At 34.3% G+C, this 57225-nt stretch overlaps 1 protein-coding gene across 1 annotated transcript; it reads left to right on the plus strand.

Moving 5' to 3' along the window:
- The first annotated feature begins 4570 nt into the window (after positions 1-4570).
- On the plus strand, positions 4571-36151 carry LOC111062278 (casein kinase I-like). Its single transcript, XM_039432104.1, has 7 exons — positions 4571-4928; positions 8454-8560; positions 25250-25475; positions 27788-27927; positions 28995-29092; positions 31309-31427; positions 35882-36151. Exons 1-7 carry the CDS (start codon positions 4791-4793, stop codon positions 36149-36151), a joined length of 1098 nt encoding a protein of 365 aa, XP_039288038.1. The 5' UTR covers positions 4571-4790.
- Positions 36152-57225: the final 21074 nt, after the last annotated feature.

Consider the following 57225-nt stretch of genomic DNA (forward strand, 5'->3'; position numbering starts at 1 on the left):
TTGGTTGAAATTAAGGTGACTTTATGAGCGCCTATCAACCAGGAAATACTCTTATCAGTGCATCTATCTAACAAGTGATTCTGATCAAACATGATCTCAGAAACCTATATCATTGTGCAAATTGCAAAACTCAATGTGAGAACATCAGAACAATGGGTAGTTAACGATGAGAATTGTGTTATTTAAAATTTTAATTTAAATTGTGTTATTTTAAATTTTAATTTAAATTGTGTTATTTTGAATTATTTAAATTTGTGTTAAGTTTTTAACATTGTAAACCAGGGTGGCTTTGTACCAATTTTGGGGACTTGAAATTTTAAATAGCTTGCAATCAATACTTCAAGTTGAAACAAATTCTCTTTCAATATTTTGTACAATTTTTAAAGAGTACGGTACTGGGGGGGGGGGGAAGAGGTGTGACGATGGGGACTCTTCGGTTCCAGACTATGTACTACGGTATGTATATGTATACTGCAAATATTCAGTTTTCCCCTAATTTTGTTGCGCAAACCCCTACTGTTTTATTTGTATTCATTGACTGGACCGGATTTGAATATTTTTCCGCGAGGTGGGACAGTCACCTCGCCGTAAACAAACTCACCCCGGTTGATAGTAGTGGAAATTGAAATATATAGCTAGGTAGGCCATTTCACACATTTTAGATAATTTGTAACTTAGCATTGAATGAAGATAGAGAACTCCAAATTATTCCATTTTATTCGAAACTAGCTTACCCAGCGAACTTTGTACCGCCAAAAAGACAATGTATCTCACGTCACACTTGACTTTATTTGTGAATCATGAAATTTATCTGACAATCAATATTTTCATTTACATCTCAATACGGACTTCCTATGTGCTTAGTCATGCAGCATTTATTATTCCGACATTGCAACATATTCTCGATCAATTGGTAGTAATATCTATCAGTAAAGTGTTGAATTAAAAATAAAATAGATACCGGTAGGTTAAATCAGTGTTTCAAAGATGAATTTAATGTTTTCATAGTTGTTGATTGTCAATAAATGGTCCAGGAAATATGCGATGTACGATGAATTACACAGAATTCTATATTCTTTCCATCTTCAATTTTAGGGTGAATATAAGCTAAGCTAAATTAAAAAAAATCACTTTAGTCTGTCATTCTTCAGTAATTAATGATTGCAATATGAACAACTCTCTTTCATGAGATGAATAATCATTTTCCAGTTTCTCAATGATACTGTAGGGGAGTGATAATATTATTTGTATAGGTCCTCTAAAGGGCACGCCACACCAAGCTCGCTACCGCGGCGGTAGCGAAGTTTTAAAAATCGCTAGCCATGTATTCAGGTTGAGCGCGCCACACCGAGTTCGCTACCGCAGCGGTAGTACGGCGCACTACCACCTACGACCGCCTGCTAGGCGATTCAACAAAAGTTCGCTGAGAGGTAGTACGGCGGACAAAGCGAGCTCAGTGTGGCGCGCTCAACCTGAATACATGGCAGGCGATTCGAAGAGGTAGCGCAGTGCTGAGTGCTGTAGTCACGCCCTCCCCCCACTACTAGACTCGCTACTCGGAGACTACCGCTAGCGGACGTTCGGTGTGGCGTGCTCAGCCGAGAAAACTACCACCAGCGGTACTACCTCGGCGGTACTGGCGAGCTTGGTGTGGCGAGTCCTTAAGGAACGATTATCTGATTATCTACAGCTGGTACCAATTAAATACGGTACACCAACTTCAACTCCAAACCACCGTTTTAATACCAGTACACAATTGATCACAGGGTGACGTGTTTATTATACAGATGGTAACTTTAGATGCTAAATTATAAGTAGCCACTCGGCCTAAAATTTCTGTATGTCTGTAAAATGGATTAATAAATAAATATGATTAGTCCCCCTATTAAAATTTCTGGTCAGAAACCATCCCCAATACTCACACAAAATATTCTCAAAGTTTCATGCCGAGTAGTTTTCGAGTATACAGGGAACAAACAAACACACAAAGTAACAAACAGACATTCATTTTTATATATAGAGATTTGATTAAGTGATTTTCTCTGTCCGATTACTCGATTTAGCAAAAATCGCAGAAAAATGGAAAAGGAACAAAAAATCCGAGGTTTTTGGGTTATCCAGTAAAATCAAGCTCCAGCAGTGGCGTAACGTTTCCAAACCGGGCCCCCCGCAAAAAAAAATCCGGGCCCCTCTTCTAAAATCGTACCACCTTTCTCCATCACCCTTCTCCCTTAACTCCAAGCATTAAACTCTAATGTGAACGTACATCTTTCATGAGTGAATTACATAGCTTAGTTGAAAAAATGAAACTTCTCGATTAAATTCTACAATTCAAGACAAGAATTATGTTTTAAGCTACAAATATAGAATCCAACTTTTAGAGCTAGAACTAGAGTTAGTAAGTAGAATCATAGATGAAGGATATAAGATAAGGATACTGTGGCTTTCTTGAAATCAGTGGTTGATGAGATGGCACCTCATCTTGCCAGTGTCTTTAGTCAGTGTCTTAAACTGGGCTACTTTCCGAATTGTTTGAAGTTGGGTAAAACTGTACCTATATACAAAAAGGGAGATGAGAAGGACAAGAATAACTTCCGACCAATTACTGTTACCCCCTTACTCGGAAAAATCTTAGAGGTTGCCATGAAGGATCAGCTAATGGACCATCTTGAGAGAATAGTTTGCTGTCTGATAGACAACATGGCTTTAGAAAGTCCAAGTCCACACAAACCGCCCTGCTGGCCCTGATCAACGAAGTCATTGATGCATTCGAGAGTGGAGATTCTGTGGCAGTGAGGCTGTGTGACCTGTCACGTGCTTTTGACTGTGTGTCTCATGAGCTTCTCCTTGGAAAGTTTTGGTCAGTATGGTATAACGGACATTGTTGCTGACACTTTCAAGTCCTATCTTTCTGACAGAAGGCAGATAGTGAATGTTCGGGGTGCATCATCTGGCGAACTGCATGTACGGCATGGGGTACCGCAGGGCTCTGTCCTGGGGCCAGTCCTGTTCATCCTGCATATGAACGATTTGAGAGTCGGCGGAAGTGAGCTGCTGTTTGCGGATGACACAACCCTTGTTGGGAGAGGATCCTCGCCTGCAGCTGCCACCCTTGAGTTGGAGGAGTCCTTTGCTGGTGCAGAACGCTGGTTTCAGAAGAACAAGCTGTTGCTCAACGTCGGCAAGACACAGAATATCATGTGCACTCTGAGAAACCACTTCAATCATTCATTGAATGAACCGGTGAAGCTTCTGGGATTTAACTTCGATCCAAAGTTTACATGGAGTGCTCATGTGGATGCTGTATGCAGAAGACTGTCTCGTGTGATCTACCTGTTGAGAAGACTGAGGTGCTTGCTGACTGAGGAACATTTGATTATGGCCTATTATTCACTGTTCCATAGTCACATTATCTATGGAATACTGCTGTGGGGACACTCTTCACACTGTGAGAGTATTCTTATGCTGCAGAAGAAGGCAGTTCGGATATTGTCATCCAGTGGTCATCTGGAGCACTGTAGGCCACTCTTCGCCAGACTCGGGATTCTCACAGTTTTTAGCCAGTTCATCTTTGCTTCCCTGGTTGGTATTAGGAATACCAATTTGACAGTGAATTTGAGGGGGTTGCAGAGTGCCTACTCACTTCGAAATGCTCTCGAAGTCAATGTTCCTCGATGTACGGTAGGCTAAGTAAGGCTCAGAACTGTTATCCCAATATCGCTATTAAAATGTTTAATATGCTACCTCCATCTGTGCGTCATTTGAGTGACAGTGAGTTTAAGAGGAGACTCAAGTCCTGGCTGCGTGCCAGACCATACTACTCCTTGAGTGAATTTTTTCAGGAGTCTACAGTTGACATTATTAGTGGCCATCACCGTGTTTAGCCATCTATGCCATTATGTTTTATTTTTTTGACGTGACAGTGTTGTCAAAAACTTCTGTGTGATATTGTATTTTTGACGTGATGACCAACCCAGCTCATCTGGCTGGTTAATGGTCCTACAAATGAAGATTGAAGATTGAAGATATACTATATTATTCTTGTCTCTGGTAGTATCTATATAGTCTTAAGATTCATGAATTATTAAAATAATAAAGATAATAATTTATAAAAACCTTTGATTTGATATCTCCTACAAGACTCCAAGTTCTGCAATCACTGCTTTCTGGGATGTCTCACGTACCGGATGTATAAATTTTAATGATTTGTAAACAAACAATATTCCTAATTTTTCAATAAGCTCACTCACTACCAGGACACAATTTTATTATTGAATCTCTGTCAATGGAACTATAATTATTATTACGAGTAGATTTGAACAATGATTGTTTTTCTTTCTTGCTGTATTCATTATTTTCTACTTGTATTTCTTGATATTTTGACATTAATTTATAACCAGACTGATAACATTGTTCTATTGCATATTTCTTCTTACACTAATGCATGAAACCTGTCATTTTCCACAATGAAACTTTTGCTTGTAATTCATATTTACATATATGCAATATTTTTCTTTCTTGCAATGGAGTCATCTGACATTTTGTATCGATTGTGCTGTGAAACTGCGCTCTGCGATTGGTTTCCGTATGCAGCAAACAAGCAACGTCACAATATGGCCTCTGCCCTGGCTGGTTTCTGCTTTGTATAGATGAGCTGATGAGGTCTAGTGAGGATTGAACCCACTTGGCCATGTTCGTGTCCCGTAATTTGTGAAGTGGATTAATCATCGCTGTTATTAGTCCTTAGCAACATTTCTAAATTCTAAATTATAAAGACTTATATTGTTCATATGTTACACAACATGTCGTTACAAAAGTGTGTACAAAGTAGCGAGTATGTAGTTGGTGGTAAATACCGTTTAGTTCGTAAAATCGGTAGTGGTTCTTTTGGTGACATTTATCTAGGAATCAATCTTGGTCATGGAGAGGTAAGAAAATTTATTGGAAAAATTTTAACTGTTTTAAATTGAAAGATCTCCACTAGGTGCTGTTTCATGACAGAGCCCAGTTTATCATCTTTTGTAATTTTATAATATATGTCAACGCTTATCAGACAATCTAAAACTTAATCATTTTAGTGAAATTTTACAAAATTGTACAATTTATTTGATAAAATATAGAGATCACTATAGTAGTTCCAGGCTGCTAATAATAAAACCTTATTGTAAGCGATTTCAAAATGGCGTCGTTATCTCGTATTGTTAACCTGAAATAATAATTCATTCAGGCTCTTATTATCCTTTTTTTACTTTAGCTTCCCCAAATATATGATTAAATGCCTTGAATGAGCAATGTTCAATAAATATTGATAACTGCTCTTTTTATTTCTAAAAATAGTCATGTAATTTGTATTTGCCCAAAATTCTTCTTGAATTTTTTTAAAAAATATATTAAACGATTACTTATTATTGCAGTATCTGTTTACTTTACTATCTCAAGTTTAGTAACCAATCACTATTAGGCTACAGTAAAACGTCAATTCGACTTCTCTTGAGATTCACTGTCCTTGTAATTCATTAATCAAACGACAAAATTTTTTTTCATCTCTTCATTATTCCAAACTATGTCCTTTGTTTTGCAAATCTGCAATGTGCAGAATATTTAATATTTAGGCCTGCCTAAAATCATCCAAGTTTTACTTGAGATCTCAACGGTAATAACCTATATTAAGCTTAAGTTTACTAAAAACTTGCTATCATTGTACTCTGAATGATTTGAGTTTAGCTTTACTAAAAAAAGAAAAAGGAGGTTCTTTTTCTTTTCCATAGTAAGAATAATAAGTTAATTAAAAGCTAATCCCTCAAGCTGTATTTTGCTAAAAACACCTCCGTTTTTAGAAACATAACTTTTTAAATTAATAAATATTACTCTTATTCATTAAGGGTTTGGTGTCAGAATGACACAAATGCTTATCAGTCAGCCTATTAGTATGATTTGTTTATGCATTCTTCCTTGCATTAAAGTTATACATTAGTTATACATTTAATAAAAATTTAAATAGACAAATTTGCATTGAAATACTATACTTATTGCAGTTTGAAGTCTAACCAACTTAGTTATAATTGTCTTTTTGCTGATTAAATAAAATTAAATTGTGGCTTATTTATTTTGAGATCACATTCAAGACTTTGTTATTTGCTATAAGCAAAAGCTTTAATAAGATAATGCAATATACAAGCTCTTTTATTTTTTTAACTAGTTATACACAGCTTTTGACAGAAATGTTGAGCAAAAAACATTGTAAATATTTATATTAAGATTAATACAATAGTAACAGTTCTGTTTTGTTTTATTATTGTCAGTATTTGATATTTACAAATAAAAGTTTTCTTTGCTAATATTTTATCATAATTACAGGGTGACCACAAGGAACATTAACATTTTAAAAATAAATAGCAATATTAATATTTCAAGATACTGTTTATTCAAATTGAATTAGTTGTGAGTATGCTATTTACTTTTTATAGAGAAAATTTTGTCAAGAAGGTGAGGTCCTTTTTCCCTGAGGCAATTTTCTATTCTGTTCAGAAAGCTCTTCCACACTCGTTCTAGTGTACCATATCAGTGATCGACGCCACCTCAGTAAGTATCGCCGCTTTCAAGTCATCTAAAGTTATTTTTATTTGTGCTGGAAACATTTGAAAGAGCAAGTTTACCAACATGAACCCCATACTTAAGATGACTTGAAAGCGGCGATACGTACTGAGTTGGTGTTGATTCACTGGAACTAGTGTGGAAGAGCTTCATGAACAGAATACAAAATTGCCTCAGGGAAGAAGGACGTCACCTTCCTGACATAATTTTCTCTACTTAAAATAAATAAATGGCATGTACTCGCAAGTATTATACTCAAATTGAATAAATAGTATCTTGAAAATTGATATTGTTTTTTCATTTCCAAAATGTAAATGTTTCTCGTGGTTATCCTGTATTATTACACATATTATTCAGTCTTTTTCTACGTGTTTTTGTGAATATATTTTTCTGGGGGAATATATCTAGGCTACAGTACCAAAGAAAACAATAAATATACTTTTATAAATTATCCCCAAGTTGACTCACATTAAACTTGAAATACTCCATGCACATTCAAGTAGGTAGTAATTTATACCTTTATACTCTATTTTTATTCTAGTGTTTACACATTTCTTAAACTAAGATTTAATAAATAATAGAATAGCAATTTTACTGCAACTGGAATCAAAACCTTTTATTATAAGGTTCCATTTGTTTAATGAAGACCGCAAGAGTTACCGTAGCCGAATGGATCAGTTGCTATGTTGACTTTGTATTTTCGGGATCGACTCCTGGTCTGACCAAGCTATTTTACTCGTAGTTCATCTTTCCAAAATTTCAAGTTATTCAGTCAGACATGATGATGCATATTATAGATGCAATCATTCGTGAATTTCTTATCCCGTAATTTACGTGTATAGGCTAAACTAATCCTTTCCTTTGTTATATTTTAGATTATATAGATAAGAATATTTCTAGAAATAGTAATGTGATAATTCTTCATTTTCAAAAAGTTCAACTTCTATTTCCCCTCTAGACCTCAACAAATTGAAGAATGTCTCTGCATTCTAAGGCTCAACTCACACTTACGCGACTCAAGTCGAGAAGACACTGCGACTCTAGTCTCCGCGACCTCACGACTTTGAGACTGATTCGAGCGTCGACTCGACATGTTGGTTGAACCTCGACTTAAGTTGCATTTAACCTTTTCATTTTCCATGAAGTGAGGTTATGTTTTATGAAAGAAGTGTTTTATCATTTTAGATGAGACAATAATAAGAATTAGTCAAGACAATATATTCATAATAATTATAACATTTGTTACATGCGCAGTAGTGACGAAATGCATCTCATGATTTTAATAATGTGAGGCTAGAAATGGAGTAGGATGGATCTGAAGTAGTGACAATGAGCAAGAAAGTCGTAAGGTCGAGAGACTGGAGTCGTACGATTTGAGTCGAGGTAGTGTGAGTTGAGCATATTGTTTTATATAATATTGCAATCCTTCACTCCTTCATTTACTGTTTTCAAATATTTAACCCTATTCTCTTTCTATAACTTGACAAATAATGTAGAAGATATCCCTGAATTTGCAGAGAGTTATTGAACTCCATGATATAAGTACACGTTGTAATCAATAAATACCCTCAAGAGTAACAATTTTTAGTATTTCAGTTTTTGATCACAGTATAAAAATCACCTTAGTATGCAATCCAATCAATTTGACGAACCAATGCATTATTGTATCAAGATTAATTCAATACTGTAAGCATACAAGTAGCCTAGTAAGTAAATGCATTTGTTTATTGATTAATGTATAAATTCAACTTTTGAATCACTGTCCTTTACAAAATAAAGACAAATTAAAACCATTAGACCAAAGAGTTTGATGTGAGTAAGAAGTTTGCAGTTGCTCAACAGTTTTTTTGTGATTGCAGGAAGTTGCAGTTAAAATGGAACATGCGCATGCGCGACATCCACAGCTATTATATGAAAGTAAATTATATAGAATTTTACACGGCGGAGTCGGAATTCCACACGTCAGGTAATTTAAAATTATTTCATAATACTCAAGTGCCAACTTCATCAAAATATTGCAGGATGAAAAATATTGTACCGTAATTTCATTATTACTGGGTAAAATAGGTTGAATGTCAAATCATTTGATTGCAAAACAACATTTTAATATAATATTGTAATTTTATTACAATTTAATCAATCTCTTTGCATTAAAACACAAACTGGTGGACTAGACCTCAATCTAAGGGTCTCAATCGCCTTGAACAATGGTCAGCCTTGTATATTGAGTTATTCACGTTTTTGTAGTGGAACGTTCTTGGTTTCCATGAATGAGTGCGACTAACATAAATATATTTAAGTTGCATTCATAAAATTTCTGACATGCAAGTCTACTATAAATTTGTGCACATGGTGTGAGTAATTTCAGATGAATGGGTTTTATTGAAGAGCGAGTTTGTTGTGAAATTTGGGAATTGATTTCAAGTCACCATGGCCTACTTACAATCATTAATATATTATTTGCTATTCATTGATGGAAAGAACACGCTAGGGATGAATGAAGCTGTTCTGGAAGCTCAGTACCTTGAAAAACCTCGATACTTCTTAGTGCTTATCAAGTGCTTGTTTATCTTTGACCTCTATAATTCATAGTTTTGACTGCGATTACTCTCTATGATTCGTAGATTCTGTTTTTTATACATCATGGAAAGGAAAATAATAACAGTGTACTATGCGATCTCCTATACTAACTCATTCTCCAGACATGAGTCATCAACCGGAAATCACATAGACGCCTGACGAAATCATTGTCTATTGACAAAGTTGTCAGTTCAGGATTATTAGAAATTATTAAAGTTAGAACTTATTTTGAAAATAAATGAGAATCTTTAAAAATAATTTAATTGAATTCAAAAAATTTTATAGCCTAAACAATTTTGTCAATATTTTTGGAAAATTTTTATTTTAAAACTTATTTTTGTGTTTAATTTCCATCTTTCTAAGTTTGAATTTATCTGCAGTACATTCATCTATTCGTGTTATCCATTCCAATCTATTCATGTTTTGAATAGTTCATGTTTTATCAACGTTCTATTTTTATGTTTTGATGCTTTCATGATCATTTCTATTTAAAATATATCATCCATGCTCAGTAAATATTCATCATGCTCTTTGCTCAGTAAATTATTTAACATTCTATAGTTCATATGTTTTCTTCTTCAACCTCCATGATTAGCCGCCTCCTCCTCCTCCTCCTCCACCTCTTACCTCCTTCTCCATAACCTCTATAATTCGCACCCTCCATAATTCGTAGTAAACGCTTGGTTCCGTCAACTACAAATTCTAGAGGTTCCACTATATCATGGATGTAATGTAAATATTAAATAATAGAAATAAATTTCTAACGTTTATTCATTTGATGAAAAGTTTGAATGGAAGTAACATACTGCTTGCTAAATTGCTGGTCGAGTTCGTTTGCAAGCAGAAATCTATTTGAATGATAACTAATAGTCATAACATAAGTAATCATAGGACAAACTTCAGCATTAGTTCAATTAATTCAATAAATTGAATAGTAATTCTTGGTAGGAAATAGAATGCACGATATAGTATTATCTATGAAAATTTATTATATTACATTAATTCTCTGTTTCTCATAATGTAGCTCAAATGGGTTACATGAGAAGTAGATAACTTATTATATAGGTTACAAGATGGATTATGAAGGCGAGAGGAGAATTAATTGACTTGAACTACAGACCTTGGATGCCGGAAAGAAATTGGTGCTGTTCGCTATGCAATAAAAAAGAGCAGGAGAATATCTATCATTTTATAGCAAGATGTCCAGTGTTAGGAGAATGGAGAAGGAAGTGGTTGGGAGAGGCACTTTTGCAAATGGATGAATTCAAGGACTTTATGAATGGCAAAAATTGGAAGAACTTAGCATTATATTGTAGGGACGCATGGAAATACCGATGGTTTTTAGTAGATAATTTCAATAATATTGATCATTCGCATTGTGCTTTGTTTTGAGCTTTTCTCTAAATTTAATATTAATCATAGTTTTAGTCTCATAATATGTTTCTTTTATTAAATTCTGATGAAATTTTGTTTAAACTGTATAACTTTGAATACTACTAAAGTCACTAATGTATGATTGAAATATATGCATAACTAAATAATTATGAAACTCCATCTTCAGCTGACGGCTTAGAAGCCAAGTTTATGATTTAATTTATATTTGAAAAGTGTGTATTGTTTTGTTTATGTCAATAAATCATTATTCTATTCTATTCCATTCCATTCTATAGGTTACAAGAAAAGTAATGAATGTAGTAACTTAGTTGGTTTAATAGGAAGCCGGTTCCCCAGTGTTGTCCTTTGCAGCCCTCGATCTGTTGTGACCGCAAACCTTGAAAAATCAACCACAAAACCTTGATTAATGTTTTTGAGGTGAACTTTGTTTATATTTTATAAATATTGATACTTGAGTAATGCCCTGTTTATGAGAAATTTAATGACTAATCGTACTTTGTAATTACTGCAGGGAGTACTAGAAAAAAATAAAGCATGTGCATAACTATTAAACAATCGGACGCGTTTTTTGATGTCGACCATTTTTTATTGAAACTCATGTATTTCCGTTGAAAAAATACATAACTAAAACTACCATGTTAAAGAATTTGTAAACTGTGATGTTCATTATGTTCTATCATAATTATGTAGGATCTTTCATATGCGTTATAATACATGACGAGCTTATCAAATTCATGAAGATATAATGAATTGGAAAGAAAACTTTCAATATGTGAATTTCTCAACGATTAGACTGTTTCCAAACTGACTGATTTTAGAATTATCGATATTTTCAACAGTCTTCATCTTAATGAATCATCATAACTTACTATGTATTTCGTCATACTGTGTCTTTCTTCGTCCTCAACATCTTCCAATACTACGTAATTATACTTCTCTATTTATTATATATTAACAGAAATATCTATCGTAACTTAGTGTATACTTTCTGTGTAAATATTTACTCAAATTTAGTTTGAATTCTTGTTTATAAAAACGCGATTATCATCACCATTATCATCATCATCTTCTCACCGACCAATCCACCTTCTCCTCGTTCCCCACAACTCTTCTACTGTAGAAAACAAAATCTTCCTCCCTATCCTCCTTCCCCACAATTCTTCTACCGTGCAACAAAATCTTTGAATCGGCTTGGTGAAATGAAGGATTATTTGTTTTAGCAACAATTGATTGACCCATTTAATTCAGTCTTAGAAATGAGAGGTCAAACTATTTCGTGTTTCAACGGAGTCCTTGTTTCACCTCAAGGAACGAACGACCTCTCATTCTTAACTGGATTTTAATGCGATATGTAGGTTTTCCATTGCTCTTGTTTGGTTGCTATTTCAATTCATGCGCCTGTTACCCCTTTCTGACGGGTTACCTTATGAAGAGCCGACTCCGCTGAATATCATTGATGAATTTATAAATCGATTTGAATGTGTAGGTTCACTCATCTCTCATCTCCCTTCCCATCACCCACGATTGAGTCTGTGGCTTGATTGGGTATCATCCCACACCAAAACAATCTGTTAATTTAATAAATTAGTTGATTGGTTTATAAAAAAACTACATCTTTACTTACTTACTTACTTTATTTTACTTTACTTTACTTTATAACATCTTTGGTGGATAACTAAATTTTACTTTAATCTTCATTTTTTTAAAAGTCAAATCTTACTTGTAGATTGTTGATTTTTAACTTCGTGATAAATCATCAATCCCGAATATCGAATATTGCATTTCGTTTATCCTAGTAAAAGTCTTTGGTACTGAATAACAAAATGTTAGGGCCTACTTAGATAACGAATTCTATACACTATCTTTATTGCTGCTGTAATGATAACAACATCGAACGCATTCATCTCTTGTGTAAGAAAACGGACATAACATTCCGTGGCTTGTTTTTCATGTGTTAGTGCGAGTACTGTATTGCGAAACAGCTTTGGGTTGTCCCAGTGGAAAAATCGTATCTCATCTGAATATTGTTTAGCAATTCATATAGATTTCTTGTTCATTGGAGCCTGTCTTGGGTGTTGGTCTACTTATGTCTTTTATCAAGGATTTGGTGAAATATTTTGGATGTGATAGATTCTGTTGTGACTCTTGTCTTTATCAAGCGGTGTCCGATTTCGATGTTTCTCCTTTGATGGCGGTCAAATTCAAATCAGCTCTTGAGTGCGATGGGTTTTATTCTATTTTTTGGAACTTGAAGAATCTGGGGGAATTGATGAAGGTATTTTTTGTGATTTGTGAGGGTCCAGGAATAACATTAATATGGCCAAACTTATTTTCATAATTGTTACATTATTATTTACCTATATTGTGTTGCTGCTATGACACATTGTATACGCTAGTTTTTCGTGGATTACAATTTTATTGCTAATTCATCTTCCATCATCAACATCCAGGGTGTTCACGGGGCGGGAAAACCGGGATTGTTGTTTTTGCGGGAAATAAACGGGAATTTTGTCGAGATACGGGATTTTTTTACACTTCCATCAACTAGCTGTTTTTATAAAAGGACAGAATTGAAATCTAACCAGTGGATTTAGTCCACATGAATCATCATCATCATCCAATCATTATCATTTGTTGCATCAGGTACAAGTATGACGCTAATGTTGGCATCACCTCCAGTAGATTGTTTTATGTTTTTTATTATCTTCACTTTTCCTTTATTTAGGCACCTGTTTCATAACATTTTGACTCCACTAATACAGGACTGTTTTATCTTACTAGACCACTATAGAATCTTCGAAATTTCAAATAAAATATCGCTTGTCTAGTGTGTATAATTTATATTTTTTCTGAATGCCAATGATTTGTATCCGGAGGAGTTTATTTACAAATACTTATATATTATAATAGGCTACACATTTAAATAGGTTGCTAGTAATAAATTTATTCCTATAGTTATGATACCACACTATAATAATATGTGTTGGGGTGATCATAATATTCCTAATCTAGAACATGAACAAACATTTTTAAAATATAGTTAGTAATAGTCTTATACACGTGGGAGTCATGTGTTAGGCTGGCCACTAACTGTAGAACATGCATGATACTCAGTTGTCTTCGCTGCTTTATTTGAGGTAGAATTATTTTTCTACCTTTATAATTTGTAATTTTTAAGTTGTTTATTCATTGTTATTGGTTGTTTATTTCATTTTAGAAGCCTCTAGTTCATTATGAACTTGATAAACATGCATTTCCAACAATTAGTGGCCAGCCTTGAAAAAAAATTTGCTCTTTGTTGTTGAAATTATCAGCAGCAAAATAGATTGATTCACATCTATTCAATAATAATTGTAAATACACCTCTTAATATTTATGGCTTTCAGCTGATAATTTATCCATCCAAAAAATTATTCTTTTAGATTATCATTCCGTTGTTTTGCTGAACAGGTTATAGAGCGTATGAAAAGCTGGTAGATAGCATGAACCTGTCACTTGAAATATATATGTTAATCTCAAGTTTTTCGGCTGCTAATAATTATAACAACCAAGACAACATTATTTTCTTGTTTGCATCACTCCGTCGTTTTGCTGAACACATTGTTGGTTATTTGGAAAAGCGAATACGTCAGTTGAACTTGTCTTAGGAATTGGTATACCTTTTATCTATTTTCTGTATAGGGCTACTTGTAATATAAATATAAAGAAAATAAAAATCTCAGTACCCTTTTTTTGAAATATAAAATGAAATATTTTATAAAATATTTCAAAAAAAGGGTACTGAGATTTTTATTTTCTTTATATTTATTGGTATACCTCTATCAGCCGTTCTCAGCTGATAAGCTCTGCGATTTTTACCAAGAAATGCATGGTGTCATTAGTCAGGTGTGAGTAGAGGAGTCCCTTCAATCAGTTTTATAACTGAAGGAGCGACTTCTTTGCCAGTGTGCGTTGTAAATATTCTAAAAAATGAAACGCAGTTGAATTAAGTTTATTTTAGTGGAGCAAATTCGACAATCTTTTTTCAAGTGTGCGTTGTCGAAAATGAAACTTGATTGAAATTTTCAATATATATTAGCGTTATTGAATATATTAGCGCATCAATATGAAGTTTTTTAAATATTGTTATTGTATGTGTGTGTGTGTGTGTGTGTCTGTCTATTTTTAGAGCAAGTCTTTTTTCGAAATGTGGTTGGTAGGTTGGCTAGACTCCAGCGAAATGTTTCAACTTTCACTGTTCTCCATATTATCATTGGTTGGTTGCATGGTTACATATATATACATAATATACTATTGCTGCTTTAGAAGCTCTCCCATATCGGATTAATTGCAATTTTATCCAGCAGTATTCAATGTCAAACTTTTGCGTTTTACTGTATCAAACTGGATGCTTGAAAGATTGGTTATAATAAGATGACGATTAATTGAATAAATATGGTCTTCTGACTTCCTTGTCTTTGCACTTCTCTCTTTCCCTCTTCTAGTGCTTCTTTCTTTTTCTGTTCTATATCTTCCATCTTATTTCCATGCAGTTCATCACCCTCCTTTATTTTAATCTTCATTTCAACATCCAAATTCTGTTCTTCTTTGTTTTCTTTTTGTTTATGGTGTTTTTCCACTGTACCCGTCTTCTTCTGACCTCCCTCACTCACACCTATTCGTCCACTTATGAACTCTACCATTCAATTATTGATTATTTATTTTTATTTTCCAACCATTTCTCTTTTCTTTCTCATGCTTCTCCAACTTGTTTCGCTTTTTTATTAGTCGACCACTTTTTACTTTTTCTACCGTTTCCTTTTCCTTCTTTTTTGTTTTTGTTTTAAATCCATTCTGTGCTTAATCAAGGGACGAGGCAACAACATGGTTGTCACACCTGTTTGTGCGTTGCCGAAAAAACTAAAACAAGCTTGGTATCTCTCTCTCTCTCATTCTCTTTCTCTCTACTCTGTGTTGTCCGGAAGTCGATGGGAATCGGCCCAGCTTCCTGTTGTGGCAAGACAGTAGCTTCACCCCACCCCCTCTCACTCCAACTGGTCATACTCTTGGTATAGTGTAGACCAAAGACAATACTATGTAGTATTGGATTTGGCGTCTGTTGAACCGTTTATAAAAAATATACAGAAGTGATGCATTTTCCACCACGAAATACGTTTTTATATGTTCTCCTTACTCCTCATAATTTTGTTATTTTTGTTGTAACCAATTATTTTTAATGTTTTAACTTGATTTATAATTTCAACAGTAATTAATTTAGTTCAATTTTGGTTGATTACTTTTGTTGAATAAACTTTTGTACAATGGAAAATTTTATTCACGTTATGCATCTAGCTTAGATTCAGAGTAAGGATTGATAGATACTGTACATAGATAGACTGCCTTTATTTAACCTGGAGGACAAAGTTAGGTCGCAGCCGGCTCTCTCTCCCACTCAACCCTATTAGGCCTATAACTCTAATGCTAATTCACATTACTACAACAACATAAGTAATCTTCTAAATAGAATTAAAAAAAAATCAATAGTAATAGGCCTAAACAAAAAAATCTAATTAATCTAGAAAAATATGTACTGAAAAGTTGGAAATAAATTTTAATCTATTGAAAAAATTAATTGAGAAAAAATGATGAAGGAAATATAATTTTTTGAAGCAAGAAACTAGGAAATCTCATTTCAACACACCAGACACACACACTTCCTCATCTTATGCCCCGATCCGCCCCCCTTCAGCCATGCCGAGACCTCTGCGCCGAACAAAATGTCCGCCTCTCCACACCACACTCCTCACAGACGCTGCTAAGCTACTCCACAGTCTGCGACATTAGCACATGAGCGAGTTAACTAGAAAACATGACATAGGCCTACCTAGGAAAGAAGTATGTCATTCAAATTCATTTAGGCAGTATTCGCCAATGTTTTGTAGTCGTATCGTCGTATGCTTGATTGCCCAACAACTCTTAGTAGATATAATCAAACTTCATGAAAAGTTTCATTGATTACAGTACTGTATAGTCAACGCTCTTAAATATAGCCAACTGTGGAATAATCCTTACAAATCATTCGATTTCCTTAATTTTTTTATTATTATAATGTTATTATTTATAATTTCTAGTACCATAGTAGCTAATTTTTCTAGACCATGTAAACCAAGAAGAACGGGTTTTCGATATTTGAACACCATCATTGAATTTCAATTTCAAACGGCTGACATTTTGTTAGGTATCATGAAACATTTTAATCCAAAACAATATTTTTTTACTTTTGATTTTTATTACTTTGAACTTACTGTATAAATGAGTTCTGGTACAGGTCATTGGGATTTAACGTTGTTCTGCAGCTTTTATGAATGATTAGGCCTATTGTAAAACAGATAATTGAATAAATCAGATGTGCGTGCCTGTGAGTCTCTTGAAACAGACACATTTTACATTGGATTTACTTGCAAGATGAGCAAAAAGCGTGAATGCCACCGGATTCGTCAATCTTCTGCACTGTACAAGGTGACAAAGACTTGCGTTTCTTTTTTCTCTGTCAAGTCTGATCTCCTAATTAACGATAAACTTCGTGATCTGTTTTGATGGCCTTGGAATAGGTATTGTTTTGGAATATCCGTTTTAGGATAATGAGTATCAGACTCCTGAATTTCATGTTGGAGTTTTGAAAATATTGTTTTTATTGGTTTTAGCTATTTCATGATCCATGGAAATTGAAGGGATTGTTACTTTTACTTTTTATTAAGTCAGTTGAGTTATTTTCTTAGGAATAGTAATTCATAAATTATTATAGTAGAACAGTAATCACTCAGTTTTACACGGGGCATTTGGAAAATGACATAACGAAATGAGAATCATCAATTCTTATAATCCTGAATCTTGGGTTATGTCTATGTTTCGTATCCTACAAAGTACATGGTTGTTTGCTCATGCTGTTGTATTATTATCTCATTATCAAAACTTAGTGAGAAGTTTATGTGGTCATTATCGATAGGTTGGCTCACAGGAACAATTTAAATACCCTTCGCGAGTATTTAGTTTTTTAAGGCGGCGCAACTGATTAAGGGTTAAATAAAAGACACAAGCAACCAGTTTGCCGGTTGGAAACACTCGGCCATCGTTCAGCTGTGAGCTGTGAGCAGTGAGTGTGTACCGTTACCTTGTTCTATTCAAAACTGTTCAACTGAACTGCGCCGCTGTGGGAATGCAACACAACACAACTTCCTCTTTCCATTTCTCTTCTTTCCTCCGTTTAAATACATCAATTCAACAACCCTTCCCCGCCACCGCCTACCGTTTATCAGCCCCCTCCACCCGTCCAATCGTTGTCCCAGCTGTTTTCTTTTTGCGTAACTACTGCTATACTGCTCAACTTGAGAGATGCGCACTTTTCTCTCTAATATCATTTTCTTTCTCTCTCTCTCATCTTTCCTTTGAATTTCACCTGTCATTTAACTGAATTTAATCGACTTACGATATCAACTTGCAGTTTTATGTAATTGGTATATCTTTTCTCTTGTGTTATATACTTGTTTTTTTTTCGATGGGATCCTGCCCATATAAACCTTGAGATAAGTAGGTGATGAGAGGGTTTATGTTGAGAAATAAGGAGACCAAATGCAGTTTTTAGTGAGTAATCACTGAGAAGTTCTCTCTGGAGCACACTCACATTTTGGACACGCTAGTGCAACATCACGCTGACACTGGAGCTAGCCTCAAGCTATCACCCTCTCAACCTGTTTACCGAGAGTACGTAAATCCTTATTCTTCATTGAGCGTGTAGGACTTCTAAATATATAATGCTCGGCCGTCTCCCAATAGTCAAATATGTTCCTAAACTACAGAATTATAGTATTTTATCGATCAAAACATAGACTACTGATTTTTCAAATGTGTTATGTGAAAAGAATATAACAATAATTATTATCTATTGTGACTTTTGACTAGCCTCTTCAACTTGACTATTTGCTCCATCCTCCATGCCTGGAGCTTATGTGGGCATCTCCCCAGTCAAATTTTTATTTTCTTACTGGTTTTATTATATCCGTAATACAATGAGCTCGAATTAAAATAGCTCATTGTAAAGAGCTGAAATGCTGACGCAAATGACGATACGTTTCCTAGTGCCATCGGTTGATAATGAATTGAATTTATTAATAATTTTATCAAACTGAGACAATGAAGCTCTGAAATTCAATGCCAATAATATAGTTATCATTGAAAAATCTGAGCTATGCTGCTGCACTATGCTTCAGTTTATGGGAACGTTTTTTGTCAACACAGTGTTTATTATGATTTGTTATCACATTTGTCCATTTACTTGAGTAAACAAGTGTGTTTTTGTTGAGTTTACTTTCTCGCCTTGTATATACACGCGTGCGTGCCTATCCTCTTAATCTTGAATTCAGCGAATCATTTTCAGTATCATATTTCATGCTGAATTGCAATGCAATGCGTATGCATTTGGCAATTCTTCTATCATGAGAGGGAAATTTTATAAATATTTTTAGGATTCTTACTTTTCATGGCATTATAATAAATTTAAACTTGTCTTTTGTAGGACGATTACTGTATTTATATAATTTGATTTATATAGTTTACCAATTGCTTACTATATACGTTTTGTATCTGGATTAATGAATTAAAATAAATCTATGTATCTATATTCTATAATACATCACATTTCACAAAATGATAATGAATATAAATCTAAATCAGCAAAGAATAAAGCTCTTATTCAGGTGTTCATTGTTCATTTGTGTAAAATTAAATTATTTGTATTTCTAAGTCTTTTTTATAAAATACATATTGTAGAAGCTTTGTTGTTGAATAATCATTCAATCTGTTTTATATTTTAAAGTGAGGCTTATTAGTAAGCCTTCATATTAATATTGTATATAAAATAGAATGAACAATAGAATTCATGTGTCTCGTCTATTTTATGAAATTATCTTTTAAATAAAATGAAATAACATAATAATAAATACATTATGTTAAATTTTCATATCTCTTAATAGGAAAAATCAATATTAAAGTCAATTTGGAAAGAGATCGGCTACATTATTAATATATTACTTGATATGAAATTTCTATTTTCATTGGTTGAAGCGGAGCTATGATTCATCAGTAGATAAGAGAATAACATTGAGTCTACCATGAGTAGGGTTATCTGATTGGAAATGTCCGGACTTGTGCGGAGTTTTTGCTCTGAGTCAGAGAACCAGGAAAACGTTGAATCTTAATTTTGAATGAGGCGGGGAATTTAAATATCCATTAAGGGAAAAGATTTTCTCTACTCCTACACTTTAAAGGAAAAATCTTTAGAGGCCTATTTATTACCTGTTGGCCAATAAATAAATGGTCATCTTGTGGTAGGTGCACACACTAGACAAGCATAGAATGTCATAGTGTTGTCTAGCTTTTGGGATCTTAATATTAGTTGTTTTGAAAAACTTGTCAAATATTATTGAACAGAACTTAGATACAGACTATAATTTCCATACTACCATGCCTATAATCAAGACATCTATCATAACACTATTATATTATTGTATTAACAATCTCACTACATATGTAAAAGTACCAAACAACTAAAAATGTATACCTATAAATTTGCAATACAGTTATCTTTATTCCAATACAGTTATCATCTACATATTGTCAAAATATGTATAGTTTTACAATTTATAGGCTATTTTATTAATTTCGTAACACATACCCTGACGTTGTTGCTTTTATCTGTGATGATTCAGAAAGCAGTGAGTTTGAAAGAAAGCCCGTTTACCGGTAATGCTGCTCATCTGTGTAGGGCAGGAAACCTGTTTATTGCGTGTGTGTGTGTGTGTGTGTGTGTGTGTGTGTGTCTGTGTATTAGTTGTTGGGCTGGTCTTTCTCATCACTTTTTTTACTCGCTTAATGAGGGAGGATCTGAGGTTGTTCTTTTTTGAACAAGTGTTGCACGATTCAAGTGCTTTGTTGTTGAGATCAGCTTGAAAGTGTCGAAAAAAGAATTTACTAGTTTTTCTTTGTCGTCAGGGTTTTTGGGATTAATTTTTCAATATTATTTATTATTAAATAAATAATGCCTATTAAAAGATTATGTATTGAAACTTTTTGTATTAATAAAAATATATTGTGCAATGTCGTGGTTAAGTTTCATTATACATCGAATCTCCAATAAGTTTTCAATCTTCAAAGATGAGCTCTAATCTTTATCTAATAATGAAATATTATACCTGCCCAAGATAAAATATAAACATGTATCTATCCATCTATATATATATATATAATGTGGATTATCTGCGAATAACAAGTAGCCTGATTGTTAAGAAATAAATTCAGTCTTGAGGTTTAGGTATTGAATACATGAATGAATGCTGGTTTATTTCCTTCTGGTTACATGGTTTAGTATTTGATAACGTGTCCAATGATGTTTAATGATTTGAACATTTTGCATCAGAATTAGAAGTAGTTTAAAAATGTTGAGATTTTGCTCAATTATTTTTTATGTCAACTCATGTTGGTTTTTCATGTAGTAGCCTAATGCCAAGTTAGTAATCCCCTATTATATTTATCGTCAATCTATTTTTCATACGTTGCCTTCCTATTGAAAATTTGCTATTTTTTGCAGTTTTAATATAACATTGTTTTTTGTTACTTTACAGTATTAACTGTTATTTCATTTTTCGAGTACCAATATCTATTTAATAGATGAATAAGTTACCTTATCAACATTGATGTATCTAAAATAGGTGGTGAAGTAGCTAAAATAATGTTTGGTCCGTGAAAATGATATATTGGCTCAGGCTTAGATTGGCAGAGCAGGGTTTTCAAGAAGGTATGACGGTTTGTTTAATGTAATGATAACTAACAACTGTCTAGCGCTCTAGCCCACGTCAATGCTGGTTGGATTTGCTTTGCTACTTGGCTTGATTGAATGCAATTGGGTACTGCTGTCAGACCCAATGTACTTTTTATTCTGCTTCTCATTCTTCTTATACATCTTTTTTAATTTCTTGTTTTTATTATTTTCTCTGCGTCTTTTCTTCTTTTCATAATATTTTCTTTGCTACCACTCATTTTTTCTTCTACATATTGGTTTTGTCCTTATTTTTTTATATACAATTACTAAATCGTTATTTTTGTTTTTCTTGTTGTTCTTCTGCTTCGTCCACTTCTTCTTTTATAGGCTATATTTTTATCGGCCTCTGCTTATTGTACGTTTTCTCCGTTGTCTTCATTTACTTTCGTTTCTCTGTTTTTCTTCGTTCTGCAACATTGTATTGAACCTGAATGATTTGCTTCTAACACTTATTTTATTATTCTAAAAGTGCTTTCAATAGCAAATAGATACAAATTTACTTGTCATGTGAAAGATGAGGGAAGTGATGCTTGTTGAAAATACACTATGTCTTCAGCAAGCATATCTACCACATATAGTGGTAGCTGGTAGGTTGATGTACAGTTAAGCTTAGTGTGAACCAATCAGTTTGCATTTTGAACTATTTTACTGAGTTTGTTTCCAAAATATGATTTTAATGTCACATCTTATTAAATTAAAATCCAGCTCAAATTAATTTCCAACACCACCTAATCCAGTTAATTCCTAATACAAGTTGTATTGAAATGAAAAAAATAGTTTGCTGTTTTTTTTTGGCCGATTTCTTCATAGAAACCTCGTGTATCCGAACGGCTTTTTGTCCTAATTAGCGAAGCTTCGTTGTATTTTTTAAGGAAGGCGTCATGATGAGCGCAGTGCTGGAGAGAGACAAAAAGAGGGAGAAACAAGAACAAGTGAGAGAAAAAATTGAAGAGGGAAAGAGAAGTTTGGAAGTGAAATTTCTAGTGCGCATGCGCAGTGCGTATAAATTTTAAATACAATGACAACTGGGCCAAGGATCATAAGCAGGCCCGGCGTGCTCTGTGTTGCGTTGCTTTGAAATAATGCTTGAATGCATTTGTTGATTTGTTTTCAAGTTTGTAGGCTGTCGATTAATTAAATTCAGTATGCGCTTCCACTGCCAGATCAGTAGCTGCGTGCGCATGCTCTAATGTAGATTAAGGCCTACTGTTTAGATGTCGAGATTATGTTCTTGCAAATAATTTGCGCTGTTTACACCCAACAACTAGGAGGGCTTAACTGTCATGCAACTCAGTTCTATTTATTTTTCTAAATCTAGTCCTGTCCACTCAAAATAATTCTATTATTAGAATTACTGATTTATCTAATTTGCTTGTAATTTTGCATGTCATTTGTATGTCCAACTCTGGTAAAATTTCGGCCTGCTCGGCTGCGACACGAAAGTTTAATTAACTGTAGATAATAATATTGATTTTTTATCGTTATCTCTGTTTGGAACGTCATTTCTAATTTTACCAACAATATTGTTGAAAATTGACGACGTTTGTTTGAAGTAGTAAAGAAAAACTTCATTAGTTTAGACAGATTTCCCAGTTTAATGTTCATGTTGCTACTGCATTTATTATGTAAATTATCACGAAACTAAATTCTTATTCTTTATTATGTACTTCACAATAACTGTTATAACAATAATATTAATAGAAATTATTTTACTAGGGTGAAACCCAACTGAATGGGGGCATTGAATTATGTATGTCTTTACCCTTTTACTATTTTTAGTTGTCAATGGAGATTTTGTAGTGGATCTGTTTATCATAAGTGAAGTGCCCTTCTGCGCACGACTCGTGCTATTTGACACGTAGACCCTGTTCTTACTGCGCATCAAGTTGGCGTTGTTTACAAGTGACCAAGACTGCTTTCGGTTGAGGATGAACTTGCACTTCACTTTACATCATACAATATTAGAAAGAATCGAAGTCAATATCATTGGGCTAACGTTTTTGGAGCGATCCCCGTAATTAATAACTTGATTATTGTCGTCATCTTTCTTATTTTTTTATTCATCATCATCATCATCTTAATTCTCTCTTCTCTACTTTTCCTCCACTGTAAGTAGTGGACCTATCAATTGAACACCATAGGAGGAAACAATAAACAAATATTTAAATATTTTATTGTAGGCTCTATTGTAGGTCTAAGTTACATCAATGTGTATGTTTCATTCTGTAATAGACTCAATAAGACATAGGTAAAAGCTCTGCTATAATTTTCTTGAAGAAAACCGTGTAATAATAGGCTCAATTATTATTGGTCTTGTACTCCGTAGTTTCAGTGCGTGTGCTAATTCATTCATTCATTCAAACTCGAATCATAACAATGATTAGGAAAGGAATTGTAGAATCTTCAAACTGTTCAACTCATTGATCCATAAATACTGTAATCAAAATCTAATACTATTGTCGGTCCAAAATTGAATAATTTCATCAAATACACAGATTTTATAATAAAGATAATTAGTTTATACTATTATTTTAGTTAGATCGAATAAGATTCTATTATGTTTAGTATTCATCCCCAATATTTTAATTATGAGCCTCATAAATTTTGGGTTTTACTCATGTGCTATTCTTCTTCCTTGTCCTCCTCGTGTCCAACTCATTCCACCCTCGCTCTTCACAATTGAACGAACACAAAAGAGATCAGGGAAAGTGTTTCTTATCCTCCTCCTCCTCATCTACAAACAAGCATCAGCTGCATCAGTGCAGCACAATTGGGTTTTTAGGTCAACAGTCAGCGCCGACACTCTCTCTTGGCGGCTAAGGAGAAGGAAGAGAGGGCGGAGGAGTAGTGACGGCGCTATAGAAAACAAAAGTTTTCGCGCGCTCCCGGAAGAAAATCGGCCGCTTGCTGTTGTGATGGCGGGGGGAGGTGAAGTGGCAAACGAGTGTGAGCGTGCGTGCGTGATGCCTAACTGTCGAAAATTATTATCGTTGTTACAATCACAGCAGAGTGTGTGAGAGAGAGGGAAGTAGCACGTCATTGTGCTAACAAGCGGTTCAGGAGGAGGAGGAGGAGGAGGGAAAACTGGGAAGGCTTTGAAAGAAAATCATGTAATGATAGAAATTATTGAGTGCAGAAAAGCAATTGAGAGAAAAGAAATATACAATGTACGATTCAGTTTAGTTTTTCTGACTTGGAATCCCGTAGATATGTGTATGCTAATTATAGTATGTATGTTTAGAAGGAATTGAAATACATTTGAAGGAAGTGAAATGTACTTAGCTACTGGCAAATAGTTTGTTATTGCCCGTCATGCGAGACGTATGACGAATACTGTTCGTGAAATGTTGATCGCGGAAGTTTTATTACAATAATAATATCCAGTGACCTGGCTGGCTCAGGTCTGATGTCAGAATTAATAAAGATTAAAAATACATTATTAATAAACTCATCTTGAAACTCACTCCTATGACGTTTAGCAATGACATTCCTTATTAATTAAAAATATGATTAAGTTTACTATTTAAACTATTGTATTTATGGTACAGTATTATTGAGATTCACTTATCTGTCATTCATCAACTGTCATCATTTGTTGATAGGAAGTTTCAAGTAATTCAGAAAATAAAGTGAATCTCACTATAGCGAAGCATTGTTACAAAAATATATATTTTCAATTCTTCTGTCAATCTGATTAGTATTTTTTCAAAATGATAATTTTTGACAATATTTTTTTGTCAAGGTGTCGAATCCACGTTCAAATTTATCAATTTTAATTGATTTTACAGAAGGTTTTTAATGAATGTGTACTATTTGGTTGTGTTGCAGATGGTACGGCCAAGAACGAGAGTACAACGTTTTAGTAATGGACCTGCTAGGGCCTTCGCTCGAAGATTTATTCAATTTCTGTTCGCGAAGATTCACAATCAAGACTGTTCTGATGCTGGCTGACCAGATGATAGGACGTGTCGAATTTGTCCACTGCAAGTGCTTCATCCATCGAGACATCAAGCCCGACAACTTCCTCATGGGCATTGGTCGACACTGCAACAAGGTAATCACCAACCATTCACTATTTTATCACTTGTCCTTACCCTCAGCTCTTCATGTGCTGTCAATGTTCGTCAGTATTTTCAAAAAGATTGTACCAACTGAAAGGCCGGCCAGTCATCCACATTCGTTCCACCAGAGCTGTGCAGGTGTAGTGGCCGGGCCGTTACAAGTGAGTGGAAATTATTCAAATACCAATTATTGAGGGTATTTCCATCTTCACTGACGAATAATCTGATCGAATGTTTGAGTCATCCGGAAATGCTACATCGGCTTGAGGATAGTTCTGGTAATTATTTAGAATAAAAACTTGAACAATGAGCTGTAAAAAAATTAATTCCTAATCAATAATTAGTTTAGAATAATGTGACTGTTGAATTCGTCTTCTTCGCTGCTATAGGCCTGAGATGTGCAATTTTTTTATTTTCCAATCCGTTCGGTCGTTAGATAATTATGTCTCAAATACCATCTTTCCTGTACTAAATCCAAAGTCATTTTCATACAGTAGAGATTATTGTCAATAATATAGATTGTAGTCGATAAGATTATAGGGTGATAAGTAGACTCTCTAAGGAATATTTGAGTCTTGAAGAATCTGACATTTTTCAAAGAAACTTATTCAGCGACAGAAACAAGAAAATTGGGATTGATATTATTTCAGCAAGAAATAGGTAAATAAATTTTCAGGAATTAAGTATGAGTCAGCAGTCTAACAACAATGTCATCTTTTCATCTTGATCTAGACGGCAGTGCTTCCCATTTTCTCAATTTTAGCAATCCCTCATTCATCCGGTTTAAAGTCGCGTCTATGAGTTCTACCAGTACAGGTATAGTGGAGAATATTTATGTACAGTTGAATCTCTTCACATTGTAAAATCACTTGACAAACCAATGGAGTTTTAAAATGAATTTACTTTCATTGCAGTTGAGGCTTAACATGAGGCTCATTACATCTCCAATAAGTTGCAAATTAGCAATAATGATTGCTTGTAAATAGTCGTATTGAATGCTATTTTTAGTTTGCACAAACTTATCTTAGTAAATTTACCTCCTTAAGGGATTTACTCTATCAATATGAATTATTATAAAAATAAAAAGTTGAATAAACTGTAAAAATTTACGATATTTGAGTAAGTTAGTGAAATACTGGTTGATTTAGGTAGTGACCAGTACTCAAGAAGACGACTTGCTAGCACAATCCAATCCTTCTTCTTCTTCTACTTCTTCTCCTTCTTCTTCTCCCTCTTCTACATGGAAATTCTATACGGCCGAGAACATATTTAAATACTGCCGAAGTCTGAATAAAGTATGGTTGAGTCTTTCTAGTAGTGGAAAAAATGACTTGGCTTACTATTGCGATCACGTTGCAGTAGAGTTTTTCCTATCTGTTCATACTTTGCATGTAAGCAATATTATTGTGCACATTCTTTAGCTTTTTAAATGGTCTTTAAATACTTTTTAATCATTGAAATTTAGTCACCTTGTATTTAAAAGAATAATAGAGCTATATAGTTTCACTCCGAAGCTTATTTTTGAATGTTCCCCCTCATAAAATTAATGTTTCATAAACTCGTGTAGAATTCCTTTTTACAGTGAAAACGAAAAACAATAGCACTTATATAAATTATTAATTTTAATGCTACTTTACTATTTTAATTTTTTATTCATTTATTTGCCACTATTTAATTTACAAACATTCTTAATGTATGATATTTTAACTCTTATTATCATAATCAAAATTTATAATATACAAAACTCAATGAACCAGAAATTAAAAAATGAATAGTCATTTAGGAAACACCAGTTATAGAAACGTCTCGGAACGCTGGTGCTGTTGCAAAAATCCAAATTTTGAAAATTAAATCGAACACAATAAGCATTAGTAATCCATAATGTTACTTGATTATTCAAATCTTCCTTCCTCACAAAATTACAAATTAATATTTTTACGTTAATATTTCTGAATAATTTTTCTCTTTTATTTTTTATTTTTCTCTTTTATTTTTTATTTTTGAAATAGTTTCTTCATCGATCACTTTATTCGCTTGTCTAAAGTATTTTAAGCAGAGAGCTTAGTGAGTAGTATGACATCATTAATTATTTAATGCATTATTAGTAAAATTATATTGGGTTTACTATTTTATTGGGAGTGTGCTATGAGATCAAGAAACTTAATATGTCTTGTAGTTTTGTCAACTTGATTATTTAAAAATATTCGGATATTTGATTAATGCTATTTGATGATGTTTCAGAAATGTATTTCAAAGTATGTACAGTTAGTTTGTGTTGATCTGCATTATCGGAATTTTTCCACAGCTCTTCATAATTGATTTCGGGCTTGCCAAAAAATACAGAGATTCAAGAACCAGGATGCATATAACCTACAGAGAAGACAAAAATCTCACTGGAACTGCCCGATATGCATCAATCAACGCACATCTCGGCATTGAACAAAGGTATCTAGCAATTTCTAGTAAATTATTTATAAGTATTTCAACGTTGAATTATGAAAAAACTTAATTTTATATAAAAAATGGCTATTTTTATATAGAAATCTGAACTATTTCTACTTGTTTTTTTTCAAATTCAACTTGGAAACTTGACTTGTAAAAAAATATATATGTAGGTATAGACGTAGGCTACGACTACGACTTTTTACGTAGGTTATATACTACTTTTCCAATAATTTGAATTTTTTATTCAATTGTTACAAAAAACCTAATAAGCTTCTAATAATCTCTCCTAGCTTATTAGTCGTCTTATAAGTTGACTTCAGTTTTCAATGGTCAAAGCCTTACTTTGCATATCATTTCGCTTATTACAATATTCGGGGTACTTGGTATGCAAAGGGGGTTTTGCCTAGACTAAGCTCAGCTTAGCAAACCCTACAGCTAACTTGATCTTATAAATAAACCAATACCAACCTCTATATTGGAATGCTGAAATTAATTACATTTGAATTAATTCAATCGTCAAGTCAATTTATCAGTGGATCAGATTTAGAGAGATTTCTGATGGTAAATTATGATTTTGATTCTATATGAAGTAACTATGATTTTGTGTTTATGATATGAAGTAACTATGATTCAAATTTGTTGATGATTCTATGATTAACTATGAAACTAAAACTGTTTCTTCTAAGAATAATACATAATGATGATGGTAGATTACGTCTTGGTCTACTATGAGCCAATACTATTGCAACCTTGTGACAACTAATCTTTTGAAATAATTTTGAAATCAATATGTTCTATAGATTTATTGATTTCGTTGATGTTTAACTTTCAGTGTAGACTGAATTATTTGTTAATTGGAGATCTAGTAGACAAATACTGTTGGGTTTGTCTGTCACACTAATATAGGTATTGAATATTTCAAAAATACCAATGTTTCTACTGTTAAGGGAAGAAACCAACTCACCAAATACTATTTATCATCTACTTATATATTATTGGCTATTGGATCGTTTCATTCTATAGTTATACCTACCAGATATAATAAATTTCCATATTTTCATTTTCAGTCGCAGAGATGACATGGAATCACTAGGATATGTTATGATGTATTTTAATAAAGGCAGTTTGCCCTGGCAAGGATTGAAGGTAGGCCTAATGGAAAAAAGTTGCTAATTATAAAAATTTAGATTCTTAGGGTGGCCACTAACGACAATACAAATGTCTTGAACATCACATGTGACACACATGTCGTCATTCATTGTTGTGTCATCACAGTGAAAGGCTTCGAACAAAAGTTTTTGAGGTTAGGTGTTTGTATATTAAATTTTTTTTGTTCGATTTTTTTCCTTCGCTGAGGATAAACAATTTTGTATCATTATAATTTGTAAGTTTCCAGTGTTTTATTCATTCTTATTGGTTGTTTATTTCATGCTAGAAGCTAGTGTCAAACAGCTGTTTTTCGTTCAAAGCCTGTCGCTGATGACACAAGATGCATGACGAGCATTTGTGCACACACATGTTCAACACACACTTGTCCTGTCGTTAGTGGCCACCCTTACACTTTCTTCTCACCTAATGATCTCACAAATGACCCTTGAACGTGTAGAAAACAAACCTATTTGAGTTTCAACTATTGATTTTGTAGTCAAATTTATTACATAGTAAATCAATATCTTGAGATTTGACCGTTCTGAATACTTTGAGATTACGAATGTAATGCACAGTTATTCACTCCATTCTCGGGTAAGAGAGACTCATCAAAACATTGCTTATCTGTTTGACAGTAGAATATCATCTCTTGATATTGATTACTATAGTCTAAAGCTTGGGTTTCGTTTGTGCGTAAATGTCGTCGTCGACCACGACAGGAAGAGAATCTCAGATTCGGTAGATTTCAATTTGTCTTCATAACCTATAAGATTATGTTCAATTATGTTTTAATGGGGCAGGTTGAGCTTATACTTTTAAATGGCAATATGTTGATATTATTAGAAATGTTTTAATTTTTAATAATAAAGACAAATAATGAAAAGTAATTTGATCAGCTGTTTTAGCACACTTGAAATTTGGACACTATGAATGTCAACAATGCTTGTCATGTCGTCGTCGACTGCGGAAATTTACACACAAACGAAAATGCACCTTTAGGCTAGGTACACACCGATTAGTCAAGACAAGACTAGTCACGTTTAGTTACAATACTTTACATTGTTGCTTATGACGAAACTCACAGTGATTAGTCATTGCAATTAGACATGACTCCATAAGCAACTATGTGAAGTATTGTGACTAAACGTGACTTGTCTTGTCTTGACTAATCGATGTGTGCCCAGCCTTATAAAAAAGAAATTTACCATGTTTACAATATTACCCCATTTTGAGGCAGAGTCTGGGGTAATTGGAAACATAAGTATAAGCATTAGACAATAACCAGGATAAAAACATTAGAACACTTTCATGTTTCTCAATAATATTATTTTTTGAAAAATAGGCCAAACATTCAAATCAAAAGTGAATTGCAATTAAAATATTTTATGTTAATTAGGCCAATTAACGCAAGTTGATTGAACAAGATAGTAGTTTTCAGAATCCAAGTTACTTCTCAAAGACTGAGACACTTCCTGGAAATAAGTAAACTAATTTCCTATCAATTTCTTTCACTTCAGGAGCAGGCAATATAGCCTTTATCTGTTCAAATGTGATGGAAAAATAGTCATTTTCTTTGGGAATGAACTGGGTTGAAAAGTCATCTTTACGCTGGTAGCCCCCATTACAAATATTTCACCATCAACTAGCTGAATGCAGCACACATACTTGTAATGTGATTTGTTTCTTGGTCCACCAACTAAATCAACTAATACGAATAATCCCGGTGTCAATTTTTGTAATTCAGGTTCTTCATAAACAACTTCTTGAGTGTTTTCTTCTATTATGTCATGAAAAATACTTTCTTCGTCATCAGATTCAGTACACAATGATTGAATTAAATTGTCCTCATCACTGTCAAGATTAGTATTAGTCCTACATGTTTTCAAAGTTTTCTTAGATCCAAAGTTTAATTGTCTTTTTGTAACCTTGTTTCTTACTTTGGACTGCTTGTTTTCTTTATTTTCCTGTATTTTTCTTTTCTTTGCTTCCACTTGTTCTTCGTTTTCTTTAATCTTTGCCAATACATCGTCTCTAGTTAACACCTCTCCATATCTTTCTGGTTTAAGACGAGGAATTTTTCTCTCTCTTTTAACAATATCTGTCTGACCATCTGGTTTGCTTGTCATTTTGGTGGTGAAGATCTCGATTATCCCCGTTGGTGTAATAGGTGTGGTTTTGTTTTTCTCGTCATTTTTCTTGGCAGGTGTTCGATCATGATCCTTGTTTTCACAGTTTATAGCCTGCATTGGTTGGGCTTGTATCTCTTGGTTGGATTCAGAATGTTCCCCATTACAGCTTTCATTGGGTTGAGTGATCACTTGGGACTCATTTTCAACTGGCCTGACATTACTGTAAAGAACTAAAGCTCGGCTTTTCTTGTAATCATTCAAGTCTTTTGGATTGAATGACGACTCTGGAAATTTTGTTGCATCAACCGGGAATAAGCCAGTTGATCTGAAACCTGAAACAATGTTAGAGCTTCTCATTGTGGCTTGCCAAACTTCCCCCAACAAAGTTGAAAACTGAGCCTTGGTCAACCTCAAATTACCTCGTTTTTCCATCTGCATTTTTCCAAAACTAATAAGATTTTTCTCCCAACAGGACTTGAGTGGGCCAAAAACACATTTGCCAAGTGGTTGGATTTTATCTGTTAAATGACTTGGGAATTTGATAAGCTCTATTTTGTTGTCCATAGTTGCCTTGACAGTTCGGTAACTAATATGGTTTTTGTGCCCATCAAACAGCAATATGGCCTTTTGGTCTCTACAATTTTTTGCCACCCTCAGTTGATTAACATGAGGAATGAGTGAGGCAATGAACCATTGATGGAAGTGCTTTTCTTCCATCCAACCATTTGAAGAAGCAGCATATAGGGTTCCTGGATAAGAATCCTCTGTGGGAATCCAACGTGGTTGAACAGCCAATCCTTTGAAGACAATGAAAGGGGGAAGATAATTTCCATCAGCAGAAACCGTTGCTAGCACTGTGGTGCTCTCCCTTCCAGAACCCCCTGACACTCTGACTAAAGGAGATCCTTTTTCCCCTATTGCTTTGATGCGAGATGGATCCATATTAAAACCACTCTCATCGCAGTTGAAGACAAAAGCAGCCTTTTCTTCATTTAAACCACAGTCATTAATAACTTTATTCAGTTCTGAATAGAAATCGTAAACAATGTCTGGTTTCCGAGCATTTTTTCTGCTGCTTTGTAGAAGTTCTGGTTTTTTCACTGACAGGGAAGGATGACGGTGAAGACCACCATGTCGTTCCCTGGTGTCTACCATCTTTAAATGGAGTTTTCAAGTTATTTGCCTCGACAAACTCTGCTACAATATCAATTGTATCTTACATATTGCATGGGAACCCCATGCGCGCTCTTGCTTTCAAACAATTTACTAAGTCAATTTCATCTTGACTGGATAATGTTGTCTGACGTCCAGCCCCCAGTTTGTCAATAGGTACTTTCCTACCTTTTATTCGATGGAAAATTACATTCCTTGGTACATCATACTTCTCTTCAGCTTGGGAAAAAGTACAGTTTTTATTCTCCACATCTCGCACAGCACGCAGTATATCTTCTTGTGAGTAAGCTGGACTCGGCCTCTTTCTCACGTATGTTCTTGGCATCTGAAAATAAATAACATTTTAATAAACAAAATTTTTGAGGTTCAAGCATTTAAGGAAAGGATAGAAACCTTGAACACAAAAAAATATCAATTAGCTTCTGACACAGTGTTTGTTGAGATGTAGAGGTACTTACTCATAATGAAAATTAAAAAGCTAATCACAGTATCACTAAGTATCACCTGGTGAGAGTGTTTGCTTTGTGATTGTGGGGTCAAGTCACAACACAGTGGTTTGATCTTGGATGGGTGACCAGTATTAGGCCAAGTACACATTGGCAAGGTGGAACCCACCCGTAAGGGTCTCCTCACTATTAAAAGCCATAAGCATATTTTTTTCATATCACAAAAGTTTAATTAGCACTTGATATTGTAATTGATCACAAATTATTCAGGTTTTTACATGCAAATTAATGTGTTTACAATTACCCAAAAAATGCATTTTCAATTACCCCACCAGCTAAATGTGTGGGGTAAATGGAAATGGGGTTGTGAGTGGCCTAACCCTTGATAGAATGGCTCAAAACTTATATCAATATAAAATATAGTTCATATTCCTAACCTTGGAAGTGTCAGCTGCTGCTCAATGATGGGCTTTCGAACGAAAACAATGTTAATCTTCTGATACTGCTACTATGAATCTTAAAGTGAACTGTAGGTAAAAAGTTGAGAGGTGAAATCTAACCTATAAACTCAAGAGCAAGTCACAAGTTGAATGGAAGTTTTGGAGGGAAGATCAGCATAAGCTGCAACGTCATTGTTACCAACCTATTGGCTTCCAGAAGAAAAATATACCTATCATTTACATTTACCCCGAATTTACAATTACCCCACTTGACCTATACTTTCTCGGGTAAGAGAGATTCATCGAAGCCTTGTTTGCGTGTTTGATAGTAGATTACAATGTATTGATATTAGAAATTGTAAGGTCACACTGTGTCCAATCTGTATATTTTCTCTTTTCACCAATATTTAATATTTTCTCTTAAACCAATAATTCCTCTTTTCACCATGTGAATCGGTCTTGTTGAATATAGCAGACTCATGGTTATTATACTTATCTCTATTCTCCGTGCATGTATACTAGGATATGAAATCTTAATTACTTTTACCCTCATTATAATTACTTGAATCAATAAAATCATAGAAAAAGCATACAATAGTAGATTTATCATGTGATGAGACAAAAAATGGTATGTTAACGGCAAGACTCTAGCGCCCAAAAACTTCACCTAGCAAAAATGAATTTGCCTGTTACTTCAAGCTATTGGGCACTAGAGTCTCGCCGTTTTAACACATACATTTTTCAAACGCTAGTTGAAAAAGTATCAAGATCTACATCTCAAGAGTCCTAACAGGTAGCGCCAACAACGTTCTAAAACTCTCCAATTTTCAACATGGCGTGAATTGAAATTGATGATTGATCACTAAGACTAAAATGCATCGTTCAATTTATAATAACATAGTTCAACCAATAATGGCACACTAACTATGCTCTGAATAAAACAAGTTGAGACTTGGGAAAAATATCCGTGTTGCTAAATTGTGCGAAATTGCAACCTTTCCATATAAGGTCTTATGACTGAATATATTCAAACAATGATGCCAGATTATACACTGCCAATTGAAATTTGAAACCTGCTCATATGGTTGGTACATAGCTGGGCATAGTGGAAGAGATCGATTTCATTCCCGTGATTGGCTTGCAATAGTGGAGTAGATTTTTACAGTTCCGTTAATGGTTTACTATCGTATTATATTGTTTATCAGTATCATTCTCAACTTATTGCATTTAGGGCCTTTGCACAGTATAGATTGCTAAACTCGATTAAGTTAATCGAGTTTGAGTTAATCTGAAAGTTTAAACTTGAATCGGTTTTCTCAGTGCATTTACTAATCCAGTTTAAGTTAACTAGTTTAGCGTTATGTTGGTAATAGAATGTCATCGTTTATAATATCAGGAAAGCTGATTTTTACAGGAAATTTGTTATTTGTTTATAAATCATCAGTAAATTGAGGATATATGTAGCTACTATTTTCTTGTTCAAAATCCACAGAGCTGTTATCTGTAGCCTACGGTAATAAAAGTGGAAAGCGATCAAGAAATTCTTTAAAAAGATATGTTTAGTTGGTACCAAAAAATATATTTTAAAATGTAAGATAAAAAAGTTATTTTGTTACGCTTTAATCTATTACACGGTCTTTCTCGTTTATTATAAATATGTCAGTTATGTGTTATTAAAAATATGTTTTCTAATCCAAGACCACTGTTAAAAATTGTCTTCATTTCTATCAAGTGGTTTATTCAATCAAATACTAAATTGGCAGTTGCTTTACTCAAGCAAAACCGTAAAAAAATCTATCATCCCAGAAATTAAAATTATTCGTTTTTTGCCCAATTTTTCTCAGTTTTAAAATTTCTTCGCAGTCATCTTTATCAATCGCATTAAAAATTCCTCCATTATAATTATTTTTACATTCAAATAATGATTCACTATAACAATAATTATTATCGTCTACAGAAGCAATAAAAACAACCGTCGAAAAATAATTTACTATGAGCTGTTTCCCCATCAAATCTTTACAGATGTCAAGTTAATCCAAATTATTTGGTTTAAAACTCCTGCTTTGGAGGTTTAAACTTTCCCAGAGTTTAAACTCAATACAGAGTTTAAACTGATACTGTGCAAACGGAATTTTAGTTGAAAAAAATCCAGATTTGGTATAAGCTTTAGCTTAAACTTGCACTGTGCAAACGGCCCTTAGTGTAATTGAAATTGTATGTATTTGTATAATTTTATGTAGCAAACTTATTCTCAGATATTCTTGGTGGTGATTTTAATTTCCAATTTATAGTAAATGTTTATGACTTGTGATGCTGTTGTTGGTGAGATGTGATATCTATCCATAATGAAAACACTGCGATGTTGTCAGAAATATAACTATTTAATTTTTTGTAAAATTACAAACATGTTTCAACACCAATGAAGATGACACCATTGGTGTTGAAAAATGTTTGTAATTTTACAAAAAATTAATAAGTGATTAACATAAATAAATAAAATAGGAAAATTTTCCTCTTGACACATCATGCATTAACATATCTGATGCTGTATCATCAATGTAGTTTTGAACATAGAGTGTGAATATTTCCAAATGGTTGGCTGATTGATTGGTTGTAGGGGTTTCCGGCGGAATTCACGATGTACCTAAACTACACGCGCGGCCTGCGCTTCGACGAGGCGCCCGACTACATGTACCTGCGCCAACTGTTCCGCATCCTGTTCCGCACGCTCAACCACCACTACGACTACATGTTCGACTGGACCATGCTGAAGCAGAAGGCGGGAGTGCCGCCCGCTGTGGCGACGGCAGGCGGCGCCACCGGCGACCAGGCCGCCCAGGGTGCAGCCCAGGGCCAGCCGCCCATCGCCGGTGAGAAGGATAAGTAGATACAACATCCATCCACCTAAATGCCACTTTCTCAACATACCTATCATCAAGCCTACCACTGAAACATACAAACTCCTCAACTCTACAGCCTCTCCAGTCTTACTACTTAAGTTACTCAACTATCATTCTTCATTTGGCTTGAACAATTGGATTCGTTTTTCTAATTTAGTATTATTGATTTGTTGATGCGTATTGTATTGAGGTTTGAATATACGAGAATACTAGCAGGCTAGTCAACCAGAACAAAGCCTGGGTAGTCTGTATAGCTTCACTCGTTTCGAGGAAAGCCTAACTTCATTCTAATCCAACCGAACTGCAGGAACATGAAGATTTGCCAACCAATAAGTAGTATAAATTTTAGAGTTAATGTTATAAACATACAATAAACAGTACCGTATAAAAATTAACAAATAAACTCTGACCTAGTGATGGAAGTTTATCAACCTCGTGTTCTAATATAGACATGCAACGTTGTGGCAAGGCATGATAATTATGTACTTGAGTAATTGGCATTGTTTTGAAAAAGAAGATTCTCCATTGAGAAAACGGAGAAGGTTCATGATTTAACATTTATTTATTGATGTTGTCTTCTCTTCAAAACGTTGTACCTACAACTGTGATTATAGATAGTTTTTTTTCAAACTGTGCTCTGGTCCTCAGAATCCCCCCCAACTTAGTTCTTCTAATTCTTTAAATTATTAAGCTTGATAAATGTATTATCGTCGTCTTTTTTTGAATTGTCGCATTCTACAATTGAAACTATTTGCTATTTTTCTCTCACCAAACAGTACTATCTTAATATCCAGAGACTCATTTGAACATAAGGAATATAATGTACACCAATACAGCACACATACACATGCATTTACGTTGCCTAAATGTGTTGTGTTGTTGGGTTCCTTAGTTCATTCTTTATTTATGATCGTTCAGTTTTATTACAAATCTATGTTCACAAATCTATACTTTTTTGACTGATTTCTTGTGGTATAACAATTCAATAATACGTTCTCGATGTTTTGTACAGATGGATTTTTTAAATGTATGTCTAGTAGTAGTATTAAAACCAATTCAGAAATTTTTGTCGCTTATTTTTGAGATCAGTTTCCAACTAACCGATTCTCTTGCTATTTATTTTAATTGTTTTTTATCATCGTATTTGTGGACAAAATTATTGAGACATTTCTATAATTTTGACGCGAGCATAGCTAAAAAATGTAGATACTAGTTTGAAAAATATTAAGTTGATTTATTAAAATTCTGTTAATTACTGATGAATGGGAACATCAACATTGTTCAGTTTCACTTGATTTGATAATCATGGGTAACAATCTTCGTTTGAGCAGCAGATTCATTGTTTTTCAATATCCATTTTCACGATCATCTATCACCTTAATCATCCACTGTTCGATCTAGGTATTAATTATTATGTTTTATTCTATCTTCGATGTTCAGATCTTGTTTCTTCCTAGTGAAGTGCGACCCCAAATTTAAAATTGTGTACTCTTTACGCGAAATGAACATTAATTGGCAAATTTCATTGGAATGAATTTCTGTAAATAGATATTGTATTGTACAGTAAACTATAATATTACATTTAAATGAATCTATTATAATCGAACATAGTTGGAAGTTGACATGCGAGTTGATGATTAACTAAGATTAGAGATGATAATCTCGAAGATTTTAGCAAGTAATGTATAACTTGATAATAGAATTTTCACAGGTTATTGTTTGATTTTCATAATGAATTGCAACTATTGTATTTATTTGAAGATTTGATGTTTTTCCGATAGTAATCACTCGTAACGTTATTTCCGCTAGAAAATAACGGTTATTTTGTAACTGTTCTTTTCGTAGTTCAGTCTTTGAGCTTTCTCACTACAGTCGAATTCTCGGGGCCGATACATGATCATTATCTTCCAATATCAGTCTGCTTGTTGATTATTTTTATTGGTAGCAATTTTGAGAGAAATTTTGTGTTTTTAAAATTGTCGAACACTAAGTCATAAGCTTTGTGTTCGACATGGTCATTTTAACCGGAAAAAATATTTCAAAGCTAATGTCACTGCGATAAAAATTTAAATATATGTGCTTGGTTTTTTACATTGTATGTTATCCAAGTTTGAAACCAAGTAAATATATTTACTGTGCTATGTTATTATGATTTTTAGTAAACTGTATTTCTCGATAAAATTAAGAGAGATTTTTCAGTCTGTAAATATAGATTATTACTATTATTATGTAACCATAGTTGTTTAGTTGAAAGTGTGTTATCTTAATTTCACTAAAGTTTGTATTAACTATGGAATAGTTTACTACTGAATTTTCTTGTTTGTAAGGTATATTTTTTTTCAATGATCATGTAGTTGTAATAAATTCACATTTCTAATTTTGGTTATACATTTATCCCCTTTCCACTAAATGAGTTGAAGTATGACATTCTTAAGCAGTCTGCACACAAGGACATAGTTTCCACTAGCTTCGAGGGATTAGAATTCCAATTCGTATAGTCTATTCCATAAGACAAAAAATTTAGTGCGTCCAAGACGCCCGTTTAGTTCGGGCCTAAAGATTCTTGCCTCGTTTTTATGAGTCTGTTTATGATAAACCTACATTGGTTTCGTGGAAAATCATCTAAGAATATCATATGGTATTTTTGAACGAGACTTAACTATGATGAATCTGTTATTAAAGTGTAAATATTGTAAATAACTGTTGAAATAATGTTGAAATTAATAAGTTTTGAGCTGAATGAACAAAGGTTGACATTTGCTCCAGCTCACTAACACTTGCTGTAGCTCCAGCTCACTTGAGTCCTGGACGTTGTGTCACTCAAGTCATGATTTTCAATGAACTTCTGCTTTGCTGGGCAGAAAAGGAATACCATTGGTTCTTATGGGAGTATTTTCACACGAATGAAATGTCTGAATACTCGCATAACAACCAATGGTATATTTTTTCTGCCCAGCAGGGGAAGGCAGGGTTTTTGCCGGCAGATCTGAGTGAGCTCGGCATTATTTGTAATATCGCTATTCCATTTTAAACATTTTTACATGTTTTTAAAACTACAAACATAAGCGAATTAGGGAAGATTATACATTCCAACATGGTTCTTTAAATATGATGATATGATATAAAGTTCTGGCTTAGCTGAGAAAATAAGCAATAAAATTCTGGTTCATAGCTCCAACTTTCTGTTATTGTGAGCGGGTAAAAGATTCCATAGAAGCCTAGTAAATTGTCTTATTCTCTCTCTCAGTATTGTATTGTTTTGCATTTGGAGGAGGAATCTTCAAACTTCTCAGGCTAAGACCGGCCACTAACGATACTACAAGTCTGTCATCAGCAAATGTCTTGGAAAAAACAGCTATTTGACAGCAGTTTCCATCATAGAATGAACTACAAATAACAATAAATAAACCACTGGAAAATTACAAATTATAATGATAAAAACATAATTTATCCTTAAATAGCGTAGAAAAATTGAAGGATCAAGACTGAAAAACCAATCTTTAAAAGTGTCTGTTCGAAGCCTTTCGCCGAAGACACTAAGTCCATACAGACATTTTTGACAGACATGTAGTATCGTTGTTAGTGGCCGGCCTAAGGAATTAGCCTTTAGGTATATCCTTCCTGACACCATATAATATATTATTATGGTTACTATAATTATTTCCTCATCCAAGAGAAACAGAACAACCTAAGAAGCTTGTATCAAACTCAGTACCTATTATGATTCCATAAATAAAATGACAGTATGATTTAATCATTATTTGTTGCCATTGAATTAATATTATTTTTATTTTTTCAATGTTTGGTATCAATGATTATTTCTTCTTGAAATATTCTCTTCAAAGCTGGTCGTAATTATTAAATTTGCAAAATGTCTACCATATACGATTATTTAAAAAATATATTAGTTTTTAATAACTTTCCATTTTGAGGATTTTAGAAAAATTATTGATTTCGTTTTTATTTTTGTTCAGCACACAAGAAAGTGGTTGGAAGAAGCTAATTTTTTGAAATAGAAAATACTCAAGAGATTGAGCGCTTGGAACATGGGGAATTGAAGAAATAGATGTTGCATTTTCACCTGCATTTGAAGCATTCCTGATAGAAGAGGCTTATTATGACGAGTTCTTCAATTCCGAAAGACAAATTTTAAAGTTACTACTGTAATTTTAAGTTGAAAACGATTTTGATTCCAAAGTACAATGTTTATGTGATAGCCTAATGTTTAAGAGTGGTCGTTTATTTATGTACGTACAATAATAAATTTTTGATGGATGACATTTAAATCAATGAATGGAAAAATATGACAACGAATTTATTATATTATAGAGCTTTGAATTATGTAGGTAGATCCCTAAATTAAAGTTCATATAACTTTCGAATTGGTGTAACACGTTAAAGGCCGGTCCAGACGCTCAAGTTTACAGTCAGTCTTCCACTCAAACAAAAGACGGATCTATCGGTTCAAGCAAAGGAAGGATGTAAAATTGCGTCCACACGCTTCCGTTTTTGGGGTTACAAGCTCAGTTCGTCATCAACTATGGAAGAGCTAGTACTCTTGGCCACTCTTGTTTTGTGTGTGAAAATAGGAAGAAAGGCAGAGTTCATCGTTCACGTTGGAGTAGAGACTGGCTGTGTGACAGATAATAATATTACTGCTAATTGCTAAATGGCTTTGTCTACATGCTATATCCCGAGACAGTGATTGTGAATGGATTGAACTTTTGTAGATAGTATTCTTAATATCTACAAAAAAATACATCTATGATATAATATATCATGATAGTACATCATAATATCAACATAATTCTGAGAGTATCATGAGAATCAATAATGAAAAAAGGGTTAAATAGCATTATATCCAATAGAGAAAAAAACTTTCTTCTTTTCAAGTACTCGCGAGGCATTTTATTAATTTGAGGGCGCTGAATCCGAATCTGAAAACACAATTTCTCTATCTCCATTTTTACGAGATTTAGGTTTTGGACGGACGGATGGCTGGAAAAAGATTCCCGGCCGATTTTTTTAAACTTGACCCATCTGTTTTACCGTCCACTCGCAATGACTTCCATGTTCCGACTATTGCTTGGGCAAAAGACTGATAGATGGTAAACTTGAGGCCTTAAGGCTGTGCAAAGGCTAAAAATAAACTTTCCACTGGTGATATTTTTCGAAGTTTTTCGATTTGTATATCATCAAGCTATCAAAATAAAAAAGTTTTCTCAGGAAAACTTTTTTTCTGATCATTACTTTTTGAAATATGAGCGCCTAAAGTTTAAATTTTCGGGACAGAACATCTTTCAGTAAGAGATAAATCCATGAGATTTAGATGATTGATTCTTCATGGTATTGTTGATCTATTTTCAGAAAATTTTTGTTTATGATCTACAATACCATGAAGAATCAATCCTCTAAATCTCATGGATTTATCTCTTTTGAATGTTCGAATTTGAAATTTTCTGTCCCAAAAATTTAAACTTTAGGCACTCAAATCTCAAAAAGTAATGATAGGAAAAAAATTTTTCCTGAGAAAACTTTTTCATTTTCATAGCTTGATGATATACAAATCGAAAAACTATGAAAAACATCATCAATAGAAAGTTCATTTTTAGCCTTTGCACAGCCTTAAGATAGGAAATATAATGGTAATTTATACCAAGTGCTGTTCTGCTGTTTATGGATTACGGGTCAGCAGAGTAGAAAAATCCTATCAAACTTACTGCCATAAAAATGATGTCAACTAACCAATAAGCAAAATCTGACGTCAACGCAATTGTATCATTTTACGTTGGTTAAATTCAATTGGAGTTTTGTGTAACTGATCATTAGGGATGATCTTAATCTTCCTTGCATATTCAGTTCATTTCATTGTGAATAATAATTCAGAATGTAGAGGTAAAAAACGTACCTATTATGCTCACAAAGATTGTAAACTAGGTGATAGTTTATTTGCCAGAAACGATCAGAATCGTTAAACCTTCTTCATCTTTTGGAGCCAACCAACGAATGAATTTGATGACAATGCGATAAAGTTATTTTGCAGTCGTTTAATTTATTTATTCCGAGCGACTGGCCGTATTATCGTGTCTCTACATACAGGTTGGTATCTACAGTATTTGACTTGAGCATCAGTTTTAATAATTCACATAATCGATTTATACAAAATAGATTAAAAAGATCAAGTTTGCTGCTAACCAAGTAAAATTTGTGTGTCGTTAGTGAACTATAAAAGTTTCTCGTTCCATTTAAAACTGAACAGGAAATGAATACGATGTCGAATGTGAATTGTTCACTGTAAATCATTTTAATAGGTATCCATCACTAGTCTAGTCAACAAAGGGTTATAGAGGAAAAATTGTGTACCCTGCAGCTCTGTTTAGTAAGGATACTACCCTAAACAGAACTGCAAGGAAAATATTATTTTCTAAACTTATCCCTCTATACACTTTTTTGAGCATTCATTGCCTGGGACTAATAAGGATTGTAAACAAGAATAAAGTATAATGTGCAACAAATGAAAATTTGAGTTGTCCGTGGATAAGACAAGAAGATGAAAACCTGGCAAGTGTGGCGAAAAGTACGAGATAGGATTTTTACTTTACTCTTCTTAACCTTTCAGAAGGATTATTTTCGAAGATGCCCTCAAACTTTTTACTTATGCGTGTTTGATTTGAAGAGATGATCATTTTCAGTCAGAGAGTCTGCCAACAATCTTTAAGAGTGGAAACGGCCGGCGCGGCGCGGCGCCGTTTTGGACTAGTTAGTCGTGACGAAGACTTGTCAATTGCGATTTGAATTAAGACATAGCTGTTGAAGTTAGGGTTCTAATTTGAAATTAAAAATTAGTCTTCAAATATTAACTTACTCTGTCGCTTCATCATTTAAATATGCTTCTATGAGTACAGTTTAGAGGAAAGCTTCAACTGTTGGCGCGTGTAGGCATTTTTTTGCAAGCATATTTTTTCAGCTCTTTTGTATGTTCTGATTCTCTTCTTTTTTTTCTTTCTTTTATGATTACTTTTTTGAGTACTGTACTCAATACTTTTGACGTGTCTTATACTACCGAGCTTTGCTTGATTCTGTAGTGTTATATGACGAAAATTAAACTTAACATGAATCCAAATTCATTATACATTATTTCGATACTGAGTTTCAAAAGAAAATAAATGGCAGAAACCGAAAATTGATATATCAAGCCATTATCATTTTGTAGATGTAAAAGTTGTGAATCATGCACTATAATGTATTTAAACTCGCTCAAGAACTGTTGTATTGTAATCTTTGAAACCCGCAACTTTCAATGAGTTGATGAAAATTCTGACAACAGCTGAATACTTCTCTTACAAGAATAATTTAACAGTAGGTTTTATTGGGGATCCTATTTGAAATGAAAAATTACTCTTCAAATATCAACTTACTCTGTCGCTTCAGCATCTTAAATATGATCATATGAATCCAAATTCATTATAATTTTTTTCGATACAGAGTTTCAAAAGAAAATAAATGACAGAAACCGCACATTGATAATATATCAAGTCATATCATTTTTGTAAATGTAAAAGTTGCAAATTATGTTGTATATATTTATATATTATTATCCAGCTGAAATCATGTGTCAGAGCGTGTGATAGCTCAGCTGATGCTATGAATGAATGAATAGAAAAACTGTAGTATTATTTATTGCATGCAATAAATTCTTCAGATGACTAAATGATAAATCATAACAATTCTTTCTTATGCACTCTCAATGTTATTTTTATATCCTGAAAAAGGACGAAGGAGTGTATCAATTTTGTTGTCCAACGAACTTGTCCTGTTCGAAGAATACGTGTTCAAACTTTGAAGCTGATTGATCAATCCTTTCTGAAGGATTTATTGTAGAACAAACAGACGGACGGCTTTCGCCTTCAGTAAGTCAAAAGTGAGAACTCGATAACGCTCGTTCAATAACCAGTAACTTTTTTATTTATTTATTTAATTTATTCACAACACACAAAAATACAATGAGAAAAAGCAATATACAACAAAACAAACACAACTATAATTATATAGTTACTGTAGCCTGGTCATGTTCGAAAGAAGCAGCGCTCGGAAACAGCCGAGCCCTATTTGCTTTAAAAGTTACCCGAGCGCGGAATTTTTCCGACCTCCGTGCACTAGGAGCGCGGCGCAACGCCGTTCCGACCCCGAAAAGTCCAGAAACTTTTTGAGCTGTGCGCCGCGCTCCTATATAGTGCACGGAGGTACATACACATGATCACATGTATTTAGTTACAGGTCGGAAATTCTCCGCGCCGCTCCACCGACCTAGTGCACGCTCTACTTTAGAAACACGTTCTGATTTGTCTGGCTGCTCACTCTTAACGCCTCCATCAAGTGCACTCGTTCAGTGTAATATTATATTGTTCCTATTGCTCTTTTCAGTTTTTGTTACTTATCTGCACGCGTGGTCTTGTATGGTCTCGCGTTAATAAAAAAATATTTTTTATCATTAAAAACACGATAGCGGCAGAAATTTTTGTCAATACTTTTCTTACAATACTACCTGCAAATATGGAAATGTTGAGAATATCGGAGCTTTTTTCCACAGAATTTTTCAGAATGGAATTGACTAGATAGAATTGAATAAATAAATCTGGTTTATATTATATATAACATGAGTTACTGAGCTCAATTTTGGTACTATAGAGATGGTGCTCCAGAAACTGGGCACATGTGGAACGATGTTCCTTGACATCAAGATAGCCTCGAAGAAATGTTCAACAAAATGAAGGAAGAGTCAAGAGAGGTGGGTCCTGAAGTTGACACCAAATAAACGAAATACATGAGAATGTCTGCAAATCAAGCAAGAAGGCAAGTACGCAATCTGAAAATAGCCGATGACTGTGTTATAGAAGGCGTCAGAGAGTTCAAATACCTCGAGGTAACCCTGACAGCAGACAATAGGACCAGTCAAGAAATATATATATATATATATATATATATATATATATATATTATATATATATATATATATATATATATATATAATATAAATTAAAATAGGAGACACGATATAAATAGATTGAAAACACTTAAAAACTTACATTAGAAATGGGGGAAATTTTCGGAGACTGTGTCTTCTTTCTCAACCGAGAAGACTGCAGTTTCAAAACTAATGTAAGTTTTCTAATCTAATGTGAGTTTTTAAGTGTTTTCAATCTATTTATATCGTGTCTCCTGTTTTAATTTATATTACAAACTTTAAAGTGTCTTCTGTTATGTGCTATATATATATAATCAGTCTAAATTAAATATATCAAATATAATCGGATTAAATACATAATCGAATAATGATGTGCAAGAGAGCATACTTTGCTAATCAAAAAATATTCAAAAGCAGACTAATCTGTAGGAAAACAAAGGTGAAAATGTTAATGACGTTAGTAAGGCCAGTTGTAACATATGGGGCCGAAACATATCTTGAACAGAGATGAAAGAGCATTAAGGTCATTTGAGAGAAAAATGTACAGGAGAATCTGGGGACCAACATGTGACGGAGGAGTGTGGAGAGCCAGATTTAATAGTGAGGATTGGAGCAGGAAATATGGTGCGATTCTTAAAAGTCAGAAGGATTGATGGTTTGGACACATGCCAGAATGAGTGATGAGAGGGTGCCATCAAGAGCGGAAGAAAGAATGCTTGGAACGAGAAAGAGACGTCGACCACGAACAAGATGAATGACACGATTGGTGACCTCCGTGTGCTGGGCGTGGCAAACTGGCGACGGAGTACACAGGATAAAGACGAAAGGAGGCGCTATGTTGAGGAGACCAAAGTCCATCCAGGACTGTAGAGCCGGATTAAGTAAGTACTGAGCTCAATATTGTAAAAGTAAAAATTTCTGCGGCTTTATTGTTTTTTAAATATGACAAATGCTTTTGCAATTATTGCAATCTTCACCATAGATATTTTTCCTCTACACCCGATTACGAAGAGATTACAATTTTCAAGTCTGTATCTTCAAGGAGTAATGAGATACACGGATTTTTACTTTTTCGGTTTGGCGTATGGTGGAAAAAGCGTGTTTTTCCGCTGCAGGCTGTACTTTTCTTTTTTCCAACGACGCTCCAGCAGTCAAAAATTGAAGAGTCTTCAACTTGACGTTATTTTCAAAGCTTATGGAATGATCTTCAATACTGTGCCAATAATGTTTGTTCACTGCTACGACATTTACAGCGTTAGAGATGGTAAGATCAAGACCCCAAAAAATTTTGATTCCAAGTTTTTGTAGTTATATTAATCATGAAATACGTAGCTGAAATGAGATATAACTTTCGAATATTGTAGTATAATTGCTTTTAGATTACCAAATAACCGATAATCCCAAATATTTATAGAAATACAGGCGATTTCGTGAAAATTTTCAACTGCCATCTTGTTTTTTTCATTATAATTTTCTTAAAGATTGCCATCATCGATATTACATTTCTACAAATGATAAAGAAGAGATTGATACCATTTCCAAGTCTGTACCTTAAAAGATACATGAGATGAACGGTTTTTTAATAATTGTTAGGTTTGGCATAATGTGAAGGAGAAAACATTATTACCGCTGCAAACCGTACTTTGCATCACGACGCCTCAGCCGTGGTAAATGGACTAAACAATCCTCAACTAGATTTTAAAGCTCATTTGAAACTTAAATTTGTCAATTTCGACCGCCATCTTGGTTTTTTCAATGATGAAGATATGTAATATGTTCGTTACTTCCAGTAGCGTAACGTTTCCAAACCGGGCCCCCGCAAAAAAAATTCTGGGCCCTCTTCTAAAAACGTGCCACCTTTCTCCAGCACCCTTCTCCCTTAATCCAAAGCATTAAACTCTAATGTGAACGTACATCTTTCATGAGTGAATTACATAGCTTAGTTGAATTACATAGCTTAGCTTTTGAATTCTACAAATAATATAGAATCCAACCTTTAGAGCTAGAACTATAGTTAGTAAGTAGTATCTAGTCTTAAGATTCATGAATTATTAAATAATAAAGATAATAATTTATAAAAACCTTTGATTTGATGTCTCCTACAAGCCTCCAAGTTCTGCAATCACTGCTTTCTGGGTACAGTAGACCCTGTACTGTACTGGGTACAGTACAAAGAACCAATTGGTTCTTCCTCCCACATGTCTATTTTTCTTTGTTTGAATCAGAGAGAAAAGAAGTAAATCTTATCTATAAGTAAGCGGTTTGAATAGTCTCAGTCTGGATTGTCTCACCGGATGTATCAATTTTAATGATTTGTAAACAAACAACATTCCTAATTTTTCAATAAGCTCACAAGCTACCAGCACACAATTATTGAAGCTCTGTCAATGGAACTATAATAATTATAATTATTATTATTACGAGTAGATTTAAATAATGATTTTTTTCTTTCTTGTCTTATTCATTATTTACTACTTGTATTCTCTTGATATTAATTTATAACCAGACTGATAACATTGTTCTATTGCATATTTCTTCTAACACAATGAATGAAACCTGTCATTTTCCACAATAAAACTTCTGATTTTTTATCAAAAGTTACTTCCATGATTATTTTATTTTTCTTTTTAAAGTATGCAATATATAATTATGATTTCGGGCCCTAACCCGGGCCCCCTAGACCGGGTAATTTTATTTTTTCAGAAAATCTATATAAGCCTACATATTATCCGGGCCCCCCGCGCCGCGGGGGCAGCAGGGGTGTACGTTACGCCACTGGTTACTTCCATCATCAATATTTCTATTCGGCTTGTAACTAAGAAATTGAGACCATTTACAAATTCTTTATCATGAAAAAATCAATTTATAGTTTAGTTTTAATGATACTTGGTTTAGTTTTCAGGTACTTGACTCAGCAGCTAGAAAAAAATAAAAAATGTATACAAAATTATCATAAGAGCTTGAAATAATCGTGACGATATCATATATTACGTTTTTAAGAAATTTTGAACGTAACTTTTACCGAAAAAACGTCACTGGAAATAGATAATTGAGTAAAAACTCACTCTGAAAAAATCTTTATAAAATGCGTTTTTGTTGGTTAAAATTATGTTTAAGCTAGAAATGTGTAATGACAACCTTCGTACTTTGTGATTTGGATCATTAAAGTCCGGGCGCAAATGTCATGAAAAGGCACTCCCTAGTCATTTTTCGGTAACAGCCGTTGAAGTTGTCTCAATTTCTTCGTTAGGTCTAGCATAATAAGGATCGTGATTATGATAAGTCGACATCACAAACACCTCAAAAACAAGGTGGTCGCCAAAATTTTTAGGGCTTTGCTATATCGCTTGTATTTTAATAACCGTTCAAGATATTCAACCATTTTTTGAACGAAAATATTTTAATAATTTTCTCTGCAAATTTTGTTCTATAAAATTTTCCTCTTGAACGCATATTTTATTAGTTAACTTATTAAATAAAAGACTAATAAATTGTCAAATAATTAGTTATGAACTAATAGAAATGAATTTTATTAGTTATACAGTAACCTTCAGAAAAAGTTTTTTCAAAACTTTTTTCAATTATAACTTTTTTTGTGCAAGGAATACAGAGAAATTTCAAATCTATGAAATTTAGATCGTTTCTTCAGCTTTAAAACGATTATCTTCATGCGCTGTACGTCAACAAATGTGTTCTCCAGTGCCCTCCAAAGATAACCCTGCATGATTTGTGGTGCGTTTTACCATACGCATGAGGTAACAAGGTAGAACTATAAAATCGATTTTTCATTACTACTTCAAGATAGAGACTTGAAAATTGCCTCAATCTCTTCGTTACAAGCCGAATAAGAATATTGATGATGGAAACAACGAAAATGTTCGACATCATCTACAAATTCAAGATGGCGGCCAATATTGACAGAAATTTTTATATTGCTTGCTATTAAGTTATTGTGAGAGATATCAGAATGATTCTACCACCAAAGTGTTTAGAATAATTAACCAATCTAAAATATTCGATAGAATCGTCTCATTTGGACTACTTTTATCGTGATTAATTCAACTTCAAAAACTTGAAAAATACATTTTTCGGGGACAATATTTCACTTTCCACTCTGTATTTGCAGTGGACATACACATTATTGGCACAGTGTTGTAGAATAATTCCAAAGTTTCAAAATGATATCGGATTGAAAGCTGTAAGTCCATATTTTACGGCTGGAGCATCATCGGAAAAAGAGTGAAAGGTAGCCTACTGTTATCTGTGGAAAACACGCTTTTCCACCATATCTCAAACATAACAATTAGAAAACCGTGTAACTCATGACTCCTTGAAAGTTCAGACTTGGAAATGGTATCAATCTCTTCGTCATGATGTGTAGAAAGAGAATATCTATTATGGTAATCTCAAAAATATTTAAGTAGTAGTTCAGCAGTCGTAGAGTGAACATCGTTTTCATTGTTAGTCGTAGTCTTTAGTTCAGTAAGCAAAATTTTGCGTCAGTGTACAAAATTTTCGTTAGTGAAATAGTATTCGTTAGTGATTCGTGAAACTGGTTAACGCTCGGAACGGTGATTCGATATGAAATGGGATCACCAGAAAAACTATCACAATTTTAAACTATTTGAGAAGAGAAAAATATCTAAGGCCGACAACGAGTATTTTCTGGAGCTGTGTTTTGAATTGAAAATCATGGCACAAAAAACCAGTGAGAGCAGTGAAGTGGCAGAAGCTGACAAAACGAGGATAGATGTGAGACTCAGCAAGATTGAGGACAAAAAATTAAGAAGCTAACATCAAACTTCTCAATTCCAACACCAATCTAGAATAAGCCAACCTACGCCGAAACGGTTCAACTACCCAAGAAGAAGGAAGTCAGGAGTAACTGCCGAGATGAGTGAACAGAGGAGCAGACCAATACCCAAGGAAAAAACTGTTTTGATTGAAACGAAGAACATCCAGGGCACAGAGACAGAAATAAGTGACAACCTGAAAAAAATTGTGAAAAAAACGGTTTCCAATGAGAACTCATTGAAAATAAAAAAAAGCGATCAATGTGCGGGGTGGGGGAGTGCTTCTAGTGATGATAAAATTTTTGGTGAGTCTACACTAAGAAATGCTGAATTTGATGTAAGTGAGCCACATAAAATACGACCTAAATTAGTAATTTATAATGTCCCTGCCGAGCTGAGTAAGGAAGAATTAGTCAACGAAGTTTATAATAGGAATCTGCAAGATTCAATGCAGATCGAGCAATTCAAAAATTCATTCAAGCCAATTTTCAAGATTGGTCCAAAAGACAAAAATCAGGTTAATTGGGTGGTGGAATGTGTAGCAGATATAAGGAACATACTCAAAAATATAAGGAAAGTATAATTATATAGATTGGTGTTGGAGCGTAGTTAAGGACTACGTGTCTGTTAGTAGATGCCAGAGCTGCCAACCATTAAATCATCACGGCCAAGTCACTGTAATCAGCAATGCAGCCACACATGCAGCCACTGTGCCCAAACTGGTCATCAAATCAACGCATGTCCAAATTAAAACAAGAAAGGAGTATGTGCTAATTTCAAAAAACAACAAAATCCAGTAAACCACAAAGTTATTGAAAAAATCTGTCCAGAATATGAAAAAGCATTGAGGAAACTAATTGAAAAGACCGACTATGGGAATTAAAAACTTTTTCATAATACCGTGCAACGCTTCAGTAAACAAAAAGTTTCTATTGTAGCACAAAATAATATGAATAATACCTCCAGTAGAAATATATGTGAGATGCTTAACAAATTGAAAAATTTCAACATGACTGTAAAAACCCCAAAAAGTAGAACTAATCTTGTTTATAATTATGGAGAATATGTAGATTTAGTTATTTCTTTTGAATGCAAGGAATGCAACAGCATGCTGTTATCTAAGGGGCTCTCAAAATGTTTTAAATGCTCGAAAATTGATCTGAATGAATGGCAACAACTTACTATAACACTGAAGCAGAGTATATAAAAGTTTTCTCTGGAAAATCTAATTGTCAAGTATTCATTATAGAAACAAGCGAACAAGCTCATCAGAGATTCATTAATACACTTGCTCTTCTGAACAGTTGGAGTTTAGTTAATTACCCCTTAATAGTAGGAATTGATATTTTCAACAATGCAATCCAAGATATACCGGCAATAAGTATGTTGAGTTCTGTATTGGAGAATGAAGCTCTAAGTTTTGTATTTTACAATCAAGGAATTAGAAATATAAATTACTTAGAAATACCAAGTCAATATAATGCTAATGCTACTGAGTATCCTGCTGGATTTTTCGAGGGTGTGTCAAAGTACGAAAGATATGTTGATACAATTTACCTTCGTAGGTAAATTGTATAAACCTTCGGAGGTTACCTTCGTAACCTCCTTGAAAAGGCTGATGCTGAAAATGTTAAAATCTACAAGCAGATTCTCAATGGTATATGTCATGACGTGACAAGTAGAGCAATTGATGAATAAAAAGAAAAGATATGAACATATTTCATAATGAAATGAAAAAAAATCTATTAAAAACAAACACTCTATACCGAATGAGATACAGTCTAGAAGAAGGAGGCAAATATGTTGAATTCTTAGAAGAGGAGAATAAGTTCAAAACATCTGAAAAATACATATTAGTCAATAGAGATACAGAGCTTATGCTAGATGGCGAGCTAATAAGTAGAATTAATAAAATTCACATCAATAAGCCCAGATTCCCACAAACCAATTGGATAGAAGTGCCTGGTTTTTTAAAATCTACTTATATAATACGAAAGCACTCTCCAGGAAAAGATTTAGTTTTAACTCAAACTACAGCAAGCGTAAAGGCTATAAGAGAGTCAGTCTCAGCACAATTAGCCAGTCATAACACACCTATCCAGCTTAAAACAGACTACAGGACAGTGGCATCATATATTATTAATAATACAGGCAAGAAATGTGAAAAAGTATACATTGATGAGGGGCTAATGATGCATGCGGGTTATATTGGGTTTATTGCAGGATTAAGTGGAGCAATAGAAATAATAGTTGTGGGTGACTCTAACCAGATTCCATATATAGAGAGATCACAAGAAGTTACCAAGTGAAACAAAATCTCAGATTTCTGTGAGCCGGAAGAATATATATATAACAGTAACTAAGCGGTGCCCAGTGGATGTCTGTTTTGCACTTAAATCATTCTACCCAGGAATCAGCACAAAGAACGCCCAAGTAAGATCAATACTTCCCAACATTCAAAAACGACGAAACTCACCAGCTGAAGGAAGATACTCTAATCCTTACATTTACATAAAAGGAGAAGAAGTCCCAAAGAAATAACACAATTCACGAAGCGCAGGGGCTCACATCAAAGGATGTAGTGTTAGTGAGGATTCGACACAAGAGACAATAAAATTTATAACAGTGTATCACACGCTATTGTCGCAATATCCAGGCATACAGAAAGCTTCAGATATCTCACAACAGGCTACAATGATACAGTAAGTTTTCAACAGGATGTCTGTGAGACAAAGGTGATTGACCTACATGGTGATGACCACTCTGCACTGGTGTCAAATTTTTCAATGTCTGGCTCTTCCATGGTGAGTGCTGCAACACCTACTTGGCATGCTAATTATGTTTTCAGTTCAAGGCGTGTGCATGAAACTGCTTTGATTCACTTTAAAAATGACTTGGCGAGAACATCTTGGGATGCAGTATTTCAGAACCCAGGTGACTCTGGTTTACTTGGGAACTTCTTCAAATTCTTCCAGGAGAAATTTGATAAATTTTTTCCAGAAATTCTCAAGACATACAGCTCTCGGCGACCACAGAAGAGACAGGGCCGTATGAAGAGTCATCAGGAGTGGTATAATGATGATCTTGCTGCGATCAAGGAAGTTATGTTGGCTCTAAAAAATAGGTGTGAAGGTGGTGATGATGGTGACAGGAGGAGATATAGACGTGCTAAATCCATCTACAAGAAGCAAGTTGAGTTGGCTAGGAAGGTAGCAACAGCAGCCAAAATTGACAATGCTCCAAACCGCTGTAAGGCAGCCTGGGATGTTATAAACTCTCATCGTTCCTTGCCAGTGAGAAAATTGGAGTTTGCGAGTCCGGATGCATTCAATGATTTCTTTATTGAATCAGTGAATAGCATTGTAGGTGAACTGCCCACTGCTGCTGCAGACCCTGCTGAACTACTGGCTGCACGAGTTCCAGCAGTGCATGCATGCCTCTCTTTCTTCCGCCCCATCACTTCATTGGCCCTGCGGAAGATTGTCAAATCATTCAAGCCATCGAAAAGTCCTGATGTGTATGGAATGTCTGCATTCATGCTTCGTGAGGTGATTGAGGAAATTGTTGATCCACTTGCTGTGGCAGTTAATGATTGCCTGAGGACTGCCATCTTTCCAGACTTCTTGAAAACATCTAGAACCACTCCGGTTTACAAGAAGGGTGACCACCAGAGCCTAAACAGCTACAGGCCTATATCCATCACTCCAATCTTTGGTAAGGTGGTTGAAGCAGTCATCAAGCCCCAACTTGAGGACTTCTTTGAGAGGAATAACCTTTTTTCAAACATGCAATTCGGTTTTCGCAGAGGGAGGTCTACTTTTGATGCGGTAAATCGGGTTGCTGAACGGATTGGTTCAGCATTTGAGGATGGTGAATCCCTAGCACTGACTCTTTGTGACCTAAGCAGAGCATTTGACTGCGTTGACCATGGAATTTTGTCTGATAAGCTCCATTACTATGGGATTGTGGACTCAGCTTTGTCTCTATTGAATTCCTACCTGACTGGGAGGGCACAAGTGGTGTCTCTTGGAGGAGCTTCTTCCAGCCCACTTCCTGTGAATTTTGGAGTGCCACAGGGTTCAATACTGGGACCAATCCTGTTTATCATAATGATAAATGACTTGGACAACAACGGCTCGACTCTGCTATTTGCTGATGATACGTCCTTATTGTCATCTGGAGTGGACCTACAGCATGTGCTAGAACTGTCAGCAGAGCATCTCCAATCTTCAACCTCATGGTTCCAGGCAAATCGCTTTCAGTTGAATGAGAACAAGACACAAAACATAATCTGCAGTTTGTCTCGCAGCCTGCCAGCTGAACAGGACCCTGTAAAGCTGTTAGGGTTTGTCTTGGACTCAAAACTGAACTGGGCTAGCCACATCCAACAAGTGACCAGGAGGCTGTCGCGAATTTGTTTCTTGTTGCTGAAGCTGAGGGGACATGTGACAGAGGCATATCTGGTAATGACTTACCATGCACTTTTCCACTGCCATATCTCCTATGGTCTGCTCATGTGGGGTCATTCAGCAAGGGTGGTGGAAGTACTTAAGCTGCAGAAACGGGCTGCACGGATTATAACTGCTAGTGAACATCGAGCACACTGCAAGCCCCTTTTTGTAAGACTGGGTATTATGACAGTTGTCAGCCACTTCCTTCTTCTCTGCCTGCTGCATGTCAAGAAGAATCAGCATGGTTTGTTGACTCGAAATGATGTGCACCATCACAACACTAGGCATCGAGAGCTGCTTGACATCCCGAGGGTACGTCTTCAGAGGTCGCAGGTGTGTTATGGGAGTGCAGCATTACGCTACTTCAATAGACTGCCTGCAGGAGTGAAGCAGTTGGATTTGCGTGATTTTGAGAGAGTGGTGACCGGATTTATGAGAGTCAGAGCCCACTATGAAGTGCATGAATACATGAGTGATGATCTGACTCAAATTTTAACTACTTAGTCACTTTCTGCCATCTTGATCTTGACTTGAGTATGAAAGTGTTGTTTTTATTGTATAATGACGCCATCGATCCCACAGATGTGGGTAATGGATGAAGAAGGAGGTATATAAGGTATAAGGTATAAGGTGTTGGAGCGTAGTTAAGGACTACGTGTCTGTTCGTAGATGCCAGAGCTGCCAACCATTAAATCATCACGGCCAAGTCACTGTAATCAGCAATGCAGCCACACATGCAGCCACTGTGCCCAAACTGGTCATCAAATCAACGCATGTCCAAATTAAAACAAGAAAGGAGTATGTGCTAATTTCAAAAAACAACAAAATCCAGCAAACCACAAAGTTAGTGAAAAAATCTGTCCAGAATATGAAAAAACATTGAGGAAACTAATTGAAAAGACCGACTATGGGAATTAAAAACTTTTTCATAATACCGTGCAACGCTTCAGTAAACAAAAAGTTTCTATTGTAGCACAAAATAATATGAATAATACCTCCAGTAGAAATATATGTGAGATGCTTAACAAATTGAAACATTTCAACATGACTGTAAAAACCCCAAAAAGTAGAACTAATCTTGTTTATAATTATGGAGAATATGTAGATTTAGTTATTTCTTTTGAATGCAAGGAATGCAACAGCATGCTGTTATCTAAGGGGCTCTCAAAAATTTTTAAATGCTCGAAAATTGATCTGAATGAATGGCAACAACTTACTAACACTGAAGCAGAGTATATAAAAGTTTTCTCTGGAAAATCTAATTGTCAAGTATTCATTATAGAAACAAGCGAACAAGCTCATCAGAGATTCATTAATACACTTGCTCTTCTGAACAGTTGGAGTTTAGTTAATTACCCCTTAATAGTAGCAATTGATATTTTCTACAATGCAATCCAAGATATACCGGCAATAAGAATGTTGAGTTCTGTATTGGAGAATGAAGCTCTAAGTTTTGTATTTTACAATCAAGGAATTAGAAATATAAATTACTTAGAAATACCAAGTCAATATAATGCTAATGCTACTGAGTATCCTGCTGGATTTTTCGAGGGTGTGTCAAAGTACGAAATATATGTTGATACAATTTACCTTCGTAGGTAAATTGTATAAACCTTCGGAGGTTACCTTCGTAACCTCCTTGAAAAGGCTGATGCTGAAAATGTTAAAATCTACAAGCAGATTCTCAATGGTATATGTCATGACGTGACAAGTAGAGCAATTGATGAATAAAAAGAAAAGATATGAACATATTTCATAATGAAATGAAAAAAATTCTATTAAAAACAAACACTCTATACCGAATGAGATACAGTCTAGAAGAAGGAGGCAAATATGTTGAATTCTTAGAAGAGGAGAATAAGTTCAAAACATCTGAAAAATACATATTAGTCAATAGAGATACAGAGCTTATGCTAGATGGCGAGCTAATAAGTAGAATTAATAAAATTCACATCAATAAGCCCAGATTCCCTCAAACCAATTGGATAGAAGTGCCTGGTTTTTTAAAATCTACTTATATAATACGAAAGCACTCTCCAGGAAAAGATTTAGTTTTAACTCAAACTACAGCAAGCGTAAAGGCTATAAGAGAGTCAGTCTCAGCACAATTCGCCAGTCATAACACACCTATCCAGCTTAGAACAGACTACAGGACAGTGGCATCATATATTATTAATAATACAGGCAAGAAATATGAAAAAGTATACATTGATGAGGGGCTAATGATGCATGCGGGTTACATTGGGTTTATTGCAGAATTAAGTGGAGCAATAGAAATAATAGTTGTGGGTGACTCTAACCAGATTCCATATATAGAGAGATCACAAGAAGTTACCAAGTGAAACAAAATCTCAGATTTCTGTGAGCCGGAAGAATATATATATATATATATATATAACAGTAACTAAGCGGTGCCCAGTGGATGTCTGTTTTGCACTTAAATCATTCTACCCAGGAATCAGCACAAAGAACGCCCAAGTAAGATCAATACTTCCCAACATTCAAAAACGACGAAACTCACCAGCTGAAGGAAGATACTCTAATCCTTACATTTACATAAAAGGAGAAGAAGTCCCAAAGAATTAACACAATTCACGAAGCGCAGGGGCTCACATCAAAGGATGTAGTGTTAGTGAGGATTTGACACAAGAGACAATAAAATTTATAACAGTGTATCACACGCTATTGTCGCAATATCCAGGCATACAGAAAGCTTCAGATATCTCACAACAGGCTACAATGATACAGTACAGGATATTATTGATGGAGTGAAGGACAGGACAGAAAAAGAGCTTATGTTATTGAACAGAAAAAACTTAGAAGGAGAAGCCAATACTAAACATTGTAAAATT

The sequence above is a fragment of the Nilaparvata lugens genome, chromosome 1, assembly GCF_014356525.2.
Source record: "Nilaparvata lugens isolate BPH chromosome 1, ASM1435652v1, whole genome shotgun sequence".
In the NCBI taxonomy this organism is placed as follows: Eukaryota; Metazoa; Arthropoda; class Insecta; order Hemiptera; family Delphacidae; genus Nilaparvata; species Nilaparvata lugens.

Coding starts and splice junctions, on each gene's coding strand:
- LOC111062278 (XM_039432104.1), top strand. CDS start 4,791: ATGTTACACAACATGTCGTTACAAAAGTGTGTACAAAGTAGCGAGTAT. Junction 4,929..8,453: donor TCAATCTTGGTCATGGAGAG/GTAAGAAAATTT, acceptor TTGTGATTGCAG/GAAGTTGCAGTTAAAATGGA. Junction 31,428..35,881: donor TCAACTGGCCTGACATTACT/GTAAAGAACTAA, acceptor GATTGGTTGTAG/GGGTTTCCGGCGGAATTCAC.